Source organism: Cucumis sativus, chromosome 3 (genome assembly GCF_000004075.3).
Source record: "Cucumis sativus cultivar 9930 chromosome 3, Cucumber_9930_V3, whole genome shotgun sequence".
Lineage (NCBI taxonomy): Eukaryota > Viridiplantae > Streptophyta > Magnoliopsida > Cucurbitales > Cucurbitaceae > Cucumis > Cucumis sativus.
The window spans coordinates 20251733-20320876 of NC_026657.2; the positions used below are offsets into that span (position 1 = coordinate 20251733).

The following is a 69144-nucleotide window of genomic DNA, read 5'->3' on the forward strand; positions in this document are numbered from 1 at the left end:
TCAAATTATTCTTTTATTCTGTAACAAGATACCCTGTTTATGATGAAAAAAAAGGTTTAGCTTTGAATTTTGTTCCATTTTGATACGTGCACGTTTAAAATTTTTATGTTAGTTTCTATATTTCTTAAATCAATTTTTATGATATATTAGTATTTTCAGTCTAAAATTTATTGAATCAATTTTGATACTTTACAGATTAAATTTAAAATATATTAAAATTACATAGAAGTAAAGTTGAAAAAAAATATATCAGAAAATAAATTTGAAATGGCTTTTATTATCTTCTAGAAATAGAAACATTTATTAGAAGGTGCACAAAAGGTTGATTGCTCCTTCTTCTTGTTTTGCCATTTTGTTATTATGGGCTCATAACCATAGGACATTAAGTTGGGCTTAGCCTCATTGTTTGGTTCATTTGTATCTTTGACGTTTCTTTTGGGCTCTTTCTCTTTCTAAAGCCCCAATTTTTAATATTAATTATCATAAACCAAAAAACCAACATAAATTATGCAAAAATCATATTTCTATAACTTGTTTCTTTTGCCTTAATCAAAACATATGTTTCACATATACTAATTCTCACCCATCATACACAAATCATTCAATCTTATCAATATCCAATCTAAAGTGAAGATTTGATAAGTTATCAATGTTAGAATAGGTCAAAAAGGTTTGATATATTATTTTAAATAACTATATGTATACTTTTTTTGAAAACTTAAAATACAACTATTTTATATTTATTTATTGTAAGAAGTGAATGAGTATGAAAGATGTTTTTGTTTCTAAATTTGCATTTGGATTTAGATGGAAGAGAAAGTTGAATAAATTTTATGCAAAAGTTGAGGGCATTGAATATGGGAAAGAAATGGGGAGGAAAGGCAGATGAAGACAAAAGAAGTGAGAATGTGAGATATGGGGATTCTTTTGCTTCAAACTCATGCTACCATTCAATAGTTTGTGTGTGAGTCTACAAATTAAATCTTTAGCTCCAAGCCAAACTTTTACTTTTTTCTTTCTTCTTTTTTCTTTCTTTTTTAATGTTGATCTCTTTTCTTTTTGTGCTATTTGAAAATCAAATGGATTGGGATTGTGGGAAGTGCACCTTTATTGGAGCACCACTCCCTATTTTCAATTCAATGCCATCTATCCATCCATGTGCACATTGCTTCTAATATAATACATCTTTTCTTTCTTCCCTCCTCAAATTATTCCTTTTTTTTCCTACAAATAAATATTACAAAATCCTTATATCAATTTAAATTCTTAAATTTTGATGTGGATTTTGTTTTATATTTGTTAGAGAATTACTTTTCCGTATGCTTAAATTATAACTAAAAAGAAGGATAGAAATAGTAAAATTTGAGAAGTGGTTTGAAATTTTTGTATGATCATAATTTGAAGAGGATTAGCGGGATTGGGAGCTTTAAAAGATGTGTTAGTGCTACTGTTACTATAATAAAGGAAGATTTTTAAAAATGGAAGAGTTAGATAAACTATTTACATTAATAGCTAAAATGGTGTGTGAAATATCGAAAAAGCCCAAGCTAAGGTGTGAATCTTGAAAATTTAGTGTCGATTTCATCCCTTCTATTTGGCATTAATTGAAAGTGTAAATTTTATTTTCATTACCAAAATCTATTCATATCGTATTTCTTTTCATTATTTGTTAGCTCAAATATAAATTTAAATCATTGTCATTGTCTATCATTGATGAAAAGAGATAGTGTTTCATCACTATATATCATTGATAGACAATGTATATCAATGAAGAATAATGTATAGTGTATGTCTTCGATAGAAAGTTTTCAATACACATAAGAAAAGTTTTTTTTGTCATATATTGGTAGTGAGAGTGTTCTATATATATATATTCTAAATGTGCTGGTTCACATGTTATTTTAATACAGGTTTTGAGTAGGTAGAACATGAGTTATTTACTGAGAATGAGAAAAACAATTTTTCATAAATCAATTTGTAATATTAATATTCTTCTTCATTACCATTATTTTGGGTTTCTAAAGGAAGATGGGGAGAGAGAAACACAAAAAGTTTAAACCAAAATTATGAGTGGATGATTACAAAGTTGTAAATGAGAGGGCAAAGAGAGAAAGAAAACAAACAGCAAAGACAATGACAAAAGCCCCTGTGAAACGAAGAAAACATGGAAAGACTTCAAAACAACAGCAATAACATCATCAATAGGCAGTGACTCCAACCTTCAACTTAGGATTCACTTATTCATCTCAAATTCATCATTTCCAACCTTGATCTTCCAACTTGCTTTTAGAATACTAAATCATGAAATAAACTTCATATCTTGTGAATGTTACATTTTGAAACTTTCTTTTAGACTTGTAAGTTCTGTTATTTAAAAAGCAAAGATGTAAATTCTAGTGACAAGTAAATGTTGATTTTACATGTTCTTGAATTCATACTAATCATGTTATCTAAAATTTTGAAGGATGTAGTTAGTTCATCTGCTATGATATATTTTATTAGGGTTCATGTATATATGTTGAATAAACTCTATTAGGGGTGCATCAAGAATAAAGCTAACGGGAAGATATGAATATAGTTATATCAATCATTGGTTGAGAGTGATAGAGATATATCGTTGTCTATCAGTGATAGAAAACAATAGGGTCCTACTACAAACTGTCACACCCCCTCACGAGGCCCCCTAATCCTACCTAAACTCTCAACGTCTATCTCACCGCTAGATAAAACGCTAGACGCCTAGTAAGTGAATTCTCTCACCATTATTTTACTTCTTTAACGACATGCGCCATAGACTTAGTTAATTTAGCGGAAGACTTTATTATATGAAACACTTACTCTAACTTAATGACATATCACCTAATGTTTGTATGATTGGACTTACTCTAGTGAACACTTCTAGACCGACATGATTATTTATGTCCATTGGTGAGTTTCAACGACATGATTGTTTATGTCCATTGGTGAGTTTCAACGAATCACGTAGTGCTATGTAGCATTTTTATTTATCAATTAGCATATTTATTATTAAATTTATATTGCGTTTTATTGAATGAAATTTATGGTTATGCGAATCAGAGGTCAACTCAATTGACACATATTTTATACCTGAGAACAAGAGCTTCCAAATTTAAACCACCAACATTTACTTTATACTAAAAATAATTATGGTAACCATATTAATTAAAAATATACATCAGTTTAAATGATATTTGACTTTTCTATTATTCTTAATTTTCAACGATCGAAATTGAATGGTTGAGATTGTGTGGAACTGGCATTAAACAATTAAGTAGATAAGTTTATAACATGTTTAGCAAACAATTTGAAAACAAACAAAAAAAAATGTAAATAAGATATTTAATGGAAATAGAACTGTATTTCATGTATTTATACATATTGAGAAATTAGATTCTTTAAAGAATTTTTAAAAATGTGGTCTCATACTATAGATTTAAAAATCATAAAACTAATGGTAGCTAGTTCACACTAAACTATTGTTAATTTATGTATGAATATAATTTATATTAAAAAGTTAGAAAATAATTGTAAATATCAAAACATAAAACAAATTTCGAATTATTTGACCATTAGACATAGAAAAAAGTGCAAATTATTGTTCGACATTCTAATTATTTTTTGAAATCAAATTTAAAATATATTCTATTGGTTAGAAGATTGATATAATTAAGTTGAGATTATATGCATTTAAATAATAAAGACTTCAAAACATTAAACGTCATCTTTAGATTTGTGCAAAGAAAACGTCATCTTTATAATGATTGTAAGAAGCCATGACTCATTTATTCTCAAAAATAAAATACATGACTTCTTATGTGTTGATATGACTAATGAGAATTATATATATATATATATAATATGATTTGAATTCATTATTATAAATTAAATAATTTTCAAAAATTAATAATAATATATAATTGTATCCGTAAACTTATAAATGTGTTAAAATTGAAACTTCAATTTTAAAATATAAATTTAACAAAAACAAAAAGAATGGAAAGACTGGTATTTATGGAAAAGGTTTTTTAAACAAAAATTGTATATATTAATGAACAAATATTTTGCGTCCTTCAAACAAGTTATATAAATGTTTAGTATTTAAATTGAATTTATATACAAAATAATAGAAATATTGATTTACCTCTATTCTGATATAACACATCAATTAAAATGTAAATATTAATAAAGGATGTTGATATGTTAATAGAATTTAATACCATGCTAAATCATATATAATCTGTAATATAATTCTAACAAACTAAACATCCTGTTCTTCATCATAATTTTTATATTTTTTAGGATTAAAGATATATAATTTTTCAAGATTAGATACTTTACTTTTGTTTATTTTTGTTAAATTTGTTGTTTGCTATTTATTAATTTTGTTGTGTGAATGAGAGTGTGTTAGAATTTGATTAATTGGTTGTGATGTTAATTTGTTGAATGACAGAGTTTGTTGAATTGAATATTAAGTGGTCATGTGATATTAATTAATTGATTAGACTTAATCGGTCATCATCACACATGTATTTCACATATTTCACCTAACACTGTTTTTGCTAATTTTTCTATTTTTAGTGGATATTAAACATAATGTATCATATTTATATTTATCAATATTTCATATAACTTGAATTTTAATTCCCATGTTTTATCTGTAGTTTATGTCAAAAAAATAATTTTTGAATTCTTTGTTTTTCTCTAAAAATGTTTAGTTTAGGATGTTAATTTTTTGTTATTATTATATTATATTATTTATTTTATCCATTTCTCATAAGGACAAAATGTATAACAAAAATTCATTTGTTTTTTTTTCTTTTACTAATTTTATATGTATATGAAAAGAATAATGTTTCTTTATGGATTTTACAATTCACATTTTATAAATACAAAAAAATTCTCTATTTGAAAATTAATCGATAAATTATCTTTAAAATATCCACTTGATTTTTCTTCTAGAAAATTTATTATTGATTTAGATCCCTAAAATTTTTCATTAACGATGAGATCAAAATATTAAATTCTCACATTTTAATATCGTTGAGTTAATAAAAAATCGTTCTTTGAAATAAAAAATAAAATTCCATTGTTTAATGACTCTTACGTCATCTATAATTATCCACTCATGTTTTTTTAGATGTGAATTGAGGCAAATAATTTTTATTTTTTATTTTTGGATGGTTAATCACATTTTAATATAGTTGGTGACGACACTAAATCTATTTATATATTAAGATTAAATGAACGAGGACGTAGATCGCTCGCATCGCCATCACATTAGAGTATATTATTATTACAATTTATAAAAAATTATGTTATATATCTTTATTATTTTGAAGTGGTAAAATATATTTTAAATTAAAATATTTTTTGTTTTAAAAAATTGTGTATTGTATGACATTATTAGTTGACCCTAATTTATCCAATTGTACTAATTTCTATATTTTCCAATTATTAGTTAAATTTAGAAAGAAAATGATATGAAGAATTATTTGAAATGAAAATCCCAACATTGGTGTGTGTTTAGTATTTATGAATAATATAGAACGGAACGTGGCCTCCATGAAGGGACCACCGCCCTAAGACTTAACTTAAGGGTCCTTCACCCTTCAACTTCCTTCTCTCACTTTAAATTATGGAAACAAATTAAATTTAAACCTAACCTACAAAATGCTTCACATCTAACTCTTTATTCATTTCTATATTATTTTCCAATTATTCCTAACTTAATTAATTCAACTCCCTAATATTTCTTCATTATTCTTACTACTCTACCTTCCTACCTTCTTTAAATTATTGTGTTTATTTTAATTATTATTATCATCATTTTTTTTTAAACGATAATTTTTATATATTAAATAAAAAAAAACTTAAATAGAGTAGGATAAAATCAACTAAATCATATTTGGACTAAAAAACCAACAGAATTGGTAAAAGGAATGGAACTTTTTGTTGGAGTAGGATCAAATTACCTCTATCCTAACAAAAACTAGAATCATCCCACATTGTGTTTTGATAAAAATTAATTATTTGGTGGAGTTGGATAAGTGTAATACTTCCTCATTTTCTTTATATACATAACAACTAAACAATTTCTAATTGTCACCATTAATTATTTTACTTCCATCCAAGCTTTTGTTTCTTTAAAACAACCTGTGCATTAACTTTTCCAAAGCATAACTTTTTATGAAATTTTGAAATATAAAGTACACTTATAGTTATGCATTCAAATTTTTAATTATAAATAAATCAACCAACAAATTTATATATATTGTTAAATTTTGTGTAAGATATATAAAACTCATCTCAAATTTTAATACTTATATAATTAATCCTTCCACTAATAAATTATACTTCTATTTTCAAAATATCCTTAACCATATTAATCTTTTATTTTACATATATTTATATGATATATTTTAAATAATATAAGATTTAAACATTATTTTAAAAAATTTCAAACTAAAAAATATCCCAACAATACTTTTTTTGTTGAGAAAAAATCACCTTACATGCATGTAAGGTGTGTTTGAACTAAAATTGATTTTAGAAAAATATAAAATCGTATCATATTGATTCTAGAGAAATTAGGTGATAAAGTGATTTTTGTTAGGGAATATGGGTCAATCACTCTTAAAATGGTTTTTAAATTCAATTATTTGCGTAAAATATTGTTGGTCAATCATTTATAATTTTTTTTAATTTTAAATATTGGAACATTACATTGTTAATAAAAATAATAATATATATGTTAAGAATTTTTTTTCAATATCTATATATATACATAATCAATCATGTATATAATAATTTAATAATAGAATAAACAGAAATGAAAAATTACAACAAAAAAAAACATTTAGAAAAAGCCAACTTATGACATTTTTTTTTTTTTGTTTTGCATATTACGAATATGAAAAATATGATAAACAATTAGTGATATCAAATGACTATCAGAAAACTATTGAAGAGTTATAGACTTTTAAATTTACTACTTTTATAATTTAGAAACTATTATCATAATTTTTTTTATGCTATTTTTGTAAGCACCCCAATAGATATTTTACCACAATTATTTAATACACTTACTAATTAGGCAACTCTAAATTAACTTTTATAAACAAACATGATGACCGAAAATCAATTCTAGATATATGAAAATCATTTGATATGAAACATAAATTTGATTATTTAAAAATTAATTGAATACATAAATCTCGTTTTCTAAAATCAAAATACTGAAATAATTTTTTGAAATTGGAAGGGATTTGGAAGTATGGTTTGCATCATATTTGTTGCAATGCTTTTAATTAGTTAGGAGAAATGGTTGTGTTTTAATTATCTCACTTTTGATGTTTAAAAGAAATTAGGTCTTTCCCTCCAATTGGTTTATATGTATATGAGATTAGGTGAGTTTGGTGGACAGTTGCAAAGTGGATTTCATCATCTCTCAAAATTTCAAAACTAATTAACTCCCAAAATCAACAACCACTTCACTTTCCCTACCACCTTATTACTTGGTGGCTTCTATTTTCTCTTCTACACATTAATATATATATACATATATGTTACCAACTCCACGAGTATAAAAATTATATATGTTTCAGTTGAATGAAAAGTTTAATGGATATAAATTAATAACTAATATAGTGTTTATACTGTTAACCTTCAAATTAGATTGATCTTAGTTTGATTTCTCACACATATTATAAAAAAAAAATAGTGGAAAGAAAAGGTGTTTTAGTTTACAAGTTAGGTTTATTTAACTTCACCTGCTAAAGCCGTAGTCATCATCTTGTAATAAGTTTTTCAAGAGGACTTTTATGTACTAATGTTTTTAAATGATTTTTATGAAAAATTGTGTATTTTTTTCTAAAATATTGTACTAAAATATGTGGTCTAGTCAAAATATCAATCAATTTCTTACTTCTGTTATATCTAACAAAATAATAATTCAACCAAGTACGTAATAAATGCATCACCACAACACTTCATATTTCATCTAAATACGTTTGTATACTTGTGTTTCGAGAACAGTTTTCATATGATTTTTAAAATTAATTAATTAAATAAAAGCATCGATAACCAAAAGCAAGCATTCGTTTCTCAAAGATAAAAGTAATATTTTAAAACTCAACGGCAAAGAAATGTAATAATTTTAGGGACTAAATGAAAGTAAACTGTTGACTCAAAATAAAATTGTAATTTTTAGAAACCTAGAAACTAAACGAAGACTAAAGATAAAATTTAATTAGCCACTCAAAGTAAATGTTTTTTTTTTTCATTATTCAATAATTTTAACAACATCATAGTTTAAATGTGTGATTTTATAGGAAAAATATTAAAAAGTAGAAGATGCAGAAGACTTAAAGGTCAAGTAACTTTAAAAACTTTTTTAAGTTTTACAATTCAAACAACAACAGATTATAAATGAATTGAAGTTTTGTTAAATAGAAATAAACCGATAAATATAAGAAAATTAGAATTGATAACCATTTCAACAATAATAATTAAGAATATAGCAAAAAATTTTAAAAATTGCAAATATAGCAAAACTATCACAGCTGATAGACTTGTATCGTTGATAAATTTCGTATGATCTATCAATGATATATCAGTATTTGCAACATGGTCTATCGGTGATAGACTTATATCTTCGATAGTATTAGACAAATTTTGCTATATTTGCAATTTTTTTAAAATGTTGCTATATACTTAATTATTTTGAATCTAATTGCTAAATTTACAACTATTTCATGAATATATATACATAGATGTACAAGGTTAAATGTTGAATAAAAAGAAATATTATATTTCAAACATAAATATTTATGGACAACAGAAAAATTAACACACATAACAGTAGTAGGTAGAAAAATAAATGTACGGATTGCTTAAAAAAAAAGCTATAATTGTAATTAGGATAGATAGAAAATTAATAAAATTATAAAATAAACCGTAAAAAAATGGAGTTTTATTGTAATGTGTGGAAACAAGTTGAAATTAGTTTTCATAAATATAACAAAACATAAAAATATTTACGTTTCATCAAACAAAATTCAAAAACCCACGAAGTTAGTAGGATTTTTTTATAAATTATAAATTTACTTTTTTTCTCTCTTTTTGTTTGTGATTTATTATCTTCTCTTCTAGATTTCTTCACTCCTCTTCAAGATTTTCTTTCTTCTTGATCTTTTTCTCTCTTTCATTTTCTTTTCTTCATGCTCATCTTTTAAAATACGAAGATCGCTTAAATATCACTTTGATATGATTTAAATTATTGTAAAACATTTTTCTCATCGTTAAAATGAACTACTAAATCGTTTATCATTTTCTACATGATCATGTATAATTTTTACACGATGACATACGATGAAGATTTAGGAAAAGTTAAAACATTTATTTTAGACAAAATTGATAGATTTAAAAAAGATTAAGAAAAGTCAAAAGCATTGAAGGTTGTGCAGTGGTCGAGGGCATAATTGTTAACAAAATAATAAATTACTCAAAAACTCAAAACCCAAAACACTTCATTCCTTGCACGAGTTGAGTTCTTTCTTCATTTCATTTCCTTCCTAACAATTGTAAGAATAAAACAAATTTTCAATTAAAAGAAACCTCAATTTTTTATCATATCTTTCTCTTTTCTCTACTTGTTCTAATCTAATCCAACTGCAACTCCCCGAGTTCAAAGAACAAAAAAGTTGTACAACACAGATCGTATTTCGACTCTGGAATTACTTCAAAACCATTTTCATCTCTTTTCTCCTCTCTACCTCTGATTCCTTTCTCTGACTTGCATTCTTCGAATCTCGCTCCATTCCCTATCTTCCTCCTTCTTTTGCTTCATTACAACGCCTCCACCCCCATCTCTCTCAATTTCCCATTTCTTTGAAATCACTTCCCTTCCCAGGTATTATTTTCTCACTTGTAATCTCCACTCTGTTGTACCCACTTTGTACTTTCTGTAATGGAGAAGGAAATCACTCGTTTCTTCTTCGTTTTACTGTTGATCTGGTATCTGGGCTTTGTTTGTCTTGGTTTTTAATGGTCTTTTTTGCTTTCTGCTCGAAGCTTGGTGGTGTAGAACGGTTGGACATGACAGATTTGGCTTATAAACTCTGACCCATTTGTCTGAGCTTTGTTTTTCTGCATTTTTTCTGTGCTGCGTTTTACAAAATGAAGGATTTGAGAGTCAGATGGTCATTGTTGTAGTTGAGAATTTCATAGGAATGAGATCCAGATCAAGTGTTTGATGAATTAGAGGGAAGATATTGTGAAATCTGAATGATTTTATGATAATTCATGTTGATAGGTTCAGTGATGCTTTGGAGAAGAAGTGAACAATACTTTTTCTTCTTTCCTGAAAATGTTGCTTTCTCTACAGTGATTTTTCTCTTTTTTAATATGTGTATGTTGTCTAGTGTAACTTATGAGTCTTCTTCTTGCAGGATTGTAATGGATTAAGCCTATTGGATTGACAATTGGGAAGCAAAAAGGAGGAGATGAAAGGGGAGTCATCTGGGCTGATAATTGGTATTTCAATTGGAGTTGTGATTGGTGTTCTTTTGGCAATTTCGGCTCTCTTGTGCTTTAGGTACCAACGCCGACGCTCCCAGATAGGAAACAGCAGTTCTCGGAGGGCAACGACGATTCCTATCAGGATCAATGGTGCTGATTCTTGCACTATTCTATCAGACTCAACTTTAGCTCCAGAATCACCTGTTAAATCTGGCCACAATGGCATGTCCCATTGGCTTGATGGATTCAGGAAAAGTAATGTGGTTGCAGCTTCTGGGATACTCGAGTATTCTTACAGGTGTGTTCTTTAGAACTTTGCTGTGACAGCTTTGGTTAATGATCTTTTACGATCTTGTGAATTGCTTACGATAAAGAGTGGCTTGATAGTTCATCTAGATGTGTGTCTGAATTTGATGTTATTGCTGGAGGTATCTTGAAAACTGCTAGCCTCTTAAGACCTTAGAGTTTTATCATTGTTGGATATGGCAGGGATCTGCAAAAAGCCACATCCAATTTCACAACTGTAATAGGACAAGGAGCGTTCGGACCCGTTTATAGAGCTCAAATGTCGAGTGGTGAAACAGTTGCGGTTAAGGTGCTTGCAACTGATTCCAAACAAGGGGAGAAAGAGTTCCAAACAGAGGTGACCACTATTCTAATTTTAATCAAATCTTATTGACTAATACTATCGAGTCAACCAGCTTATTTATTCTGATTTCATTCATGTGATATATCTTCTTCCAATGCTGTAGTCGTGAAACTACATATTCTGAAATAGTTTAAAAGAGATTGAAATTTCTAAGTTATTGGGCCTGTAAGAACAGAGCAAACGGAATCATGGACATGACTCAGAAAGAGTAAACAAGTCTTAACAAAATCCCGTTTAAAACCTTCATCTTGGTTTACGATTTGACAGAATTTAATAAAGCTGCACTGTTGTAATGCCAGCTTTGATACATCTTTAACCTTAAAAAAGCACCCATTCTTTGCTGATTGATTCATAACAGCTTCGTGTTTTTCATTTACAATTCATCCATTTAACCTTCTTCTGTTTATCAGGTTATGCTACTGGGAAGGTTGCATCATAGAAACCTTGTAAATTTGGTTGGTTACTGTGCCGAAAAATCCCAACATATACTTGTATATGTATATATGAGCAAAGGAAGCTTGGCTTCTCACTTATATGGTAAGAAGTCGAACATATAGTTCAAACATTAATTAACTTTAATGGAAAATGAGTTAAACATTGATTGTTTTAACATATTTCTTCAATGAGGGGGTCGTTAGGTCTTCAGACACAAAGAAATACAGATAGTAACATACTACAATATCAATTACAATATCGCAATAGCCTTCTGAGAGGACTATATATCTCTCCAAGTCTCATAAATGGGCAATCCACGAAATGAACCCCTTCCAAAATCCCCAACTCTCTTTTTCATAACCAAGGTGCCCTTACGAGTATCTTACTAATATTCTCAATATATCTCCTAATAGGCTCATCAGCATCTCCTTGAAGGAACATCTACTTTTGGTTGAGATGTTGGTACATGTTCTTCATCTGTTTCTTGGAAAGTGACATACTCTGCTTGGTTTGCAGGCGGGAAGAATGAATCATTGAGCTGGGATCTGAGGGTTCGTGTGGCATTAGATGTTGCACGGGGACTGGAATATCTCCATGATGGTGTAAGTTATGATACAACCTTGATGGACACTGAACTTACGAGCTTTTGTAACTTTATAAATCAATCATATGTTATTTCTATGATATTACTGCAGGCAGTTCCACCAGTAATACACCGTGATATCAAGTCTTCAAATATTTTGTTGGATGATTCTATGAGAGCTAGGGTACGGTTTGCTAACTATGAAGACTGATAATTTGTTCTTAATGTGCTAATTAAGTACCACTTCTAAGAACATCGGATGCCTTGTCTGCTTATTCTTGATCAAGCAGGTTGCCGATTTCGGGCTTTCTCGAGAAGAGATGGTTGACAAACATGTATCCAATATTCGTGGAACTTTCGGATACCTAGATCCAGAATATATATCTACTAGAAAATTCACAAAGAAAAGTGACGTTTATAGCTTTGGAGTATTGCTTTTTGAGCTTATAGCGGGCAGAACCCCACAACAAGGCCTTATGGAGTATGTTGAACTTGTAAGTTCCCTGTTTCCTCAGCTTCATTATTTTCGATGAAATAAGTGTTATTTCATGATTCTGTTCTTGAATGGAAACATTTTATAAGACGTTTAGGCAAGTTATGGCAGAAATGGCATCTTAACTTACATATTTTTTCATTTTGAGATGTTTAGGCAGCAATGACTTCGGATGGAAAAGTTGGGTGGGAAGAAATTATGGACGACCATTTAGATGGAAACTTTAATGTACAAGAGCTGAACGAAGTTGCAGCTCTTGCATATAGATGTATCAATCGTAGCCCTCGTAAACGGCCTACCATGAGAGACATTGTACAGGTTATCTCACGGATTATCAACTTGAGGCTCGAGCAGAAGCATCATAGAAAATCTCTGTCAGCCACGACAGATGAAGTTTCCATTGATATTGACCGCTCTGAGCACTTTAGAAAGGATTCAATGGACAGTGCTTCTGATACCCATGAAATTTAGACCGTAGCCTTCCCATTTGGGTTTTTCTCTTGATTGTTTGTCTTGTGATTCTTTTCTCTTTGATTTTGTGTATGTAGTTGATTCTTCCATTTTTTTTAAAATCACCTTGAAATTTTGTACATTACTCAGAGTAGAGAGCTTTGTAAAGTTTCTTCAGTGTAATGACTCACAATTGTGAAAGAGAACTTTCCTTGGATAGTTTGTGAATGAAAGTATCAAAATATTGTTTCTTTTTGTTACTTTCCTGTTCAGTAGGTAGTATCTTTCATAAACAATCTACTTTAGTACTCTTGTCCACAAAAATCTACATTCATCATTAATAATCAATGTGGGCTTCGCTGGCTCGAGAGAGGAGAGAGAGAGAACGAGCGCCAATCGTGGCGATAATATGACAGTCATATTCGGAGCAGTTAAGAACAACCTCCTCAGTGAAACTGATTGTAGGTGTTGGTGAGTAAAAGAATCTTGGGTAGACACTTTTCAAATGCAACCCACCACACCTAGATTTTGACTGAAAATTGGGTCCAGAACAATTAAAACTCAGGGAATGGATATGCTGTTTCTTTAAATATGTTGAAAAATCTTGTCTCCTCAGTTTTGTCTCCTCAGTTTTGTAACGCAGGAAGTCTAGTTTAGCTTGCATAAATCTACTGATGTGAGATTTGAGTTAAGCAGTGCTAGTTTGTTTAGCTTGCACAAATCTACTGATGTGAAATTTGGGTTAACGAGAAGATATTTAGATCAACAATAGAAAAAGCGGATAGTTAGTTTATAAATGTAATAAAAGTCATCATTTCTTACTCAAATAGGGCATTCGCCCGTCGTCTGCATGAAATCGACATCGCTAGGGCAAGTGGAAGTCTCCCCACACGACGAGTCAGAGTAAAATATTGGCCAAAAGTTTCAAATTTTGAATTGGGGGTTCATCTACTTTGAAACCAACCCCATTCCAACATTTAAGACTCTCATTTAATTCCTACTGTCCAAGAATTCTATCCTCTTTTTTCTCCCAAAATGTTGTATTTGTGAGGTCCATGTGCAGCAATGGAGCTTTAAAAGCAGTACTGTCATGTTGTTGCAGCAAAAGTAAATGATGTGCTTTCATTCAGGCTTACCCAAATTACTTTCTATAGCCTTCCTTCCTCAAAGTGATTTTTAAGAATATAGATTGGAGATAGATGCATTTCTTAAAGTCACTCCTTTGTGGTGTTGAGGTTTAATACTATATGATTTGAGAAGCAACCTGAAATCAAAAGTACTTCAAGAATATAATGATTGAATCTCTAATGTTCAATAGCATGTTGTAACTCAGCGTTTCATGCATGCATTTTATGGTCAGATTTCGATAACTTTTATGTCAAGATATTATGAGAGCCAAAATATATAGGCTAATAGTATATTTTAACGTTGAACAATATATATATATATGAATCAAGAATCCCTACAGACCAATTCAAAAGAAGAATTAAAATCAAATGAAATAAAATCATTACAAGCTCAACAACAAATGATGAACCACAAACTTTGGGTTAGGTTCCTTAGAAGAATGGTTATACAAAGAGAAAAACAAGCTTTCTTTTTCTCTCTATCTTTCATGGTTTGCAGATTACAACAAAACAAGGAAGCAAAGCTCTAGGATTAAGCAAATAAAGCTCTTCAATATTGGAATGTAATCCCACTTTGCCAGCTAAAGAATCAAACCCTGATTGGCCAACCATATCTTGTATATTTTCCAGAGGCCTATGTACCCTCCCTGCAATCACTCTGCAGATTATCAATGCTTTCTTTACCGAGCTTTCTTCTGTCGTTTTAATGGTTTCGAAAGCTTTTCCGCTTGTCGAAGTCGTGAAAACTCCTACTTCTTCTTTTATATCCTTCTTGGTTGAGAAACCATTCCTTATGATTCTGCAGACACTGCATTTCTGTGATATGCAGAGGCTAGAGGAGCCATTTAGTCCAAGAGAGCAGGCTAAAGTAGTTCCATAAAACCTCAGCAGCTCGTTACCATCGGCAAGGCATCGAGGGTGTTTCTTCGAAAGCTTGCTTGCCTTGATCTTCACCATTTCCCTGTATTCTTCAAATCCAGCTAATGTCTTTTGCATATTATGAACTTTGAAGACTCGTTCGATTCGGTTGCCATTGTTCTCCGATTTCAACAAGTTCGTTCGACATATTATTTCAACAATTTTTCTTGATGAATCGCCTTCCACAAGCTCGGTAACTATGAAAAAAAGAACATAGTCAGCTGCTGACAAAAAGAAAGAAGGAACTCCATGAAGGCCTCGACTCAAACAAAAAGTAGCCATTTTGATGAAGCAACAAAACATTAACCATAGTAATATATAACAAACCTAGTGAAGATGATAAACTCATGAAGATTAACGAAGAAAGTCAAATGTCTAAAATCTACCGTTTCGCATCATTGAATAACAAAACATGAAGAGAAAACCAAAACCATAAACTTAGCTTATATCTTAAATATCGGTAAGGATGGGTATCTAACCAGCATGCTTAGAGAGATGGTGAGACTCAGCAGCTTCCAATTTGCAGAACTGCTCTCCACATTTATGGCAAGTAACCGTCGAAAACGTATTACCGTTCAATTCAGTTAGCGGGGAGAATCTTTTGCTTGGATGAACTTCCCCACTCACCTTAGATTTAGCAGTACTCCCAGCTGCAGACCCATCTCTATATGATAAAAGAGAAGGAACCTTTCTTGCACCAGACATGGAAGTATTATTAAAAGGAGAATTGGAGTTGTTAACAAAGTGCTCCCCAGGACCAGGAGTTCCGGGTCTTAGTGTACCGAAAAATGGCGAATTCCCACCCCCACCCCCACCCCCACCCCCGCCAAAGCCAGCACTTCCCACATCCTCTTGGTGGAAGCTTCCAAAACCAGTGATCTTGAGCTCACACTTGGAGTTGCTTAGTATGACTTCATGAGCAATTGGGTTGAGGAACTCGCTGCTACCGATCGATCTCGGGCTGCATATCGGTGGTTTTTCCATGTGCCTCTTGCTTCCATGGATTACATCTTTGAGATTTGCTATGGACCTTGAACAACCAGACCTTCCAGAAGAACAACCTGACTTTCTGGATGCTTTCTTAGTTGTGATTGTGTTGAGTTGTTTCCTGTTCTTTGGATCATAGACTTCAGATGGCTCTGGTTTGCAAGGGAAAGACTTTTTCAAAGAAAACCAAACTGTTGGCATACTTTTTTTTATTCTTTTTCTATCCTCTCCCTCAAAAATTCAAGCCTTTTAAATTATAGGAGCATCCTTCTCATCTTTCTGCTTTGAGACCTCATCGGTTGCTGCTTTACGCTTCTCCACATCTCGAAGTCCAACCAGTAAGCTTTGCAGGCAGCAGTTTCATACTGAAACAAATTGAGAAGACGACCAAGAAGTCGACAGAGATGAAGGAAACTTGGCAACTGTGGATGGTAGAGAAGAGAGAGAGATAAAGAGAAAAAGAGTTATATATATAGAACACTCGAGTCTCAATAGTGGGAAACAAAAAGAGAGAGAAAAAGAAGAAAAAAAACTATTAAGTGTTTGATTACCATTTCAACCATTAACCTTTAGCCATTCTTCATTTTAAACTCAAGAAAGGTTGAGAACTATGAAGCTTTTGTCCATAATATTGGTCTGTGCAGGTTAAGAATGAAAACTTCATTTGAAAAAAGAGAGAGAGGAATTTTCTTTTGTCTTAATTGGTAAAAACTCTTGATTGTTGCTTTGTGTTTGTTGGGAGAAGGGGTGAATTCACTTGTGCTCATGCTTGCATTACACTTAACTGATCTTACAACAATTTTTCTGTTTATATCTTTTTCAAAATAATCCTTATTTCTAATTTTCAAATATAAACCTCTACGTATAAGAGACACTTTCCACCAATATCACATAACAACATCTAAATTAGTTTAAGAACAAATAGTTGGTCGAACTATATTGTGTTTTATATAGATTGTGACAAATTAATTTCTTTTGGTGATTCTATTAAAGTTGTTTCAGTAAAATAGAAAGATTTTGGATGGGTAGTAGTTGATTAGAGATTATTAGTTCATTAATGTGGAATAGGGTTCTATCATAATTTTTCTTTATGATATGTAAACTAAAGCATTAAATTTATTTTCATTTTCATCCAATATTATTTGAATTTGGAAATGGTGTGGGTATGATCTTAATTAATGTTAATACCAAAACTTGGAAATTTGTTAGAGTCAACTAAATGTTTACTAAAGGAGAATTTGTTTTTATTTTGATTTTGATTTTTAATGAATGCTAATACCCAAAACTTTGATATTATTTTATTTCTTAATTACTGCTTAGTCAGCTGATTAGTACAAAATGGCTATAAGTTAGCAATAAATGGTTAAAGAAACTGTTACTTAAATTGCTTTTACTTTTATTATCCTTCCTTTTAAAATGAATGAAGCTCTTACTTTTATGGACCGAAATTTGAAGTGTTGACATGTTGTTTGAGAGTAGGAGTTGAGTTATGTGAAGTAAGTAAGTAAGTGGTTATTAAGTTCCATATTTATTGTTTCAACATTTGTTCACAATAACAAACATACAAAGATGCATATTCAAGGGGAGTTTGGGCCTCCAACTTGAGTTTTGGGTGATGTGGGCTAACAGCCCACTCACTTTTTTAGTCTCCATTCAACGTTACAATAATTCACACATAACTCTCTACAATTTCAACAAGTACCCTAAAATAATATAATATAACACAATACACTCTATTTGCATATCATTCAATTTTATAATAATATTAAATTGATATTTATATTTTGGATTGATCTCATTTAACCAATATAGGCTAGATTCTTGCCTTCAATTTATACCGATTATCAGATTTATACTCTTTAAATCAAATGCTTAACAAATTATTTTTAATAATATCTATCTATTTCACACTATTTAATTCACACCATCAAATCATTCATAATATTATTCCTTCAAGGCACGTTTCATAAATTTTGTTTAATGAGGTCAAATATCATATATAGTGTATTTGTAAACTACAATCATTTGGGAAAATCTTAACTATGATATTTTCGGGATTGACAAAATTTTCTCAATATCTCCTAAATATATGTCTATAATTCATAATAAATTTTTGGATTTTTAATATTTTAATCAAATTAATTAATATTTATTTATTTAATTCTTAAAAGATGTTTAATAAAGATTCCTCCTTAAAAATTGCTAAAAGATTTTCAACCGTTCCTTATTCATTAGATTTCATAATATTTTGAATTCAAATATTATGAAATCTATTCCCTAAAAGAATGACAATAACTAATTCAATATTTTTTGTATGATTTATATTTCAAATTATTTTTAAAAAATTATTAGATAATAAATAGTACGTATGGTTAATATAAAAAATGTTTATGGGAATTTCAACCACTTCCGAGTTATTATATTTCATCCCTACAATCGTTCTAATTATAATTATACACTTATTTTGGTTGATTTTTATTTAAAAAAATAATTTATTGTGCCTCTTGTGTCGAATAATTATTTTTTCACCTTGTGTTTTTTAATTACGTTAATATTCATATTTATTTTAATTAGACGTTTTATTTTGTTTGTGGCGTTTTATTTCCAATTATCCTTGCTATGCATATCTTAATCAAGAAGTATAATATGCGTTTATACCTTTTTATGTAGGATAATATATGTTTTACAGATACAGTGTATCTGCATGATACAAATAATGAGACCAAATACATACAGTCTCGGTGTATTTGCAAACTGCAATCAATTTTGAAAAATGTGAATTAATTTATGATATTTTCGAAATTGGCAAGATTTTCCCAAATATCTCCAAAATATATGTCTATAATTAATAACTAATTTCTGGATTTTTAATATTTAAATCAAATTAGTTAATATTTATTTATTTCATTCATAGAACTTATGTTTAATAAATATTTTTCCTAAAAAAATTGAAAATTTTTCAACAATTTCTCAATCTAATCCCTAAAATAATAATGGCAATCACTAATTTAAATTTGAATTTGTTATATTTTAAACAATTTATTATATTTTATCATATACAATATTATTAAATTGGTTATATTTTAAACCATTTATTAACAATTTATTAAATTAGACGTAAGATATATTTTTAATAACAATTTGAATTTAAAATTTAAAATTTAATTATGTTTCAATCACATTTTTTCAATTATTTGAATCTTCATCTTTTAGGTTTTATTAGATAAAATAAAATAAGGAGATTGAGAGAGAGGGCAGCCGTAAGAGACAAACACAATGAGAGAGATAAATTTTTTCTTGCAAACAAGAGAAGAGAAGAGCTCAAATGAATCTTGAATGTATGAAGAACTTGAAGAACTCACCGATGTATACAAGTTTTGAATTCTATGGTATAATTTCATGATTTTATCTTTATTATAATATCAACAATGCTCCCCTTTTGAATTATTTGATAAATTGATGGTTTCAAATGTTTTTCAAACTTTTTCTAAGGTTTCGAATGAAAGAAGAAAGTAAGTGGCCGAAATCCAAGGGAAAAAAATGATCACTTGTAGAGATTTTAAATTTTGAGCTTTCCATTAGTGACAATTTTTCTAATCTTTATGTTTTTGGGGGAAATTTTTTATGTAGCATGTATGTTATTTCAATTACAATGTATTTGAGGTTTACGTGAACAATTGTATTTTACATATTGGTTAGAGGCATTTGAGGGATTCTTTTATTTATTTATTTTTTAATTTTTATGTTATGCTATTTTAACAATTTAAATTTATTTTTGCTATTTTGTCAAAGTAAAAGTCATAATTTGTCATTCTTCTTGACAACCCTTATTAGTTGGAATAATAAGATATATAACAACGTTTTGAATGGTCATTTTAAAAAATGGCAGAACCACTTGTTTTTTTAATTTTAGCAAACAACATTTTTGAAAAGTACATAGTATTTTATAAAATACTAATATACCCACCGAATACTCACATTCCTCAACTGCAATTATTTTATTTATACATTGTAATTAATTTTGTCCTTCATTTATCAACCTTTAATTATTTTTTTATCCGAAAAAGATATAGCAATCTATATCATAATTTTTTTCTTAATATCTCATAAGTCAATTAATTTAACATTTTAATAACTTTATTCAATCTTACTAATTTCAAAATAACCAATTTGAATTTGAATTTTAAAATAACATAATTCTTATTTTTTAAAATTGAAAAATCTCAACTTGTTTGATATCTTATCTCAAAATAGCATTAATGACTTTAATATTAAGATAACCAAATTATTATTTTGAAATTGAGAGAATCTCAACGTTAATTTTATTTTAAGATAAGCATGATTGAATTTGAAAATAACCAAATTATTAATTTTCGAATTGGAGAATCTTAACTATTGATTTTAAAATGCAATTTTGAAATAACCTAATTATTATTTTAAATTTATGAGAATTTCAACCATTAATTTTATTTCAAAATAATACTTTAATATCAAAATAACATTTATTGGTTGAATCACCAAAATAACCAAATTATTATTTTGAATTAAAATTTTCTTAGGCTCTTTTTGTTTAAGTGAGAACTCACTTATTTGTTATAATTAATGTAATTATTTCAATATATTGTGTTCTTATCAAAAGTCTTGTCTTTGTAATTAATTTGTGATATACAATTATGAGTTTATCAAAAATCTTGTCTTTGTAATTAATTTATGATATACAGTTATGAGTTTATCAAAAGTCTTTCCAATATAATTAATTTGTGATATGCAATTATGAGTATGTAATTAATTTTGACGTGTTAATAACATAGATAACTCTATCATAATCTCCTCCTAATATCTAGAGAGTTGGAAGATATAAACAACTTTATTCATTTTTTATTTCACTATTGTGTTAAGATTTTAACTGCTTTATTCATTTTTTATTTTAAAAGCAATAAAATTATTAATTTATCTTAGCATTAGATGTTAATTTATTTTTAAATTTTGAATTTTGAATTTAAAAATTAAAATTAATTTTCCTATTAAGATCTCAACATTTTTATTATTATTATTTGAAAATTAAATCTCAACCTTTTTTTTATTTGAAAATAAGTTGAATCTTCAAACCCTTAATAATTAAAAAAAATTAAAATTAGTTTTTGTATTAGATCTTAATTTATTTTTTAAAATTTTTTTTTTGAATAAAATAGGCTAAGAGATTGTGCTTTTAGATAAAATCTCATAAATTTCATATACATTTTATTAAATATATAATATTAATTTAAAAAATCAGCTAAAATTCCTCTACGAGAAAGGAAGATAACTTTTGTATCTTTTTGCTTTGAACGAAGGTTTTTATTCTTCCACCCAAGTGTTTACCAAAATTCCTCTACGGTTAAGGTTGTAGACTCGAAAATCAAATATGGAAGATGAAAAATGAAGATAGTGCTAAATATCAATACAAGGTTTTAAATGAAGTAAACAATAAAAATGAAGATGGCTTCAAATGTTTATATTCTTCTTCTCGAAAATGCATGATGAAGAAGATGAAATTTAAACTTCAAATAGAAGAAGGTGAAGATTGGGGTTTACCCGCTCGAAGAAGATGAGATCAAAAAAGAAAAATGGAAGGTGAGACGAAGGAAGATGAAGCTAAAACTTCAAATAGAAGAGGGTGGAGATTGGGGTTTGCCCGCTCGAAGAAGATGAGATCAAAAAAGAAAAATGGAAAATGGAGATGAAGGAAGATTTTCAAAATGGAAGATGAGAAACAAAAAAAAAAAAATGAAGCATGAAGATCGTTTCAACTTTGATCGGACAAGTACATATTCAAGATTTATATTATTAAGGTGTATCTATTTTAGCCTTTATGTATTGGGGTATTTTGGGTTTTTTCAAATTCTTATTTATGGTATTTTTTCTCGTTTTGCTATTTTTGCGAAAAGAAAAAAAAGCGTTTTTGCTATTTTTTTAAATGGTTATTTTAAAATTGTTATTCTTTTAGTTGACTTTTGTTTGTTTACTGTCTAAATAGTAAAATAGTAAATAACAACTCGACTGCAGTTTTTTTTTTTACTTTTTCTATACCCGACTATACCCTTTTACATTAGACAATTCATTTGTTTCGTATACATGTATTTGAATAGATCAAAAAAATGAGACAATATCAATATTCACGAATACATTGTATTTGTAATCAACATTTAGCTTTAGTAAATCTTAACTAAATATAATATTTTCTTGCTTGAGAAGATTGCACTAACATCCCCTAAAAATAAGACGGTAATTTCTCCAAATTTTCAGATTCTTAGGATTTAAATCAATTAATTAACAATTTATTTATATTATTCATAATAGATATATTTAATAACAATTTGAATTCAAATTTAGATAATACCTTCAAATAATGACAAAAATAAATTCAATAGTTTTAAATTCTTTATATTTCATACTATTTATTAAAACTTTATTAAATGATACATAACACATATCTTTAATAACAATTTGAATTTAGATTTTATATCATCCCTAAAATCGTCAATTTAAATTTAAATCTTACATAATATCTCTAAAATAATGATAAAGATATATTCTTAATAACAATTTGAATTTAAAATTTAAAATTTAAATTGTTATAATTTAAAATTTAACAACGTATATTCCAAAATATTTATAAAAAATTATTAAATAATAAATAATACACTTTTTTTTATAACAACTTGAATAAATTTGTTTTTTCATCCCTAAAATCATGCTAATTACGATTACTCACTTATTTTTGTTAATTTTTATTTTAAAAAATTATATTATTGTGCTAATTGTATAGACTTAAAACAAATAAATATAAATTATATATTTAACCGTATTTACATAGTCAATTAATTACGTAATTGAAGTTTAATATTATAATTGAAATTCACATTAGTAGGTTCAGTACGTCAAATACAATATAATTTATATACATATTACTTACCTCATCAATAAAGTACTCATACCATAAATTCTCTAAAATTCAAATACACAGTTCTTAGAAGTTACAAGTCACTGATGATAACAAACAAATCCAATTTGTTCATAACAAAAGTATATACATCTCATTGATGACAATATAATTAACCTATTTCACGTAGTTAGAGTTACAAATACCATAAATACTCTGTAATTGGGATTCACAATTCTTAAAATTTAATAGTCATTCATTATAACAAACATATGTCAAGCATACACTACTATACCATTTTCATCTGATCCTCCGAGTCCTATTACAATTATGTACACATGTTAATTACTAAGATGTATTCTAAACATGTTGTACTATATTCGGTTCTTTTCTTACGTTATATTGTTAGTCATCTTCCTCTTATCCTTGCGTGGTAGGTGTTGTTTCTTATGTGCTTAATTTAGTCTGTCCACCATATGACCCTCCGAAAGTTTGGTTCCTATTTCCAGGCGTGTTTCTCTTTCCTTCGTCGTCAAGATCGTCATTTTTTTCTAAGCATTTTTGGATTGCTTGATTCCAAGTTTAGTTCGTCATCTTGGTCTTTTTGTTCTTCCTCTTCTTCTTTATTCTCTTCTACTTTGTTAAGGTGCTCCTCAAAGTCTCTTGCTCCCTACATTTCAAATACAATATATTTTAACATCATGTTACATGTACACATAATCAGAAAAGAAAAATTTACTTTATATCACATGACTACCATATATTCGTTAGTCTCTTGTGCACCCGAAGAATTGAGTTGCTTACTCTTGATCTCTTAAAAAATTATATATAATTTATTTCCTAGTTCTTCAAACTTTCTAATATTCAACTCCACATATTTAAAAATTCAAGAATCCTTCCATTTGTTTGAATATATTTAATTTGTTCCATTTGTTTTATTGTTTACTTCTTTTTTTCTTAATTTAACAAAATCATGATTGCATTGATTTTATATAGAGTTACAATGTATTTGTACATACTACATGACAATATTATTATTTTCATATTAGTTCTACAGTATTTGACAAACTATGTAGCATATGTTGCTAACACAATTACATTGTAATTTATGCTTTTAAATAATACGATAAACTAATCGTTCTGTACCACGATCACATAATAATATACTTTTTCAATCCAAAAAACTTAACATTAAGATAGATTTGTTACAAAACCAACAATTAAGAATGATTTCCTAAAAGTGTAATTGAATCACAATCATGGTTGTTTAACTAACCAAACTTTATAATAACCAATATAATTAAGATTTTCCAAACATAGTATATGTCAAGTATGAATGATGTTATAACCAACAAATTTGTGACACACATAAAAAGGTAAAAACATTGGCCATCAAAATATAGTATCATTCACTTGAGCATAGAATAATCTATATATTCCAAATACAATGTATTTGAATAGCTCAAAATATGAGACAGAATATTAGAAATAGCACGAAGACAATGTATTTTGCAAACAACCAAATTTGGTAAATCTTAACTAAATCTGTTATAATTTTGTTATTGGACAATACTGCAGCAACCTCCCCTATAATAATGACAAATATATAAAAATTATTTTCAAGTTTGTTATATTTTAAACAATTTATTAAATATATATTTTTAATAACAATTTGAATTTGAATTTAGATCTTTTCCCTAAAATAATGCTAAATATCAATACAAGGTTTTCAGTTTTTTTATATTTTAAACTGTTTATTAAATAATACATAATATATTTTTAATAACATTTAGTATTTAAATTTTAGAAATTATAATTATGACTCAATAGCATTTTTGCAACTATTTGAATCTTCTTCTTTTAGGTTTTATTAGAGAAAAGAAAAGAAGGAGATTGAGAGAGAGTTTTTCTTACAAACAAGAAACGAGAAGAGCTTAAATGAATCTTGAATGTATGAATAACTTAAAGAACTCATTGATTTGAGTGGACGAACTCACCGATGCAATATCTTGCTGAGATGCATATGAAGTCGAATAATCTTTTGGAGGCTGAGAATGTACAAAGAAAAGTTTTGCACATTATGGAACTATCAAAGGGATGGAATTCTCTTAAAACTATAAATTTTGCTAACGGCTTGTTCTCAACGCTATATGTGAAGGGATAAAAGCCTTTGGCAGTGGAAGAGTTTATAGAACTATTCCTCAATTTAATTTGAAAATCTCAAAATACTAGTACATTGGCAAAGTAATATAGAAACAAATTTTCTTATTACGACTTAAAGACTAAACATGTTTTCTAATTATAAATTAGATAAAGAAAAACTTACTTGTTTATGTATCTGAATCTACAAAGTAAATCTCCAAATTGGGACACCATCCGTCAAAGACCTTTCTATCGTGTAGGATGAAATTGGTTTGTGGGAACCAATTGAGATGAAAAAAAGTTTAGAGATTTTTTAGAAAAACTCTTTTGCAGAAAAGCAAAATTATTCGTTTGAGAAAAACTATTTCCTTTTGCATATTTATAACTTTCTTTCCTTTATGGGGCGAGAGAACCATGTGATTTTATTAATTTAAAAAATATTAAATTAATAGAAATTTCAAATCTACAAATTAATTAACCATCAATCAATTAATTAATATTACATTTAAATTTTACTTAATGAATATCTCTCCATATCTTATAATACTATATTAATTTAATTAAATAGAATAAAACAAAATTATTAATTAATAGTTAAATTAAATATCTTATATTTAACTTAAATTAAATCTGAATTATTCAAATATAAATTTCTCTCCTGACCAATAATTTTAATATGAATCCAATTCACATTAAATTAATATTTGAACTCATTCAAATATTTTCTCTCTCATAAATTAATTTTGAATCATATCCAAAATTAAATTTATATAATAAAGTTTGATGAACTTTCTATTATAATGTATCACCATACATTATACCAATTTCCAAAGTAAATTTGAACATTTCAAATTACAACCAATATAAATAAATCTCATTATCCTTTACAAACTAAGAAGGGGATCTAATAGACCTACAAATCATAAGCTACAACAATATGAGATTAATTGGCTAAACTCATTAACCACATTAATCAAAATTCGTTAACTGTGTGTACACCACACTAAAGACTCACAACTGAACTCTTTCCACTATAGATATATTTCTGTATCTACGGATATAGACTAATAGCATTAAGTTAGTCCTTCACGAGTGTTTGTAACACCAGTTAAATTACCATTTTACCCTTAGGTTATTCTAGTCCTTAAATATCAATGCTCTTCTAATGAACAACATGTTTATGGTCCAACCAATAAACAGAAATCCTCTCGTACCATAGAGAGGGTAAAACCCTTTGTTCAAGTTTTGGAAACACCATTTAAGGGAATACTTATCTACTTACCCTAAAGTTGGGAAGAAGTGAATTTCATCTTGTATAATTATGTTCCCAGCTCCCCGCTCGGTCTTGTCCCCAAACTGATAAGCATGTTGAATTGACAATTTGGCCACTCTCACCCGTACAAATCAAAGGACAATTCATCGTGAACAAGAATTCATAATACACTTAGGATTAAGACTAAGTAACCTAGGTTCTCCTAATGAAATAGAAATCTAACTAGTTAAAGAAGTTACTTCTAGTGGTTAAAAGAAATAGCTAGAAAAACTCCTTTGATCATGTTATAAAAGCGCACCATAAGTCACCTAAAACAAGTATATAGTTGCTTTGGAGTTAGGAATTTCAAATTTGAATATTGTGAGATATTTGCGAGATGCGTGCGAGATATTTGTAGGACATTGCAAGATATTTGTGGGTAGTTCAAATTACATACTTGTTTTATGTGATCTAGGATGATTCTGCACATGTTTTGTGGAGTTTTTAGCAACTCATTTTGTATGTTGCAAACATCTCGCAAGTATCTCGAAAATTCCAAACTTTAAATGTTCAATCCTAAATCAATTGTATACTTGTTTTAGGTGATTTATAGTGATTTTACAACATGTTTATTGAAGTTTTTTAGCTATTTTTTTAATCTCACCCACATCTGACAAATTTGGACATTGCAAGATATTTACTAGATGAGTAAAAGATCTCTGCAATATACAAAAAGTAGCTAAAAACTCCCTAAAACATGTGTATAATCACCCTATATCACATAAAACAAGCATATAATTGATTTAGGATTGAACATTTAAAGTTTGGAAGTTGTAAAATGTTTGCAAGATACAAAAACAGTAGCTAAAAAATTCCTAAAACATATATAGACATCTTAAATCACATAAAACAAGTATATGATTTATTTGAGATTGGACATTTGAAGTATGGAAGTTACGAGATGAAAAAAACAAAAAACTTGCTAAATATTTATTAGACAACCTCAAATCACTTAGAATAATTATAAAATTGATTTTGAGTTATACATGTAAGGCATGAAAGTTTCACCAAGAAAACTCTAAAGATTAAGAGCATTATCTATAATAATAAAAAAGAAAAAAAAAGAAAAAAAAACATAAACACTCTCCAAAATAACAACAGAGTTTGTTGAAGAGTGACTAAAAATTGTATGCAATTGTATTTAAAGGCGTTTTGGACTTTCACAATCCATTTCGTGGTAAAACTCAAATTTTTAAAAAAGAATCCCAAAATCCTCTGACCCCTAAAAATTTGTTTATTTTTGTAATTTCTCTAATAAATTCAATTTCAACGAAGGTCACCATAACACATACCAATATACCAAATTAATTTGCAAACATGTGTTTTTTTATTAATATTTTTTTATTTTTAACTTAGGATGAAAATAGAGTTGTTTTGAAATTATAGTGGTTGCTCTTTTTCATTTATTTTCTTTTCATTTTTTTTATTTTTACCTTTTATTTGCATTTTATTATTTGTTATTGTTAATGCCTTTAAAATTGGCTAAATATATTTGAAGTTTTCTAGCATGTTGTCGAGCTATTTGTATGGTCATCCTAGAATACGTTTCAGAATATTCTTGTCCTAACAATCATCATGAAAGTTGCAGATCCTACAAAATATTTCTTTCCTTATTTACATTATTTTGTGTTTTGGTTTTGCCTTTTCTAGAGCTGTTTCAATTCGTTATGTGGTTTGTTTCCTTGCTCCCTTTTGTTATTTAAGCTCGTGATGCATTCGTTGCTAGGGTTGTCGCATATGTTCTGAATTTTTTTTTATTGTTATTGTGAGAGAAGTTGAAGCATCATTCGTCTGCATATGTGGTTATTGTTCTTGTAAGAGGTTTTTTAAGACTACATTAAATTTGATCATACTACACTACTTTAGGAGGAGTCTAAACCCGACTAATTGAGAATAGGGTTTTCATTAACTTAGGTGAAACCTATAAGTTTCACACATGGTGGGAGTTCATAAGTGAAGAGGAAAGATAACTTCACCCGAGATGGGGTTTCACACGCTTAAGAGGAGTCTAAGTTCTAATGAGAATAAGTCTTAAATCTAAAAGGAAGAGTCTAGGTGTTCATAGAGTTAGCTCTACGGTTGTCACTATAATCTTGAGAGAACAAATAAGTACAATGATATAATTTTTTAACTATATTATACTAGTGTATTATCTTTCATGAGCACATTGTTTCCCAGATGTAGGTGTTGTACCACCAAAATGGATTACCAATTATTGTGCGTTACTATTGTTTTTCTCTTTGTTATTTTTAATATTGTCTCTCTTTGTTGATAACTCATAAAAATATAAGTTATTGTGGCCTTTTAGATAAAACAATGGAGCCAAAATGCGAGATAAAGGACTGGTAGCTTTTAGTGCAAATTTATAATGTTAAGTGAATGTACCTTACATAAGTCATTACACCTAATTAACTATGCTTTTAAGTGTTTTTACACGTAGGATGATGAAAAGAAGAAAATAAGCGAATTGCAAGACGATTCTTGAGCAAGAACTCGAGGATAAACAAGAAGCCCAACAATTCACATTGTAGGGGGAGATGGCAACACATCACTCAAGATGATTCGCTAGAAGACAAGAGTGGTAATTGGAACTCATATGACAAGAAACAACTACTTTCTACACTGACATTCATAGGCAAGGACAGATATGCAGTATAGCAAGGACGAATGTGCAGCATATCATAACTAATATAATGTCTTGCCTAAGTATGTCTATAAAAGACTCCAGCTCCACCATGAACAAGAAGGGAGGAGGCCATTCGTTAAGGAGGCTGGTGAAATGATGAGTTTTAGAGTACTTCACTATCTGTAGTAGTAGTTTTTTTTTCAAATCCTTTCCAATTAACTTTTGAGTGAGAGCTTAGAGAGAGAAGCTCACCTACCATTCTCATAACTTGTAAAAGAGCCAGAAATGCATAACAATGAATTTTTCAACTCGACACATTTCTTTAATTTCATTTTTGTATTTGAGAATGTATTGTTTGACTGTATTATTCTCATGGCTCAGAAGCCTACAGTATCAATACAATGCATGTTTTATCTACTATCTCTCTACCATTTTTTTACTCTTCGTCTTGTTGAAGTGTTTTAAGTAGTTTAAGTGTATGTTATATGCTTAATAAGGATTCTTTAAGTATAAGATTCATCATGTTTAGCTAGAGCTTAACTCAATCGCTTGATTACCGTTCGCCGCCAACTGTTTGAGAGAGTAAGTAGTAAATACCTTGCTAAACGCGCACAAAAAAGAGTTTGAAAACAAACTTTGTTCTGGAGTTTTGCCTCTAATCATTTGTGTCCTGAAAGGAAAACAAGTGTGGTGTTTAGGCGCCAAGAGGTTACTCGCCTTAAATAGAGAGGAAATATGATGCTTAAAAGTAAGGAAATTGCTTAACTTATCTTTACCATTTGGTTCCCGAAAGGAGAACAAGTTTGTGTTCAGCCGCCGAGAGGTTGCTCTCCTTAAATATAAGATGGTTAAATGATCTATATCGCATCAAGAACATTGACATGTCTTAAATCGCCTACAATGCAAAGACTTTCCTTCATCTTTCTTAACACATCAAGAACATTGACATGTCTTAAATCACCTACAATGCGAAGACTTTCCTTCATCTTTCTTGATGCGAGTTAGTTCACATTCCATAAGTATTCCATTCCATAAGTATTTCATTCTATTCCCCTGCTACAAAATCCTCAAGTGTAAATAATTAGATTAGTATAGTTTTACTTTTATAATGTATAAAATTTATAACGCCTAGAATTAGAAGTAAAAGTCATAACTTATTTGGTAGAAATTTCATGTGTTCGACCCCAGACTTACCAAAAAACCTCTTTTTTCACTTGCACTTGGGCGAGGAAAAGGAAAACTTGTGTTAAACATTAATCATTATGCATTTAGCAACACATAGATAAGACATGCACCTTTTATTGCATAACCCTAACCTAGATGCCAGCTTAGTCGCATTATTATAACCTTGCATGACACATCTACAAATCATTTTTTCATATCACATATCACATAAAAGAAACAAACAAGCACTTGTTAGGACATGTTGTGTGCCAACTATATCTGTGTGAAAGAACCTCTTTACAAAATTTCAATTGGTATCAGAGTGGGTCACTTTCATCTCAAGTGCTTCGATCATGGATAGCTTCAAAAAATATGGTTCTAATATATGCCGGCCCTTGTTCTAGATGGAACTAACTATGCATATTGGAGGCTAATATGACAACCTTTTTGAAGTCACTCAACAATATATCTTGGAAATCTATTATCACATGATGGACTCCTCCAACTGTCATAAGAGGATGAGAAAGTTTCTCCTAAACTTGAGGTAGAGTAGACTATTGCTGAAGACAACACTTCTCTGAGAAACTCTAAAACATTGAGCATTATATTTAACGAAGTTGATCAATTGATTAATACATGTGCCTCAGAAAAACTTGTTTGGGATATTTTATATATGGCTCATGAAGGAACAACCAAAGTTAAACAATCTAGATTGTAGTTGTTGTCCACAAAGTTTGAGAACCTCATAATGCAAGAGGATGAAACAATTGTTGAATTTAATGTTTGTTTTCTGGATTCAGCTAATAAGTCTTTTTCATTTATATAAAAGATGTTAGAATAAAAGCTTATAAAAAAAGTGTTGTGTTCATTACCCAAATGGTTTGACATGAAAGTTAGAGCGATTAAGGAAGATATAATATAACATCCATGAAAGTGGATAAAGTAATTGACTATGTACTAACATTTGAATAGTCTTTTGATGTAAAGCAGGATAAAAAGAATAAGAGAATTGCCCTTCAATCTATCTATGATGATATGAGTGAATGTTCACAAAAACTTAGATGAGGCTCATAATCAACTGCTTTGTTATGTTAGCAATTTCGTCATATGATGAAATGCCTTGACAGAAGATTGAAAAACTCACGCTCCAAACATCCAAAGCCTATGGAAGTATTTATGCACAACCACTTAAAGTTCAAAGTTGTAAAGACAATGAGAAATTTGGTTCCACTAGCTTATCAAAGAAAGAAAATCCTTTAAATGTAGAGAATGTGAGAGTTTCAGACATTTTCAGGCTTAGTATTGAACATTTTGATGAGACAGAATAAAAGTTATGTGCATACTTGGTCTGATATGGATTTTGATGATAGTAGTGATACTTACATGGTTATAAAGCTCTTGTTAGTAACATCTCGTATGACACTTCGTTATATGAGAATCTTGATTATGAAGCATTTTAGGGATTTGCAAGCAATTCATCTAAAAAAGATTCCTCATATCCATCTTACAAAATGTTGTTTGATCAATTGCAAGAAGACTGGAAAGTGTTAAATGTTCAGAAAGAATGGATAGAGACCTTACTATCACATAATCATATATTGATGTCAACTTTTTCATATTTAAGCATGAGTTACACTATGTTACAGCTAAAAAAGATGAAATGTGCAAGTCAATCTATGCTTAATCCTCGAATAGATACTCTTGAAAGAATTTTCTAAGAAGGTAATGCCTCAAAAGACAAAACAATAAATCCCAACAAGTCAAAGGAAATCAGAAAAATGAATTTGCTCGAGCTTAACAACCTGAATCTTATGGGATTGTTAAACCTTTTAATCAAAGGCAAAAATCATATCATGCCCACACTCATAGAATGAGGTAAATTTATAATTTTTATGGGAAACCTAATCACAAAAGACCATTTTGTTATCAATTGCATGGTTATCCTCATATGTCCTTAGGAAGAATGATGAACTATACATCTCCTAGCCACCAAAGCTATGTAAAATAGATGTAGAGAGTCGAAGAAGTTCAGAGCAAATGCAAGGTTGTTCTTTTTTAGGTCCTCTATTAAAGGAGATTGGTACTTCAACAATGGTAGCTTCTGTCGTATGATTGGTGAGAAAATATATATCACTAATGTGAAATCAGTTAGCTTAGGTAAAGTAACATTTGGTTATGATGTTTGTGCTAACATTGTTGGAAAGGAAACTTTAAACTTTCTCGGTTTGCCTTCTTTTAAGGATGTTATGTAGTAGAAGGTCATAATGCTAATGTAATCAGCTTTAGCCAACTATATGATCAAGACTTAAATGTTCAATGCACTAAAGATAGATGTATTGTTACAGATGATGCAAACACATCCATTATGACAAGTACGCATTCCTCTGACTGTTGGAATTTATGTCATAAAACTCGTAGTTTGTAATTTAAAACCATATTTTATTCAATAAGGTTGTTATTGATATTTTGTTAGTAAAATTAATACTATAATTTTGAATCCAATAAACCAATGTCTCAAGGCTATCTTGAGTAAACTTGAATTTTATGTAGAGACATCAACATGGATCAAGTTCGAGTATATACTATAAACAATCTATAGTATGTGAATAAAGGTTTGGCACCTTATTATGATGACATTATGAATGCAGCCCGATTTGTAATTAGTATAAATGATGTAATCCTGAATTGTTCATGTAGAGACATTAAAGTGGAGGCATCCTATGTAAAGAGTTTACATAAGACTGAACTATTAAATAGTCATTTTTACGTTATAACATTGTTTATTGTTTAAAACTGACTATTTCAATTATTGATGACCTAGGTAACTTAATCTTAATTAATCTTGAGCAAACTATTCATACAAAATTATCTTTAAATCTGCAAAGGTGATGGCAGCTCATCAACATTGGCTCAATAAGCCTCTCATTTCAAAGGTAAGACCAAATAGGTAGCTGGGGCATAAGATTGATAGATAGTTCATTTCCTTAAGGACTAAATCCAAGTCTTGAACAACGAGCCCTGCACTCTCATCGGCCTAAGAGGGATTCAGTTTATAGATTGAACCTTAAACCAATTATTTAATAGTGGATCAATGAGACTTAAGAAGCGAGATGTAGTCTCGGGGATAAAACAATATTTTAACCGAGGTTACGAATAATCCATGAAAGATTAACTTATTGATCATATTTATATCAGATGGACACAAATATATCTATAGTGAAGGGAGTACAACTACAAAACTTTAGTGGAATGACCCATTAGTTATTGAATGTTGATTAACTTGGTCTAAAAAGGGTTTAACCAATTAATCTCAAATTGTTGGAGACCATGATCTATAGGTTCATTAGGTTCCCCTACTAGCTCATATGGAATAAACTTAGAACAGTATGATGAAATTATTCGAATTGTTTGAATTAGATGAGGAGAGAGAAACCAACAAGTATATGTGTTATTGTTGTCGGTTTTAGATTAGTAATGGAGCTTTATGTTTAAATGTGATATAAATATAAAAATTATGAATGTAGATTCATATTCGAACACTCATAAATAATAAAAATAGTTAAAGTTGAAAAAAGTCAAAATGTTTACTTTTAACTTTAAAAAGTCAAACTTTAACCTACTATATACTCAAATGTGATTTGAATTTCAGAAAAATGAATGTGAATTCATACTCAGGAGGTTAAATTAGTCAAAGGAAACAAAATGTTAAAAAGTCAAAATGTTGACTTTTGACTTTGAAAGGTCAAACTTTAACCTACCATATATTCAAACATTACTAGAAATTTGGGCTTTGATAACACTTAAAATCAAGGAAAAGGGGGTGGGATGGAGTAAAATCTATCATTAAAAATAAAAAACCAAAATTTTTCTTAACACAATTTTTGCGTCGTCAATTAACAATATAATTTTTATGTCGTTAGAAAATTTTCTAATAAAAAATTACTTAGTCCAAAATTGAACAAATGTCTCCTTTTCTTCGTAATTTTCCTAACAAATCTTTTACTCTTCGTAACTCTTCCCCTTCCCCTTCCTTAGTAAATGATGGGGAAATATTTGACCCATAGTTATCTATCTATTTTGTGTTTCATACCATGCTTATACTCATTATTTTCTACACAACAGACGTGAAAAAACAGTAAACAAATACACAGCCAAAGGAGGAAAATAGATTCATTAAACTAGAGGCAAACAAGAAGTCGAAAATACAAATACAATGCACAACAAAAGGAAAACAAAAAAAGAGAGACTAATCTAGAGACACAGTGCAACAAACGTATACATAAGAATAACTTCTTTTCCATTTTCTACACACAGTAAGTGAATGCAAAAAATATAAGCCACTGCCAAACAAATGAAGAAAAAAAATGACCATCTACAAAGAGAAATGACTGTAACCACTTCAAGAATGAACATGGAACAAAAAAAGAAATGGTAGAACAAAATAAAACTAGTAATAATGAATATCAAAGAGAACATGTGAATGATCATTTCAATCAAAACAATATGCATATTCAGGAAACTAACTCATCATCGGCAGTCGAATAAAAGTAAGAAATATTACCTCGACCCTACCTTGCTCGAAACCACAACCCTCAGTTAGTATCCGTCACTCATTAGAGGATGAAAGGTCGTCGCGGACACAGAGGTTAACCGAACGACAAGAAAAATACAATGAATGACATCCGAGAGCGACAAGTTCGTAGAACAAGCTATGCAGGAAAGCAGCCACCTAGTCAACGAACGCCCGACCGAAGATAAGGCATCGAAGACCTTTGTTTATTTCTAAATGTGGCATGTCAACAACACCCACATCCATGGGGACATCGAAGACCGACAAACAACAGGGGAAAATGTGGTTTAGAAAATCAATGAGATCAAAATACTGTGAAGAAGATGGTGTTGAACGATGGAGAAAAATCAGTGAGTGTCGAAGATGGTAAAAATATCATCAGATCTAGAGAAGTAGGTTAAGAGATATATCGATTTTGGGTAAATAGATTTGGGCAAAATAGTGAGAGGAAAAATGTGAAGAAGAAGATAGAACCACTGGCTGGTCGGATGTAGAAGACGAAGCGAATGTACAAAGAGTGAAGAAGAAGAGTGGAGAATAGATTTGTTCGGCTGTGAGAAGAAGAAGAGAGGAATTCCTTCAGCTGTGAGAAGAGGAAGAGAGAAGGGTTAATTGTTTAGCTGAGAGAAGAGGAAGAGAGAAAGGGTTAATTGTTCGACCGTGAGAAGAAGAAAATGAAGAAATAAATGAGGAAAGAGAAGATGGAAAAGAAGAAAGAGAATGATTGTGTTGAAAAATGGAAGGATTAAGTGGAGAAAGTGGGGGAATAAATGGGAAAAGAGAAGGATAAAGGGGGATTAAGTTTAATATTTTTTCTACCCTTAATCTGTGGGCCAAACAAGGAAAGTAGTCCTTCCCTTCCCCCAAACGGTCAAATTCATGAATTAAAAGTCTTTTGATTGTTAGAAGAATTCACTTCAAGATAGATTAGGGTTTGCCCACTCGAAGAAGATGAGATTGGAAAATGGAGACAAAGGAAGATTTTGAAAATGGAAGATGAGAAACGAAAAACAAAAATGAAGATCGTTGCAACGGATCTAGAAAATGAAGATGAAGGGTTCTAACTTTGATTGGACAAGTATGTATTCAAGATTTATTAAAGTGTATTTATTCTATTTTAATTTTAAGAAAGTAGCTAACATTTTATGTATATAGGGGTATTTTGGGTTTTTGTAAATTCTTATTTATTGTATATTTTTTTCATTTTGCCATTTTTGAAAAAAAAAATGTTGTTTTGCTATTTTTCAAAATGACAACTTTAAAATTGTTATTCTTCTAGTTGACCCATGAAATTTCTGACCCCAAATTATGACGAGATAGAGATAATCGTGAGAATAGCAAAATTTACTATAACAAATCTGAAAAATATTAAGAATTTTAGCAAAATTGGTGGTTACATAATTTTTTGAATTTCTTTTTACCGTTGATACCCTTTAGGTAGGATAATAAGTGTTTTTAGATACAATGTATTTGTCAAATATCACACAATCACAAATACAATGTATTTGCAAACTACGATCAGTTTTGAAAAATATTTACGAGATTGACAAGATTTTTCCAATATCCCATAAATATATGCCTATAATTCATAACAAATTTTTGGTTTTTTAGTATTTAAATCAAATTAATTAACCTTTATTTATTTAATTCATGTTTAATAAAGATTTCCCCTAAAAAATTGCTAAAAGATTTTCAATCGTTCCTCATTCATTAGATTTCATAATATTTTGAATTCAAATATTATGAAATCTAATCCCTAAAATGATGATAATTACTACCTCGGTATTTTCATATGATTAATATTTCAAATTATTTTAAACAAAATTATTAGATAATACATTGTACGTATGGTTAATAAAAAAATAGTTATGAGAATTTCAACCATTCCTAAATCAGTATCTTTCATAATATTTTGATTTCAAATATTACATCATATCCCTAAATTAATATTTCAAGTTAAGCATTTTCATACTATTTATATTTCAAGTTATTTAAAGAAAATTATCAGATAATAGTACGTATGGTTAATAATAATTTATAAACAAAGTTTTATCATCCCTACAATCGTGCTAATTATGATTATACATTTATTTTGATTGATTTTTATTAAAAGAAAAATAATTCATTGTGCCTCTTCTATATCAAATAATTATTTTTTCACGTTGTGTTTTTTAATTACGTTAATATTCATATTTATTTTAATTAGACGTTTTATTTCTAATCATCCTTATTATGCATGTCTAAATCAAGAAGTATAATACTTGTGTTATACCCCTTTATATAGGATAATACGTGTTTTATTATGTATTTGCATGATACAAATAATGAGACCAAATATCATACCATACAGTGTATTTGCAAACTACCATCAGTTTTGAAAAATATTAACTAATTTATGATATTTTCAGAATTGACAAGATTTTTCAATATCTCTGAAATATATGCTTAGAATTCATAACAATCTTTTGGATTCTTACTATTTAAATCAAATTAATTAACATTTATTTATTTAATTTATAAAACTTATGTTTAATAAATATTTCCCTTGAAAACTTGTTAAAAAATTTCAACTGATTTCATTTGAGAGATTGTTTCATTTATTTTTATTTTTCTAATTTTTATGTTTTGCTATTTTAACAATTTAAAATTAATTTTGCTATTTTGTCAAAATAAAATTCATAATTTGTTATTGTTCTTCACAACCCTTAAGATTCGAAATAACTGTGAGAATGACAAAATTTAATATAACAAACTTAAAAATAGCAACTTAAAAAAATATTAAGAATTTTGGCTAAGCCATATAATAGCAAAATATTGAAAAATTGCTATTATATCGTTTAGGAAAGTTGCTATTTTTAAAAATGTAAAAAATGTCATCATATCGTTGATTAAAAACTCCATAATCATCTTCAACCCAAATTTCATTCCACCAACATTTTTGTGCAATACATTATTTGAAAACTGTTGGGGTGTGTAATGAAAGTCTTTAATAATCTCTTGTATTTGTTTGTCAATTACGTAGAAGAAGAAGAGGAGGAGGACTTGTTAGGGGAAAGAGTGGAGGAGGAAAAAAATTGTGTTTATCTTGCTGATCTCAATACTTATCTCTCCCACTCCATCCTCTTCTTTCTTTCATCTCTTCCTCTCTAATAATGTTTCAATTAAATACAAGTACTACATTGGAATATTGGATTAATTAAATTATTTTCATATTTAATTTACAAATAAATACATTCCGTTATTTTGCTATTTTTTCCATAAATCTAAACCATTTTTTCAAAGTCAAATTTCAGCTAGTTTTGTTTTAAAAAAAAATTAGACGATGGTGTTTATATTTGAAAAAAGATTCTTTTACATGGACAAATTAAAAATAATTTTAAAAAATTGACAAAGGAAAAGAGAAAAAAAGAATGCAGAAAGAAGGGAGGATAAGGAAGAGGGGAATTCTTTTTAAAATGGTAAATTTGATGGACACTTTTAAGTGGTTAAGAGGGGTGATAAAGATTTAATTCTCTTCCTTCTAAAACGGGTGATTTGGAAAAGTTGGGTAGTTTTATATTTAAATTGAAAAAAATGGGTGGTTTTAAAACAATTTATGTAAGAGGGTTATTTTTTTGTGTCATTTGGTGGATTCCTTTTTTATTTAATCTTTTAACCATCATTTCATCACTTCTTATTCTCTCTCCTTCTTTCTTTATCATTATAATTTTTTAATTTTAATAATTTATTACTAATTATATACTTAATGATTTTTTAACTTTTTTTTCACAAATTCATATTTACAATACTTAATTATTTTTAACTTAATGATTTTGTAATAATTTATTATTCTTAATTTTTTTAAAAAGTTTTTTTCACAAACTCACATTTACTTATTTTTGTAATAATTTATTATCTATATTTTGTTAGTATGCACTTCCTTATTTTTGGAATATGTTGATAATTTCTTCTTTTATTTTACAATCTTTCTAATGTTGCATAATTTTGCAAATAATTTAAAGTCTAGGGAATAATTTTTTAAAAAAATAATTATATAATTAATCTATATGTTTTCTTTTTTTTTTCTTATTTTGAATATATCAAGTTCACATGCAATTCTTAAATTTGCAATTCTTAAATTGACACAGTTTTTTAAAAAGTTGATCCAAATACACAAGAATAAAAGTATATGTATTATGAACATTGTTAATTCTTTTAATATTTTATTTATACGTATAATTGATTAATTCTTTTAATGTTTTATTTATAAGTATGATCGACTAATTCTTTTAATGTTTTATTTAAATTTAAATTTTATGTATTTGGATCCATCTTTTTTAAAACGGTGTCGATTTAATATTTGCAGTATGAACTCGATACATCCAAAATAACAAAAGAAATAAAAACATATAGATTAATTACATTAATTTTTCAAAAAAATCATTTCCTAAAGCTTAAATTATTGGCAAAATTATTAAAACATTATAAACATTGTTATTAAATAGATCGAAAATAAAAACATAATAATAAAAGAAAAGAAAAAATTACCAAACACGTTACAAAAAATACGGATGTGCATAATAAAAAAATTAGGAATAATAAATTATTAAAAGATCATTAAGTTTAAAATAATTAAGTAAATAATAGTCAATATGATTTTTTTAAAATAACTATGAATACAATGATTAATAAATCGTTAAAATTAAAAAAAATAGGAATAATAAATTATTATAAAATCATTACGTTAAAAATAATTAAGTATATAATAGTAAATATGAATTTGTGAAAAAATATTAAAATATTATTAAGTATATAATTGGTTAATAAATTATTAAAATTAAAAAATTATAATGATAAAGAAAGAAGGAGAGAATAAAATGTGATGAAGTGATGTTTAAAAAAGTTAAATAAAAAGGGAATCCCCTGAATGACAACAAAAACAACCCCTTCAACCTAAATTATTTTAAAACCATCCCTTTTTTCCAATTTAAATATAAAACTATCGTACTTTTCCAAATCACTTTTTTAAAACCCTAATAGACTGGATGTAAAACATTCTTCCCCTTACAAAACCAAAATATACAAAGTGTTTTGCATTCTTTTAAGCTTCTTTGTTCCCAAATGAGGATAGCAGAAAAGACCCACGATTCTATCTTGCTCCTGGTGTTTGTCACATTCACCTAATTCGTGCATATTTTACTTGCATTTATGATGATTTTTTTATTAGATCTTTTATGTGTTCACTATTGATTCTCAAAGCATTATTATCACAAAATCAAGCATTAGAAGTCGAGAGGAGCAAATATAGCCTAAACCGAGTCAAAAAAACCATCGAGAAAAGTGAAGAAATCTAAAAAAATAAAGCGCTAAAAATAGAGCAATGTTGCGACACTAGGTCGGTATTTACCCTCGGAGCAAAAACCCTTAGCAAATAGTTAGAGGAATAGCAAATAGCAGCTACCATTTCATTAATCTTGCATGAGGCAAGATTGAAAGAGAATAATGAGTATCATTAGTTGGAAAGTAATAATAATAATTATTTAAATACATTTTATAGTTCTAAAACCATTATTCTTTTTTATATAATATATTATAATGAAAAGATTTTGGTGTGAATGTTCTTCCCCTTGCCAAAAAAAACTCTTATCAAATCTGAATAATGACGGACGAAGACAGTGACTTCGCGTCCATGAGTCTCGTCACAGGCTCCTGTGAAAATTTCATTTGGGGATTCAAGCTTAGACTTTCTAAACCCCAAACTCTGACGCTAACACATTTTTTCTCCTACCATTATCTTATTGCGCCAACATGCATTCCAATTTTCCATTATCATCTTCACTCTGAAATCTCTTTTCATTTCCCCAATTATATTAGTCAGATTATTATATTAGTCAGATTATCTTAGACAAATATCTCAGAAAAGATGAAAGGAAAATTCAGCCTCCTGTGGTGCCAAGAGAGAGAGATTCGCATAATTCATATCTCACCGCAAAGAAGTTTTTCACGAAATCAAAATAGATGAAAGGAACTGTGAACATCTCTCCTTTGTGGTGCACAAGGATTCTTCCATTTCATTTTCTACAAAGATGATCCACTCCTTATGGCGTTCACACTTGAAGGCGTTGACGATTCTGAGGGAGCTTCCAACTCCATCGATGTCATGAACTCGCTCGTTTTGTCATCGAGGAACACAACAAGAAAGAGTCTCAGGCGAGGGAGTGGCCAGTGGTGAGAGCGGGGGAATCGGAATCCATATGTTCTCACCCGAGTTGAATCACGATTGTGGTGTCCGAATATTTGGGTAAGTTGCTAAATTGTAGAAGAAATGTTCTCCTATTTGATTGATTATTTAATGCTAACTTATTCATTAAAGTTATTTCTAAAATTGGAAAATCTTAATGAATAATACTACAAAATTATAAAATAAGTAAATAAAATAAAAGTTAAAAATGGCCACATATTACAGAATTAGAAAATATAATATTATGCATAACCAATCCCTAGATTGAACTTTTCAATAATTCACATTGTGTGCCACATTTAATTGGTGAATATTTATACATAATAAGTTAGAAAATTAATGATACAAATAAACTGCAACTTAGTATTTGATGGAAAATTTTCAGCCTACAATATATATAATTTTTCTAAATATTGTTAATTTGGATAAAAATAGTATTGAGATTTTCTTGTGTATGAATGAATACATTTCAGCTTTTTATGGTTAAGTTTGAATGAACTTTACATACGTTTGTATTCCACAAATTTAATTTGTATACATGGTCTAAGACTTTAGCTAGTTTATTTCTATGCTATATTTGAGAATGATATTCTATATATATATATTTGATTAACATATATTATAATATTTTGTATAGTTGACAAATTTATGTTAGAGTAATGAATGCTATTGTGATTAATTTGAATTGTTCAGTGCCTTCTTGGATGGAAATAATTTATGACGTGAATCGTGCATAAAATTAAAAGAAGACATTTTGATCATAAATACCTTAAAATAGAGTTTTGTGAACTACATGGATTTGTTCATGAAATTTATTCCCCTCAACAAAATAGTACTCTTGAACTTTGCATGACGAAGTAAGTCTTGCGTTCTTGATAAGAAATGTATCATTGTATGGGGACATTAGTATGAATGACATAGAAGCCTAATGTGGGATGTACCATTGTGGGAGGTCTCTATATCTGTATATCTTTATTGAGATTCATACACTGTCGTAGGTATTGCCAAAAATAGTGTGTGTTATGGCCAAAGAAGGTATATTCATCTGAAATATGCAACTGTGAAATGTAGTTAAATGAAAGAATTATCTTCTTGAAGTATGTGAGTTCTGAAAGAAATTTTGTAGATCATCTCTCAAAAGGCCTCACAAGGAGAGTAATTCTACGATTTTAAAAAAGTATGAGACTCAAACATTTGATGGTCAATAGCCTTTTATTTGAGTGGTCTATTGCGATAGACGTAATGGTCCATAGTCCTTTTCTAGGTGGTTTACTATGGTTAGCTTGATAGTCCATAGTCATGTGGATAGTACTTAAATAGATTTGATGGGTGAAACTAAAACCTTAAAAATTCCATAGCTCTTCTTTGGGTGGTCTAAGTATGGACTCGATGTATAACTGAAAAATCTTCATAGCTCAATTTTGAGTGATTTGTCTTTGACAGACTTGATGAAGTTGGTATTGAGATGAACTAGATGTGAAACCTTCATAGCTCAGTTTTAAGTGGTCTACTGTGATAGACTTGATGAAGTTGGTATTGATATGAACTAGATGTGAAACCTCCATAGTTCAGTTTTGAGTGGTCTACTGTGATAGACTTGATGAAGCAATAAATGATTGTGAAGATGTGGCTCCCTTCTATGAAAAAGTATTGTTTTTTATGAATTTTATAATTTAAATTCCATGAATACGTGAAACTTTCTCATTTGAAATTTAATTAATAGATTGTTTTTAAATAAACACATTTCATATTTTAAATGAGATTGAGTAGTGTTTTCTATGAATTTATTAATTCTTAGCTACATGAAATTTCTCACTAAACACATATGATGGAGATTAAAATATCAAATATTGGTATCTTAATATTGTTAAGCTGAATAAAAAAATCTTTTAAAACAAAAATAAACATTATTTTTTAATGGCTTCTATGTCACTCATAATTATCAATTCATGTTTGAGTTTTATTTTCTTTGATGTGAATTGATAAACATGAGACATTTAAATAAAATATAAATAAAAAATTTTGTTTTGTGAACCTCTATAATTTAGTTTAAAAAATAAAATTGGGTATCATTTTATGAGTATTGTAGGGTGCTAACACATTTTCTACACACAACTGACTCCCGAACTTAAATCTCATGAATTTATGCATTTACACATACCATTTTTTTTTTCTTTTTTGGTGACCAATCACACTCTAATACGGTTGGTGGCGACTCTATGGGTATTGTAGGGTGCTAACACCTTCCCTACACTCCTGAACTTAAATCTTATGCATTTACGCAGACCATTTTTTTTGTGTGACTAATCACACCCTAATATGGTTGATGACGACTTCAAAACTATTTATTTAGTGAAATTAAATAAACTGGGAGGTCGGCCACTCCGCGTAGCAATCACGTCGCGACAACTCTGGTTTTGCAATCACTATAAGCGATTTAGCACTGAGGTTGTGTTGAATTTTGGTTTCAAAGGAGTGATTTGACACGATACAGCTAAAATCAACATTTGTTTTCCCAAGAATTAAAAGAGTAACGTTTGTTTTGATGTATAGTAGGATTTGGATCACAAAATGGTCTCTTACAGGGAAGGGTTGCGTGAGAGAAAATGAGGAAAATCATGCATATCCTCAAGTCTCCACTCCCACCTCAACACATGAAAATTAAGACAAACATTAACCTCTAACTCTCTTGAATAACCTTTATCCATGCAAAATGAACCCAAAGCAGGAGGGATCAACAGTTCCAAAGAAATCCAAAGCAGCTTTTACTCAAATAGTAATAAGAAAAAAGAAATGAAGGAAGGAAGGAAGGAAGGAAGGAAGGGAGGGAAAGTTTTGGAATTTTATAAATTGAACTATTAAAGAAAAGGGAGGGGCCTTCCCGCCAATTCACATACGTGCTGACGTAATCTGTTCCATGGCGCCATCTGCTAACAAAATCGAATACTCCTTCAAATCTCAGCCGTTCAATCACTCTCCCATCCAACGCTCATGCTTCTCCATCCGCGTACTTCATTTTCATTGGCTTATCTCACAATACCCATCTCACTATATATACCAAATACTGTCCTTTTATCTTTCGTTATTATATATTACTCTCTCCCGCCCTCGCCCGAAATTCGCCAAAACCTCCTCTCCCTTTCCTTTTTTCTTCCCTTCCCTCTTATCAGATCTCAATCAATGGCCGGCAGAGGCAAAACCCTGGGATCCGGAGCCGCCAAGAAGGCCACCTCCAGGAGTAGTAAAGCCGGCCTCCAGTTTCCCGTCGGTCGTATTGCTCGTTTTCTCAAGGCCGGCAAGTACGCCGAGCGTGTCGGTGCCGGTGCTCCCGTCTATCTTGCCGCTGTTCTTGAATACCTCGCCGCTGAGGTATCGTAATTTCCAATTTTCTTTTGTTTTTTTTTCTAAAAATAAAATCAATTTATGGGTTCTGTGTAATAGAGCTCTTCTTATGGATCTAGGGTTTCGAATTTTTCCCTAATTTGTTTCATCTTTCGAAATTCCTTCGTGGGTATTTGAGAGTTTAATTGGTTTTGTATCCTTTTGAATTAATTCGACTATTTTTTTTTTTATGTTTAGGTTTTGGAACTCGCTGGAAACGCTGCTAGGGACAACAAGAAGACGCGTATTGTGCCTCGTCATATTCAGCTTGCTGTACGTAACGATGAGGAACTCAGCAAGCTTTTGGGAGACGTGACTATTGCTAACGGTGGAGTTATGCCTAACATTCACAATCTGCTTCTGCCCAAGAAAACAGGGACTTCATCGAAGAACGCTGGTGGTGACGATGAACCCTAGATTTATTTGTAATAGAACCAAATGAAATGAATCTTTGAAATGTTTATGAAATGTGGCTCTGGTTAAGATAGTGTTTTTCTCCTTGCTTTGACATCTATTATTTTGTTAGGTTACGAATCTTTGCTTATGGAATTTGTAATAGTTCGAGGAGTAGTGCTAGAATTTCACCTAGTGTTGTGAATATCATCACCATCATCTATTAATATCACCTTCTACTTGTTTTTCATACCTGATATTATGGATTTTTATTCTGAGTTTTCTTTTTTTACATTACTTTATTTTTGTAAGTCCCTCACTTTGAGCTAGGAGATTTGGAGTCGGAAGTGTTGTAATTTGAATGAACAGCCCGTTTGTGCCTTTGTCTTTTGTTGGTGACTTTGCTCTCTCTGATGCGTTCTTTGAAAATTTGTTATTTTTTTTAGCTAAGTTTCTGGTGTATTTATGAAGGATTATTAGTGGTAGTTTTAATCCATTGTGGTTTAATTAACAACTGGACAAGTTGATTTTAGCAAATGTTTAAATTTTTTTGCATTTATTTCAAATCATTGTGATATTTTCGTGTGAATTGGGCCTTGAGATGGCATTTGTGATGCTGCTTGTAACTTTGAGTTATGTATCAAACTGTCATTTTTAGAATGGTTGATTGTGTTCTTAACATTAAATTCCAAAGCAGAGTAAATTTGAATTTATGAAGTATCAAATTCTAAACTTCATTACCATTTTTAGATAAAAAGGAAGAAGTAAATCTTTTTGTGAATGTTCACAATAGACACTGAAATTATTTGGAAGAAGATTGTTTGATGGGAAGCAGAATAACTGGATGTTGCTAATTGGTCCTTGTAGGAGGGTTGAATTTTAATTTAGTGCAAATGTAGAGATGCTGGGCCTGCGTTTAATCATATTTGGATTTTTCTGAAATTTAGGATTTCAAGTGTTCTTTCATCGTTGAAATGATCAGTGGCACAGCAAAATTGGAAGTGTTTGGATGAGTTATTTGATTTCTATCAGGTTCTTCAATGGATGTGGTCTGATATTATTTGCCCATTGTCTTCTAAATTGAGTTTCATTTTCATGTTGGGACTTTGTTGTTAGTCATGAAATATTGTTTCAGAGTTTTTTTTTTTTTTTTTATATTAGAAAACAATATATTAAAGTTTTAATTTTGAGCACTAATAATATATAGTGAGTCTACCTATAATTTAATTTTGTATATTTTTTACATAGCTTATTTTATTGTATCATTTGTATCAAATTATTATTTTTTAGGTAATAAATGTGGAATCAACATCTAAGTGTGAGTACCAAAACTTCCAAGATATAATCGAAACTTGTTCTTATTTATAAACACAGCCATCAAAGTTTGTATTTTAATCTACATTATCATAATAGTCCAAGATCCTTTATATTTTAGTAATTAAGTGAAAGATATCCATAAGAATGTGATGTTACAATCAATGAAAATATCAGGAGAAAAATATGAAATTGAAAAAATTTGGTCGTGTTTTGTTCAAATGGCAATGAGTAAAGATAACAGTCAAAAGGTCTAGAAGCCTTTGGGAGACCCACACAACATGAAAAAAAGAAGATAAGACATATTTAACTGATACTCTTGGTAAACACAATCTACATCTACAAACTATGTTGAATGCTCCAGCTGCCAAAAATGTCAAAACTAAGTTTTTTTTACAAAAGAATTAAGAAAGGTGAAAGAAAAATCAAAGTCAAAGTCTAAGCGTATTCTGGTCACATTGGCAATTCATGAAGCTTCTTCATATGCTAAAGAACTTGCCTATGACCAAAATGGAACCTAATAATGCAGTTGGTTGGACATATTTTCAACAACTGATTACCTACGGACTCTCCTCATCATCTGAACTTGAGTTACCCATCCGACGATCAGTGATTGCAGGGAAAATCAGCTGATTCAAATCAGGAGAAGGAGGGTGTCGTAGATCAGAAACTGTAGTTGAAGGGGGTTGACTGATATCAGTAGACGACGGGGGTTGACTGATATCGGTAGACGACGGGGGTTGATTGATGTCGGTAGACGACGGGGGTTGGTGATTGATATCAGTAGACGATGGCGGGTGGTGATTGATATTAGTAGACGACGAAGATGAAGGCGGGTGGATATCAGAAGATGACACTGCCTTTCTGTGTCCCTTCGCCTGCTTTCTCTGTACCTCCTTTATTTCTCGGCATGTCTTATCTATCATTATCAAGAAATCTCTCACAATTACAAACAACCGTAAGCCCTCATCTTTTCCTGCATTTCCATGGAAGTAGTCGCCTGTGCTTTTCACCAATTCCATGATTCTTTTTTCTTCTTCCAGGAGGGCCATGATATCAGCCTCAGCATTCTGCACAAAGACTTTCAGTGTTTCGTGAAATTGACTCTCTTCACCTAGACCCTGCATGTCTTTATTCACAAAGTCTCTTGTCTTTAAGAGTGCATGCCCAAGTTTCGAAACAGTTCCAGTCAAGGCATCAGCATCTATCGTTGCTGCTTTCTTCACATTCTGAAGTTCGCCACTCAACCCCGAGACGACCTGAAGACCCAAGGTACGATAATGCTCTTCGGTGTCATTAGTAGTTTCATCCAGCAAATTCTTTGATGAGGTGCTTGAGAAGCTCTGGCTTCCTGTGCCATTCCGAGCAGCTCTTATCCCTTCTGTGCGAATTATCTCCTGAACTACAAAGTGCAATAATGTAGTCTTGCCATCTTTTCCTTTCACATCCGACAATTTTAAAAGAGTGTCCAATTTGAATGCTTGTGCACCACCACGAAAAGTCCCATCGTTCATTCGATTGCCCGTCTTAAGAACAGCTTCTAGAAGTTTGAGGAACAACCTGCTGCTCCGAAGTTCCTTGCAAGCAACCTGCAGTTATCATGTAAAGTCGATATGAAACCAGAATTAGTCAGAAAATTCAGAGATGGAGGAGAAATAAACTCATATAATGCAAAAGAACTTGAATCTTTCATAATGTATACTAATATATAAACATTTGAGACGTGAATATATGAAACGAGATGAACAAAGACTCTGACTTCGGTAGTTGGAGAACAACCATCTCATGTGTCAATAATTTGAAGAATCAGGAAATTCGCTAATGAAATATACACATCAGTCAGACTTCTTTTAGCAAACCTACATAACCATAACACGATAAGCTGAATCATTTCAACAGCTGGTAGATGGACAGAATTTTCGGGGCAAAGACAGATTCACGGGAACAATTGTGAGACTTCACGGGCCAGTAGGCAGACAAGTGCAAATCCAGTTGTAGGCTGTGGATCTTGTCTACTTTGTATGATGCCTTTTTTGAATTTGAATTAATACTTATTAACTATTTTCTACACTGGACATACAAACTCAATGAATTGCTCCATTAGAATACTACTCTTCAGAGAACACCTAGCTGCTTTTTTTGTTGAAAAGTAAACATAACAAAACCATGACAACAAAACAAGTCTGTTACCTATTCGTCGCTCAGTTTCTCATGCATGACTAACTATTGGGTTCAGAATTGTTAATATCGATAAATATTAAGCGTTTGAAGTAGTAAATGTAATACAGTGAAAAGTGTTCTACCTCCAAGTTAACGAAGGACTCTTTGGTGATCGCGATGTCCTCCTGAAGAGTGCCAATGAAAAGCAACGATTCCAACCTTTTGAAAGCAAATGGGATATCAACCAAAGATTTAAGGAAACGCTCAGCATTTCCAAGTTGAGAAAGTTCCCCGCTAAACAGTCTAAGCTTGAGTTCTTCTTCTGGAGTTGGTGCCATCCTCAGCAAGTTCTCAAGAAGTTCGGAAGGAAGTTCAGTTCCTGATCCAACAAAGACATGATAATATAAGATAGCAGCCCAAAATTTATGCATTCCATTCAAAAATGGCTGCAGAAAACAAGCAGAAAAACAAGATAGATACGTTTTGTAGATTACAGATGCACCTTACCTTTTACCTTGCGGAAGATTTTCTTCCAGCCACTTGTTACATAACAATGACGCACGAGGAATAATTTCTCCCATTAACGAAATGGGAGATTCATATTTTGAATGATAGAATCAACCGTTTACAGAACAAACATTTATGTTAATATTGGCTATGAAGGGAAATCTTCAGAAGGGAAATCTTCAGAAGGGAAACCATACTTGCATGTTTCCAGCATTGTCATGCAAATTAATGTTCATTCTATATTATGTTACTTGGACTTTACACCATATGAAGAAATCAATTTCTTATGTAAAAAATACGGAGTATTTTGAGTGTTGTCTTGGATATTTTGCAAACTGAGGATGATGATTATCCTCCAGGCTATTTAACAAATTATTCTCAAACCAAGTTTTGGAGTATTTTGAGTATTGTCTTAGATATGCCTGCCTTCTTATTTTTGCATTATTTAACGAGCTAGAAAATGAGAAGTTGCTAACATTTATAGGCTTAAATGCTTAATATGCTCACTTGAGCCTATTTCCTAAAAGCCATGTTATTTGGATTTCCAACAGCCCATTTCATGAGGTTTTAAGAGCGGAGCAAAAAAAAACGTAGTGTTTTGTTAAATTTGTTGGAAATAAACATCCCTCAAGAGTATCAGGAAATTGGTATTAGTTCCACCAATTTCTTCACTTTTGAGACAGACAATGAATGAACTGTTAAAATGGAACGAAGTGCATGTCTTCATTCAGATCCATGTTTCTCTTTATGCCTTCTAAGGAGATGCAAGAAAGTCAATATCAGGTAGATTACCTTCATGAAGCGCATCACAAACTTCTTCTTTTGTCACATTTAGCGCTCGCAAAAGAATGGACAGATTTTGTGATTTCTTTGAATCAATAATCTGAATGTACTGTAGTGCAGGATCTTGTGATGATGACTCCTTCTTGCCCTCAGTTTTGGTTTTATCTACAGGCGTATATCCGAAAAGAGTTTCTATCATCTCCTCGTTGAATCTGTATGAATTTAGATTAATTGCTTTCAGCAACTTGTAAAATTATTTAAAAGCAATGGTGATACAAAAGAAGTGGATCTTGTAACATACTGGAAAGACCCTGCTTTTATCTGATGCCAGACCATGGAATGGTCGGGGTTTGCAAGAACTTTGTCCCAGAAAAATGGTTTCAATTTGGCTTTGGGAACACCTGATTCGTCCAATTCATCATCACCTGAACCAAAAGGCCTTGGAGGTCGAGGAGGATTTGCACCTTTGTGTGCTAATGGAGGTGGCCGAGGAGGAGCATTAATACCACTTTTGGGAGGTGGCGGTGGGCGAGGGCCTGCCTTGCCTGGTATAGGTGGTGGAGGAGGAGGAGGTCCTGGAGGGCGAACTGAGTTTCCTGGTGGTCTTGGTGGTGGTGGTGCAGGAGGTGGTGGAGGAGGAGGACTAGCCATGGTGGATGGGGGCTTAAAAGACGAAGGACGTTCAGGAGGCAGGGGAACAGCCCTGCCAGGAGGAGGCTTCAGAGGAGGTAAAATTTCTGAGGTGACTGGCAATGCTCCTGGAGGAGGTGGCACCAAACCATTACTACTTCCAGCCATATTCGTTGATCCAAAAGATGAATTATTGGCAATTCCAGCAGCTCCAAAAGATGGAGGTCCCTGCATTGAAATACGTTCACCATCAGAGCCAATGTGCAGGCTACCATCCAAAGATGGAGCTCTCTGGTGGTGACTCAAGCTAGACGATTGATTCATGAGCTTGTCATCCTTAAGAGAATTCCCAAAAGCAGAATATTTTGGGGAGGAACCTGAAAGTTCATGATTTATATCAACATAAAAAAAAAAAAACGTTAAGGTAAAATAAAACGAAGTCTCAAAACAAGCTTATGTGAGGACTGAATAGAGTACTCACTTAAACTCAAGCTTAGGAGAGGCCTTTCATGATTTTCATCATTTTGCTTCACTCTGGAGCCACTCTTGTTATAGCATAAAAATAGCAGAGCTACAATAATAAAAGTCACTGTCGCTGTTACAACAACAGCGATGATGACTGTTTGATTATTATTAGATTTCTTTTCTTTTTGACCACTTGTGCTAGAAGCTTTTCTTGAAGGTTTTTCATCAGCTGAAGATTTAGGTGGGGGAGCAGTTCCTTCTTTAGCACTTCGAAGAAATCTAGAACTTAACTTCCTTCTAAGACTACCGGGCATTATTAACAATGACTCCAAATACCTGGTGTACCAAGCTTCAGAGCTGTAGTCTTTTCCAGAGACATGGAATTTTTTTCTTAAACAGTCTAAAAGAGTTTGCTTCATCTGGGGATGCATCGCCCTTAGCATTCTGTTTGTTTTCTCTTTTGTCAGCATCCGACATTCAAAGTTAATTCCATTTGTGCTTCTCGGTGTTTCTTCGAAGCAGAGGTCAATACCATCTGCAGCTTCCCTTAACTGAAACAAATCCAAGTTGCACTTAACCAGTAACAGCTCAGCCTGCAGCAAGTTTTTTAAAACCTTGGGTAAGTGAGACACGAATAAGCCAAGAGGCAGAAGACCCATACAAATAAACAAAAGGTTGAGACAGATATTTGTCTAAACTAGCAGTTGGGAAGTAAAATTACTGACGTTTTATTATTTTCAATTGATAATCTTTTCATTTTTAGTCTTTTTGCTGCTAAAACATATGTTTGAGTGCTAACAGCTCTTTTTTATTCTAACCTACAAATTTAAAAACGTTTGTAAGATCCTAACAAACACTCCAACCCTAAAGAAAGTGGAAAGCTGCTTGGAAGTTATTCAGAAAAAAGGACATTTTGTTCACGTTTTCAATTTCCATTTTTCAAGGAACTCTTTTGAGTAGTTAGCAAGAGTTAAAGTTGAGGTTATTCAATGGTTGAAATTAGTACAAAAAATATCAAGGAATGAGAACTTTAATTATTCTATATATATAGAGAAAAAAAAAGTAATCTAGAAACAAATTATTTTTATAAGGAAAAAAACACATACGCATGTTCTTACAGAATTTCTATTTCAAAAATGATTTCAGAATATGCAGCCTCTAGCTTTTAAAAACTGTGTTCGTACGTAAAAGAACTAGGGTTTGAAAACTGCAATGGAAAAGGTGGAAACAAAACAAGAATGACATCCGCCATTCAGCATACAACTTTAGCTTGTTAACGATATAAAGCCAGAAACAAATCATTAATAATTCAGGGTATGAATACCTAAATTTTTTATCACTAATCACCAATCGCCACAAGGCAATTCCCTTCACAATATGCTCTCTCCTCATTTTTCCAAATTCTTTCCTTCATTTACCGGCCTTATTAAATTTAACACAAACATGGCCAAGAGCTTTTAAGATCAATTATCCCCAAAACCAAACATAATTGCAGCAGTTAATTGGTCTAAACAACATTCAAGAGTTGGCAAGATCGAAATACTACAAACAGGACTACTTTTTAATACAACATTAATAGTTAAGAAACAAAAAGGTTTTAAGACATATGAAGCTGACACATGAACTAAAATTTGTTGTTCAGAAGCAAAAACAATGGGCTCACCATCTCTGTGTTGACATCCCCAGTAATTGGGTCAGCTAGTTGACTCAGAATCAGTTCCTCTTCCTCGTGGTTCTTCAAGCAAGTTGCTAAAGAAGCACAAATGAGAATCACCAGAACAACCAAACATCTCCTTTTTGCAACACCCATAAGTTGTCGAAATGTCATTATAAAATCATAATATCCTCACGTTTCCATCTTTCCCGAAACCCATCAAAACAGAATTCAAACCTTCAACAAATTCACCACCAATACAACTCCAACTTTCAAAAAGCACGAAACCCTCGAAATCCCAGAACGTCAAAGCACAAGAACTAGACAAAAAAAAGAAAAAGAAAAAGAAAAAGAAAAAGAAAAAGAATCTGATAAAAATCACAAAACAGAGCTGGAGGCTAGAAGATGATCAATTCCAATCATGAAAACAAAATCCCAGAAAGAAATTGGGAAAAGGGTAAAAAGAAAAGCCCTCAAAGAAACAGAAACGGATAATGGAAGGAGCTAAGAGAATCCCATTTTTTACCAAATGATAGCGATAAAACCCCAAATTGAAAATCAAAAGTAGGCGGAGTGGAAAGGCCTCCAATGGGTCTCCGATTCTGACCAGATCCACCAAAAGAAGGTTGAAGAATTGGGCGAGGTTACAAACATTTGACCAAACGCGTTGGGGAAGAAGGCGTAAATTCGTTGTTTTTGGAGAGGTTTTTTGGACAAAAGCTGCGGAAAAAAGGAATAATGAAAGAGACCACTTTCAATGGTGGCATTAAATTTTTATTCAAAACTTCCTCTCATTCTAAATTCGTAAAAAAAATTTCCATTCCTACATGAAAAGAAAACTTTCTTCAACCTAAAATTTGCCGTCCAATCCAATGCTACACTATTTCAAATCTTCACACTTTCCTTTTTAACACTTGATAAACTAATTTACCTATATCCCTAAACTAACTTACCTATATCCATACACTTATCTTTTCTTTTTCTTTTTATTACCAACATCTACCTATCAATCTTAATATTACAAGTTTGGATTCCTTTACTACATATATTCTTTAACATAAATACTTTTCTAAATCTCATTTTCCCTTTTCTTCTTTTGACAAAACTACATTTTACTCCTACCTTTTTAACCATACATTTTCTACTCCTTCCACTCTTTTACAACTACTACATTTTATTCATCATTTTTCAATATACACCTATTTAGTAGGAATAGTACTTCAAGTTCTTAAAATACATTTTAATAGCTTACTAAAGTATTTTTACATGCTATTTTGAATTACAAAATTAAATTTTAAAAATAATTTTATAGAGTTGTAAATCTTTTTAGAATAATACATTTCTAATTTAAAATAATAATAATTTTAAATTTTAAAGATTAAATACATCTTTTCTAAAAATCGTAGGGTATATTTTGAGAAGTAAGAGATCAAATACATTTTCTTTAGGTTTCTTAGACAGAGAATAATTTTACCTTTTCATTTCAATATATTTAGTATGAGTAGTCACCAAACACGTGCATGTGATATATATTTTTCTTACATAATGTAATATTATTGTATATCAATCATGAAGCTACACAAAAAAGTATGTGCCTTTTCATCTAATCAATTAACTTTCTTTTTCACTATTTTCTCTAACTCTAAATCTCATCAAATTGTTTTTTAGTAGAAAAATGCAGGTATTTATTTTGTTTTTTTACACATGCATCTCTCACACGTGCATTCAAACAATCAATGCGCTCTACCACTATGATGTGTGTAATCAACCTTACCTTGAGTAGATGCATCTAAATAACATTCATTGCATTCTATCTTGAAGAGTAGTTTCCATCGACATCACTTGCAATATAAAAGTTACCTGTCTTTCAAATGGACACATCTACACTTGATAAGTCATAACCACTCAGATAATGACAACACTCGAAAAGTTAAACTACTAGATGAAAATTTATATAGAATATAAGAGTAAAAGGGCATATAAAGATAGAGATAAAAGTAAAAAGATAAATGGGAAATTAGATACTTAAATTTGTTAAATGTGAGTATTTATTTTAAAGGATAGTTTTAAATGTAACAAAATCTAAAAATAATTACAGTCCTTGTAACAAAAAGTAGAAGCCGACAAAGTCTCCATTGTATTTTCATAAATTTTGGATTTGTCCTTATTTATTGCGAGACGATTTGTCATTTTTTTTTTAAACGATTTATTCTTCCGTTTAAATCTCCTATTTCATCTCCATCATTTTTGACAAGATTTTTTGAAGCTATTTCACGATTGTTTCACTGTTATTCTTCATCTTTCCTTATAATTTGAAATTATCAAGATCATTTAGATATTGTTTTAAATAATCAACACGATTATTTACCATGTTAACACGATTGTTCAAATTTAAAGTTTTCTTTCCATCGTTAAAAAAAAAAAATATCGTAGATCATTCGTTTAGACTGTAGTACACGGTCATTTAGAAGAAGATCAATTAATCGCATGCTTATGGAAATATATTTGGTATTTTTGGTCATGAATATGTGAGTTTTTTCTATTTTAAAAATGGTTCTATATTTGAAATTATAATGATTATATTTGGAATGTATGGATGGAGGAGAGGAGAATTAGGATGGGAAAGAGATATTATATAATAATTTGAAAAAGGAAAAGGTAAAAAAGAGTGTACCCTAAAAGCAAGAGTTGCATTTGACATTGAAAGCGCGTCTTAAGGTTGGGTGTGGAGCCCTCAAGCTTTTAAAAAGTTTTTCAATGCATCAATTTTGAATATCAATCATGTGTGTGTGTGTCTCTCTCTCTCTCGCCCGATGCCCAAAATCTATCACCTACTCCAAATTTCCACTTTTCTCAAATATCTATTTCAACCAAAATTATTTATTTTTTCATTAACTATAATAATCACAATACTGTTTTTCTTTTTTTTTAAAAAAAAAAATTTAATTTATAACCCTAAACTTTAAATTTGTATCCATTCAAACCCTAAGTTCGGGTTAATTTATAAAATAAGTTATTTTAAAATCAATTAAAGCATTTTGAATCTACTCAAAATAGATTTTAACAGTATTTTAAACAAATTTTAGGAATAAAAGTTCAATCCAAACATACACTAATTTAATTTTAAATTTTTACAAATGTATCTATTTATTTATCCTCTAAATTTGTTCAATTAACATTATGAGAAACATATAGTTAATGTCAAAACTCGAAAATTTTCATAGATTGATCAAATTTAGATAGTTTTTAACGATTACCATTGAAAATCATTTATGCATTAACTTTTAATCACGTGTGAACTTCTTCAAATCTTGATTTTACAAAATGGACAATTAGAATAAATGCATCGACTATTATCAAAGGAAATTGTAGCTAAGAGATCAAATTGAGTTATGCATTATTAGAGGTTGTAAATTATTATACCTACAAAAGTTAAGGATATATATTTTTTAAAATATAGTTCGGAGTTTAAATCGATACAATTGTTATTATTTCTATCTAACTTTGTTATTTAAAAAATGATAGATAATAAAAATGTGCTCTTAAAGGTATGTTTTGTGTAAAAAAATACAACTTTCAATAGTTTCAAAAATACCCCAAAACTTTTAAAAAGAGTTCAAAAAATACACTTATGACTTATTGCTAGTTTTAGATGGAAACTATTATTTAAGAAATACCGCTACAAAAAAAAAAACTTATAAAAAGTTAAAAATTATTCTTAAACTTATAAAAAGTTAAAAATTATTCTTAAACTTATAAAAAGTTAAAAAAATACTCTCACCGTTGGTATTCAAACTTTAAATGAACTAGTTCATTCCATTTTTCTTCACCAACGTGTACAATTTGATTTAGAGTTGCATATTAGAGCATCTAAGTATAGAACGACCAAACTTTTAAAACTAAGCTAAGGTCATTACTTTAACCCAAAGACACTCTATGGTTCAACCCAAACAAATCGTTTAAATTCAAAAGATTGTAAAAGCTATTTAAAAAATGAACATCAAATAAAAGTTTAATTTGAGCCCTATTACAAACAAAATAAAAGTTTCAAAGTGGTTGTGTTTTGAGTCACCAAGAAACATATAATTGTTCTAAACATAAAACTCATTTCAATCATCAAATTTTTTAAAAAACGTAAACGTTAAGCGAAAGCATTTTTTTAAGGATTCCCATATGACGCTCACCAGTCCCTCGGTGGTCTACTTTTCATATTACCTTTGCCTGAAAAGTTAAACATAGAAATAGTGAGTATAAAAATATACCTAGTGAGAGACCCACTACTGGTTCCGTTAAGGGTAAAACTGTTAACTTTCTATTATGAGGTACTCTGCATTACAACAGTCTTTTGATCCCACATGATACACATCAATTAGTCTAGTAATCCCATAGAATGCTCATAATCAGTCTAATGTTTTCAAATGATGTATAATATGTGATGATCTCGTAGGACACCGTGGTTGCAAGGTACACTACCTCATAGCTAAAGTTAACAATTTTCCCTCAGTCCAGATGATCTTAATCCAATCTAAACAGTCCAATAAATTCAACTCAAAAATACATTCCAACCTATCCACAATATTTCAGTTCAACACATAAGCAATTAAATTAATCATAATAGTACATATTCAATCATTAGCGCAGCGAGTCATCAATACATCCAAACTTATGCATAACTAGTTAAGATATAAAAGTTCACAGTACGTATAATCACGTCTCATATGATATATCTCAATTTAATTTGGATCCAGTAGTATAAATCTCTTACCTCAAATTTAGGTAAGTTCCTTGGTTGAACAAAATTTCCAAAGAACCAATCCTAAACATCAACAAAATTAAATTAACAACTTTGTCAAATATTCATTCAATTATTTACTTAAGTTTCCAAACTTAAGTTTCAGCAAAGCTTAGTGTCACAATCACAATCTTTCAAACACGAGACAAACAATTGTGTGGCACTTGTTTCACTCGATCAACACACTACTACAAAAATCATATTACTTGACACTCCATGCTTTCAAATACTCGACGTTTTTATTAAGAAATGTCAAGTAACATGTAAATTTGATGAAAAACGTCAAAAATAAGAAAAAAAAAAGGCGAAAGTTTGGTGAAAATTTTTGCACTTCTCATTTACCATTTCTACTTAACGTTTATAACACGCCAAGTAAATTATGTTTTATTTTTTTTAGGGTTTGCATCTCTAAACCCCCAAATCAACCCACACCAAAGCACATTTCTTCTTTGATTTTCAGACATTCCATGGATTTCACCTTTCGAAATCTTCTCCCTCTCCATCAACCTCAAAATCGCCTTGGTCATGTCTCCTTTTTCTTCATATCCCATGAAGACATATCTAAAGACAAGCCTCTAAAACTCCTCAATTTAACCAATCCAACGCCTGAGAAGATGAACTTCATGTCCAACATCGGTCTGCTTGTGGCCTTCATCTTCGAAATTGTCTACTTCTTCGAGGATGGTACAACGACAATGATCTCAAGGATTGTGAAGATAAAACATTCATGATTCTCTTATTTTTGTATTATTTCTTAGTTAGTCGACTTTAGACGAACTTGAAGAACAATCAGATGGAGCTGACTTGAAATAATGTCGACGTTTTGTTTGTGAATGTGAAATTCGAAGGTGATGATGAATGAACTCCTTAATGGATTTGTTTGAATAAATTGTTATTTGTTGAATTTAATTTGAAGAATTTTGAATTTTCAAATGCAATTGGATTTTTTTTTAAAAAAAATAGGGTAATTAGATTTTTGCATCACAATTTGAGTGAGGCAAATTCTTGAGGATGAAAAGGAATAGAATCTGTGGGTTTTTTTTTTTTTTTTCTTCTTAAAGCCATGTATCTTGTTTAGCTTTGAGATAGAAGGTTCATCCCTAAATTTCTCAACTGATGCATTATGGAAGGAACAACTCCTTTCCTTGTTATAGCAGGAAAGCCTGCGCTGATAGGAGAAATCATCAGATAAGTGGGTCTTTTATATTTGAATGCGATGAGGAGTATCATTTTTAGGTAACTCAATACCTCCAGATTTAACCCTTTATATCAGAGTTTTACACTCCAAATTCACCTTTGCAAGGCTTTTCAACACCTTGGATCGATTCATTGACTCATTTTTTGGGACCAAAATCTTCTCTTTTTTCTCTGTTTTCTCATATGGGGTTGGAGATTTGCATTGCATAATCATCTTCCTAGGAATTTTTGGCACATTGGATACCTTTTTCAGGAACAAAAAACCCTATGTTTTTCTTCTGTTTTCTCATTTGGGGTTGTAGTTTTACACTCAGAATTTGAAATTTCTAGCTCTTTGTCAAGTTTTTGGATTAGGATTGCAGTCGTTTGGGCGTCCTTAGAGTCAGAAAGTTGAAGGTGTGGTTGGATGAGAACCTCCATTGAAATAGGATTTGCTTGAGAAAGAGGAAGAAGAAGAGAAAGTAATGGACGAATTTCAACCACTTTTAGGGTATTTGTTCCTTTTCCTTCAAATTACATAAAATTGATATAATATTTGATTTTTTATCACTGTTTTCCAGAAGCATCTTGCTAATTATTTTTCTCTTTTCTCTTTCCTTATATTATTTTTGGTCAACCTTAGTGTCAAGAGGATGAATTTTCATAAACAATAACAAATTATACTACTCGGTATGTCCTAATTTGCTTTAAAAGCAATATCAACACCCTTTTGTTTTTATGTTGACTGTACTAGACTTGTAGATTCTGGATAAGAGTGCATATCTCACATTCCTTTCACCGTATTTTTTAATTCAGTTGGAACAAATGTGGGCGATGTCATGATCTGGGAGGTTGGTGGTCATGAAAGGATTTTTTCTATTAGAAAATTTAAAGTCTGGGATCTTTCAGCATGTTCAGTGCCTTTACATATTTGGCTTCTGTTGCGTTGCATTGGACTCCCATTAAACATTTCTTGTTAGATTTATAGCTGAAAATGCACTTTTAAAATACTAAACTCTTTGGTTTGCTTCTAGGCATCGTTGACTAGAGATTATAATGCATCAATTAATCGTGTAATGTGGAGCCCTGATGGAACTCTTTTTGGTGAGTTCAATCTTTGTGTTTTTTCTTTTGTTTTTCCCCCCTTTAATTCTTTATGCTAATGATGGACTCTTGAGAAACTGTTGTTTTGTTATTGAAGTGTATTTTAAAAAAATTGGTAATTGACTAGTTTAGATTACTTTTCAACATCTAGGTATTGCATATTCAAAGCATATCATGCACATATATTCCTATCAAGTTGGTGATGAATTAAGAAATCACTTAGAGATTTGTGTTGGGGGAAAATCTTGATCATTTTTTATTTTGTACTTTCAATATCCAATTGGAACTTCTCAATCATGATCTTATTTGCATAATTTTGGTGATTGACGTTCTTTTCTTGTTTAACTTCTAAATACAGATTGAGCCTCATGTTGGCAGTGTCAATGATCTTGCCTTTTTATATGCAAACAAGCAGCTATGCTTAGTTACATGTGGGGAAGATAGGGTTATTAAGGTTTGTAACGTTTGTTTCTCAGGGACTTTCAGATGATGAGCAAAGGAAAGAATCAATCTCATTCAAATGGCGAAGATGTCTCTCCCTTATTCTTTCTTTCTTCTTTCTTCTTTTTTTACTTTAATCATCTCTTTTTTATTTTCTCATATACATTATATATGAGGACTAGATCCCAACTATTGGTTTCAAACTATATTTGCTACTTCAATTTTTCTGATTGTACTGGTTTTTTTAAATTTTATTTTTATCTTTTTTGAAGAATAAGTAGACCTTTGGCTACTATCATAGATTTGTTGCACCATATCAAATGTTTTTTTGATGGTTTTTGAGCAAAATACTTTTCCCCCACCCGATATCACAATTTTAGGAATGTGAACTTATTATGACTCCAACTTTACCTTCTTTAACAATTTAGATTGGATTTAGATTCAGCTAAAAGTTTGAAACCATGCGCTTGTTTCAGTGGTAGAGTTTTACCGGAATCTAGTTTTCGAACCCAACCCTGAAGGAATTAAAGGCATGTTCTGGTACCCTTGACATTAGAATCTTTGCTTGGACAAGGTCATATTTCTTCTCCATATTTTTATTGGATAACGTAGGATCTTATATTGAAAATAGAAGACAAATGAGTTTTATTTATATGATTATTGTAGAAGTCTGTATATACACTTCATATTATTTATGAATAATATCATATTTCTTGTGTGCCAACGTCTTTTAATGTTCAACATTGCCACCTCTCTCATCATATTATTACTTTCCTTAGGCAAATGTATTATGTGCTTAGATTATGTAATGTTGACACAATCCCTTCCTTATATTTCTCCATATGTTCCATTCATACCATTGTCGGATGATTTAGTGTTTATATGATCCAACATTCAGAAGTTTGATTCAAGGATTTGTTGATTCTTTTCTTTTTTTTCTCCAAATTTTTCTTTTTTCTTTTCAATAAAGTGGGCTTCTCTAAATTTTTCCTAGATGTATTGCAGTTTCTCCAGCTATAAAATCTGTTTATTATTGGGTTTTCTGTTTCCTACACTTCTTCATTACTTGCTTACACTGCAGGGCATATCGTTATTTGATGTCGACAAGCAACATGGGCCTTCATTTTATGTCATACCCATAGAATATATGTGAGTTACTAGGCTGTTATTACTTCGATAGAGATGAAACAATAAAATCTTGAGTTGATCGAATATATGCGATTAACACACTCTTTCACATTTGTTGGTTAGAAATTTAGTATGAGAATCAAAACTATAACCAGTATTAATTGAGATGAAACAACATTACATGATTCAATCATAGGATATTTTGGACTAATATCATGTTAAATCACCACGAAACTCACACTGTGAGTTAATAGGTTAAGTTAGGTTTAATCTTTTTAGCATACAAGCCCACTAATATATATCTTGGGTACATTTTTATCTGTCTGATTGTAATTGAACTCGTTCATTTAGATCCTGAGACAACTTCATGAAGAGATTGCCTCAATGCGTGGTAGCAAAATGCAGATTTCCGTTTCCAACTCCATCAGTACACTATTCCTATGTTTTATGTTTATATGTGTTTTGTGAGCTTTTTGCAGTTCTTGTCAAGCTTCTTTTTCCTGCCCATACCCAGTCTGTTTTTCTTTCTTTTGATGCAATAACTTCCTCACAAACAAAAAAAAGACAAAAAAGTGGAAACGTGAAATGTCACTCATCCCATTTCAAAATAATACCTATATGATTTTTGTAATAATTTACAGTTTTCTGAAAGTTCTTGCACATATCAAAGGTAGTTTGTTTAATAAGATGCTATAATTTTTATTTTTATTTTTATGACAAGGTATTTTGCTGGAATTTTTTTTGTGAGAACATAGTTCGTTTTAGAAAATTTGATGTTCTTCATAGTTTTGGAACTTAGTCTACTAATCATTAATAAACTTATGATAAAATATATAATATACTTTAATAGAAAATATATATTATATTTTCAGCACCTTAATCTTATCAATTGATATTCTATCATGAGTTCAAGGGAAATCGTGTTGTCCTTCATCTATAAAGTGATCAAACTGAACTGCTGACATAAATTCATTCTTTATTGTTGCCTTCCCACCTTCTCATATATTCGTACTTTTCTTTTACCCAAAAAGGTGAACTAGTTTGCTTTTATTCTCTATTTTAATATATTATTTTAACTATCATTTGATATAAGCTATGCTACTTGCGAACATGCTTATTGTAACGAGGAGTATTATGTGCATCAAGATGTTTCGAATCATATCAGGTGTATAAAGTGTATCAAATAATATTAGGTGCATCAAGTGTATCTATCAAATGTATCAAGAGGTATTAAGTATATCATATGTATATAAAATGTATCAAATATATATTAGTAACGAGAACATTTGTGACATTTTACCTCTTGATGTGTAGGTTTGACTTTGTTTTTACCATTTTCACAAATATGTGTGCTATGGACTTAATTGTTATAACTTGTTTTGCCATTTTTACAAGTGTCTTATATTTATATAATTAAACAAATTGATAAAAAAAATATGGGTTAGAAAATTTTAAAAGACTTTCTTGAGTTTATTAACATGAACATAAAAGCTCTTCCCTTACCTATGCAAAGTTAATTAAGGTAATAAAATATTTTTTAATCAAATATTGAGATCATTTAAGAAATGGATTGAAAGTTAAAATTCATTCCATATTCATTCATCCAAGTTAATTGACAAAATTGTCATTGTCATCTAAATAGATTTCTAGAGAAACTTTTACTTATATTACATGTTAACTTGCAAACACTCAAAACTTATTTTATATATATATATATATATATATATGATCCTTTGTTATTTTTGGTAAGTACACAAGATTCCAATGCAAAAGATGAAAATAAACCTTTGACGTGAATTACCATGAAAGTTGACCTTCTTATTTCTTTAGCTTTATCCTTAACTTAAGCATTTAATACATAATTTATGTTGGATTTATGGTAGTCTCAAACTTCAAAATAAAATAAAATAAGTCATATAAAACTTTTAAAGAAAGTCCATTTAAAATCTAATTCTCAATCAAATGTTTCATTCTTTTTTATTAGAATAATAAGAGATATAACAACGTTTTCAACTATTATTTTGAAAAATTATAAGACCATTTTTTCTTTTGAATTTTAACAAACAACATTTTTAGAATGTACATAGTATTTTATAAAATACCAAAATACCCACCAAATATTAATCTTCTCCAACTGTAATTATTTTGTTTATACATTGTAATTAATTTTGTCCTTCATTTATCAACCTTTAACTATTTTGTGATCTGAAAAAGATGTAGCAATCGATATTATAATTTCTTTCTTAACATCTCATAAGTCAATTAATTTAACATTTTAATAACTTTATTCAATCTTACTATTTTCAAAATAACCAAATTGAATTTGAATTTCAAAATAACATAATTCTTATTTATCAAAATTGAAAAATCCCAACTTGTTTGCTATCTTATCTCAAAATAACACTAATGACTTGAATATCAAGATAGCCAAATTATTATTTTGAAATTGAAAGAATCTCAACGTTAATTTTATTTTAAAATAAGCATGATTGAATTTCAAAATAATCAAATTATTAATTTTCGAATGGAACTGTAGATACCGTATTTTGTCCTATATTTATTTATTATAAAAGAAAAAGGAAAAGAAAAAGAAATTAAATTTGAATTTGAATTTTAATCTTAAATTTATATTTTAAAAACAATAATAAGAATAATAAATACATTTAAAAATAAATAATAAAAATAAAAATAAATGGTTTGTTTCCTTCCTATTTTTTCTCAACCATCCATTTTTCTTTGTCATCACTCTCACACTTTCTCCCACTCTATCAGTTTCTCCCACTCTCCCACTTTCTTCCTATTGTTCATTATTGTTCATCATTTTACCGTCATCTGACCTGTTAATTTAATTATTTGTATTTTTTTTTAATACTGAGCATTCTACCTTCCATTCTATATTAAATTTTTTATTTTTTTTTATTTTTTTTTAAAATATTGAGCATTCTGTTCTGTGTTAATTTCTTTTTAATTTTACCATATTTGTTAATTACTTTATCCATATATCCATATGGCAGTACTGCGTTAATAATTACTGCTATCCATATATTATACATGTTAATAATTATCCATGATATAATTAATATTTGGCAACACCCATTTTTCATTTGACCTATTAATTAATTAGCAACTTGTATGTGACATTTTCACTCACTCATTCTAATTATTTGCATGATGTATTAATTAATCAGTATGCATCTGACTATAATTATTTGATATTCATTTTGGTGTGATTATTTATTTGCATATCGGGTCAAACCTACTTTGGCATTCAACTGTTAATTATTATTTGATATCCATTTGGCCCTCGTTTAATTATGCATTAATCAATTATTTTGCATCATGAATTAATCAATTATTTTGCATCATTTTGAATTAATTAATTATCTTGCATGTGTTGTATTAATTAATTATCTTGCATCCTACATTAATATCTTTTACATTTTGCATATATTATCAATGTATTTATTTTATCTCAGCATATTACACTTAAGTATTTTTCAAATTTCATAATGTTTTGTCATTGTTATTATTCATTTTTTTTATTTAAATATAATAATGTAAATTGGAGAAAAAGTATTGTTTTTTTATGGATTTTATAATTTAAAATCCATCAATACATGAAATTTTTCCGTTTGAAATTTAATTAATAGATTGTTTTTTAAATTAACACATTTCATATTTTAAATGAGGCTGAGTAGTATTTTCTATGAATTTATTAATTCTAGATATATGAAATTTTTCATTAAGCACCTATGATAGAGATTAAAATATCAAGTTTTGGTATCTTAATATTCTTAAGGTGAATAAAAATATTTTAAAACAAAGTAAACTTCATTTTTCTAATGGCTCCTGTGCCACCCATAATTATCAATTCATGCTTAAGTTTTACTTTCTTCGATATGAATTGATAAACATGAGACATTTAAACAAAACCTAAATAAAAACTTTGTTATGTGAACCCTATATTTAATTTAAAAGATAAAATTGGGTAAGCATTTTGTGGGTGTTGTAGGGTGCTAACACCTTCCCTACACACAACTGACTCCCGAACTTAAATCTCTGAATTTACGTAGACCATTCTTTTTTTTTTTTGTGACCAATCACACCGTAATATGATTGGTGGCGGCTCCAAAATTATTTATTAAAATAAAATAAACCGGGAGGTCGACCGCTCCGCGTAGCGATCACGTCGCGACAGCTTGGCGACTCCACTAGGGATTTTGGAGAGTCGAGCCATATATTTTATCTTTTATTATTATTATATTATAATATGTTGGTTCACTTAATTATTTGTTTTTATTTGATTCAGATGTAATATTTTGTACTATGTTATTGGTATTATTTTTTTTATTTTTTTATTTTTTATTTTTATGTCATCATGCATTTACACACACTCACAAGCCCTCTACCCGAGCTACAACCTTATAGGACTAGAATTGAGGACGAAGTAGTGTTGACTTTCGAGGGGTTTCGACTCCCGTGCAGGCACATGAAAAATCCTCGCTCAGATTAATTTTTCTGTTATTAGTTAAATAACATTAGAATAAATTTGATGGCCTTTTTTCTTTTAAGAGTTTTGATACCAACACCATGTCATTTTTCTATCTAGCTTATTTTATCCAAAGTCTTATTATTATTATTATTATTTTAAAAAAAGAAAACAAAGTTTCACATTTTTATAAAATTTGACATACTTCCTTTTTATTTATTTATTTATTTTTAAAATGGGGTTTAATCATAGTACTTTCTACAATGTATGTATATTAAAAAAAAAATGAATTTTTGATTTTGTTTTTTTCTTTCTTTCTTTAAATTTAGTCTTTGATTTCAACCATAAGGAAAGTAATGCTTACAAGTGCATGAAAACCTTATTTAATTATTATTATTATTATTATTTTTACATCTTTTACATTTTAAAAATTTTTTGTTATTAATTATTAATTATTAATTTATTTATTCATTATTATTCTACATTTTTTTACATTTGTTTTAATTTTCTATTATTAATTTTTTAATTTTTTATTGTTTTTTTAATTTAATTTAATTTATTTGTTATTTTACTTTTCTTTTCTTTTTTTTTTTTCTCTTTCTCATGTTTTGTTACTTTGTTATTATTTATTGTGCAAAGTGATTTGACTGTATCTTTTTGTTATAATTGTGCAAAAAAATAAACAGTTGTTAAAATACCAGGATGTCCAATATGTCAATGCATTCATCTTATGAATCCAAGTTTGATGAGCCAAGTGATGTTCTTAAATGGGTTGAAGAGACACAACAAAAATTTGGGGATAGCATAAATAATTCTTCTCAAATATCAGTACTATCCAAGTGTGAGCTCTCTTTTACACAAAATGATTTAGCAAAACTAAAAATGATTTGGGAGGCATTGACACCTCAACGAAGATTCATTTTTTCGAAGAAATATGGACATATAGCAGAGTTGATGTACATACCAGTGAATCATTTTGCTTTAAAAGCCATAATTAATTTTTGGGATCCAGCATATAATTGTTTTACACTTGGGTCATGTGATTTACTGCCAACCATAGAAGAATATCAAGCTATGCTTAGCATGCCTGGAAAGGAAAGGGAAATTGTTTATTTCTTTAACCCTAAGCAAACAACAAAAAGGACTTTGTCAAAATTTTTAGAAATCGTCCATGCCATTGAAATTGAGAAACATATAAAAGTTAAGGGTGGAGAGAAGAAAATGTGTCATTTGACTATCTATTAATGATGACACAAACTTACATTGATGAAGACAAAGGTCTTGCTCTCTTGGCATTATGCATTTATGGAGTGGTGATTTTTCCTAAAGCAGAAGGTTTTGTCGATGGGAAAGTGATCAGATTATTCTTTGAAATAGAACGAGGAGTCGATCCTATTATACCTATATTGGCTGAAACTTTTCGATCCCTTAACTTCTGTAGAAATAAAGGTGCAGGAAAATTGAATTGTTGTGTTCCTTTATTATATATTTGGATACACAGCCATATCAAATTTCCGGCAGAGTTTAGGTGTCCAAAGTTAGAATTCAGTAGCCCATGGAATTTAATGCGAAACACAATTAGTGAGTTTGGTATGGCAGTTTGGAACCCAACATATCCAAAGAAGGAGACTTGGGTGTCTTTCTTTTCAACGTTGAGTTCTGAAGATGTCATATGGAAAGCCCAATGGATGCCTTTGAAAGCAGTAATTTACAGATGTGGAGATTTCCATAGTGTGCCTTTCTTGGGACCGTGGGGAGGTGTTAACTATACACCATTGTTAGTTTTGCGTCAAGTTTGGCTCAAACAGTTTATACCACCAACTCATAATTTACAAGACTCTGATTTTGCATACGATCATGAAGATTGTCAAAGGAAAAAACATCGAGCAGTATGTGCATGGAAGTCTGTGAGGAAGATAAAAGACAAAGGACACTATGAAGGGGTTACTAGTGGATATGAGGCGTGGCAGACAAATAGAAGGAAGAATGTAATATATACCTTAAGGGAGGTAGTTGAAAGGGTAGAGGAGACAAGCTCTGAACAACCAGACCAGTGGGTTGAGAAGATCACTAAATTAGAGGAGAAAAATCGGCTGTTAGAGCAAGAGAATGAGAAACTTCAAAAGGAGACGAGCCAATGGATAGATCATGCGACTTTTTTTGCAGAAAGAGCTTGAAAAGACCAAGAGTTTCTTAAAAAACCAAGATAAATTAGAAAAGAATCTTGAGGTGTTAGATGAAGAGATGAGGCGAATGAATAAGTCGAATAGAAGTTTGAAAAATGAAAAGACAATATTACAGGCAACAGTAGAATCACAAGATGAATATATTAAAGACTTAGAAAGCATGAAGGAATATTATCTCGAGCTTGTCAATGATTTGAAATCGTCAATTGGTAAACGGGAAGCACAAATAGTAGATTTGGAAGTACACAATTGTTCTCTACGCCAAACTGTCGATAGCCTACATGTGAAGATGGTCGAGCACTCTGAAGATTATAAGATACTGAAAAATTATGCTGATTCCTTACACCATCAACTTACTGCATTTCAAAATTCAAGTGAGAGAATAGTGCAAGAATACAAATTATTGAAGACAGATTACATGCAAATGAAGGTTGATTATGACTTGCAAAGGAGAGATTTTCAAACGTTAGTTGAACGTGTAGATCAAACAATTGGATTTCTCAGAATAGTGTCTAGAAGAGCAAATGGTTTTGCGGAATGGGCAGCTGATTTAAGGATTAATTTTTTCTCAATACGACCACATTCAGATGATCTTAATAGATTCTTAAAGATGATATGCAGAGAACTTGGACATTTTGGTCGTTTTTATTAAGCTGTTTATTTTGCTATTATGAACAAAGTTGTTGTTATTGCATTTCATTATTATTGTTATTATCATTTTTTTTTTTGCCAAGTTTATATTTTGTGTTGATTTATTGTATTTTAATTAATTAATTAATTTATTTATTTATTTATTATTATTTTTTTTTTTCCTTTTACTCTTTGGTCTTCAAAGTTCTCAAAATAATCAAAGAAAAACATAGCTCGTCCTACTCCAATTCTCCATACTTACAATACGCGGTATAAAAGTCGAATCATGGAAGAACAAGATAAAGACATGGATAAAATGAGACAAGATATTAATAATCTTGGGGAACAAGTTTCAAAAATACTGGAATTGCTTTCAGCAGGAAAAGGAAAAGTCGTCGTAGAAACAGCACAATCAAGTAATCCGGTTCAAGACACCGATGATCCCATTTATCCCCCAGGATTTACGCCACGCCACATGAACGCTACACAGTCTCAAACGCGCTCAACACTATGTTGCTATGAATCCACTTTTTGATGTTCCACCTCCTGTCCCAGATATAGAACAATTGGAAGCTCAGGCTAAAATTCAAGACATGGGGCAAAATGAAAACACTCCGGCTAAGCAAAAACTAGATGTTTTGGAAGAAAGATTGCGAGCAATTGAAGGGACTGATGTTTATGGAAATATAGATGCAACACAGTTGTGTTTAGTACCGGGTTTGATCATTCCAACAAAGTTTAAAGTTCCCGAATTTGACAAATATGATGGATCAT

The 69144-nt window shown here is 30.1% G+C and overlaps 4 protein-coding genes and 1 long non-coding RNA gene across 16 annotated transcripts; 2 read left to right on the forward strand and 3 right to left on the reverse strand.

Moving 5' to 3' along the window:
* Positions 1–9527: 9527 nt before the first annotated feature.
* On the forward strand, positions 9528–13409 carry LOC101216360 (calcium/calmodulin-regulated receptor-like kinase 1). The gene is made up of 8 exons (XM_004151918.3): positions 9528–9931; positions 10470–10837; positions 11029–11182; positions 11599–11725; positions 12140–12225; positions 12319–12390; positions 12497–12700; positions 12856–13409. Exons 2-8 carry the CDS (start codon positions 10524–10526, stop codon positions 13168–13170), a joined length of 1272 nt encoding a protein of 423 aa, XP_004151966.2. The 5' UTR covers positions 9528–9931; positions 10470–10523; the 3' UTR covers positions 13171–13409.
* A 1203-nt stretch (positions 13410–14612) lies between these two features.
* Positions 14613–16915, reverse strand: LOC101213316. The gene is made up of 3 exons (XM_011653157.2): positions 16733–16915; positions 15674–16603; positions 14613–15391 (listed from the first exon to the last, which is right to left on the reverse strand). The coding sequence occupies exons 2-3, from the start codon at positions 16380–16382 to the stop codon at positions 14763–14765; spliced, it is 1338 nt and encodes a 445-aa protein (XP_011651459.2). The 5' UTR covers positions 16383–16603; positions 16733–16915; the 3' UTR covers positions 14613–14762.
* Positions 16916–23230: 6315 nt separating this feature from the next.
* On the reverse strand, positions 23231–35596 carry LOC105434897. Of its 11 annotated transcripts, none has more exons than XR_004215328.1 (5): positions 29960–35596; positions 29781–29853; positions 25430–25490; positions 25101–25151; positions 23231–23773 (listed from the first exon to the last, which is right to left on the reverse strand). It is a non-coding gene; the product is annotated as an uncharacterized LOC105434897 (long non-coding RNA). The 11 variants fall into 11 exon arrangements; XR_004215331.1 differs by having other exon boundaries at positions 29950–35596; XR_004215325.1 differs by lacking the exon at positions 25430–25490 and having other exon boundaries at positions 29960–30236; positions 34920–35586.
* Positions 35597–44197: 8601 nt separating this feature from the next.
* Positions 44198–45205, forward strand: LOC101216121 (histone H2A.6). Its single transcript, XM_004151917.3, has 2 exons — positions 44198–44506; positions 44717–45205. The coding sequence occupies exons 1-2, from the start codon at positions 44318–44320 to the stop codon at positions 44933–44935; spliced, it is 408 nt and encodes a 135-aa protein (XP_004151965.1). The 5' UTR covers positions 44198–44317; the 3' UTR covers positions 44936–45205.
* A 1207-nt stretch (positions 45206–46412) lies between these two features.
* Positions 46413–53262, reverse strand: LOC101213072 (formin-like protein 5). 2 transcript variants are annotated; one of them, XM_031883561.1, is made up of 7 exons: positions 52951–53262; positions 52434–52744; positions 50787–51363; positions 49977–50682; positions 49685–49887; positions 48529–48764; positions 46413–47814 (listed from the first exon to the last, which is right to left on the reverse strand). In XM_031883561.1, exons 2-7 carry the CDS (start codon positions 52596–52598, stop codon positions 46786–46788), a joined length of 2916 nt encoding a protein of 971 aa, XP_031739421.1. In that variant the 5' UTR covers positions 52599–52744; positions 52951–53262; the 3' UTR covers positions 46413–46785. The 2 variants fall into 2 exon arrangements, with proteins under 2 accessions (XP_031739421.1, XP_011651461.1); XM_011653159.2 differs by having other exon boundaries at positions 52434–53262.
* Between the last annotated feature and the right edge of the window lie 15882 nt (positions 53263–69144).

What these genes read in the sequence shown, in the direction of transcription:
- LOC101216360 (XM_004151918.3), top strand. Translation starts at nt 10,524, where the DNA reads ATGAAAGGGGAGTCATCTGGGCTGATAATTGGTATTTCAATTGGAGTT. An exon ending in CTTGGCTTCTCACTTATATG is followed by an intron (nt 11,726 to 12,139) that starts GTAAGAAGTCGA and finishes CTTGGTTTGCAG; the next exon opens with GCGGGAAGAATGAATCATTG. An exon ending in TGGAATATCTCCATGATGGT is followed by an intron (nt 12,226 to 12,318) that starts GTAAGTTATGAT and finishes ATATTACTGCAG; the next exon opens with GCAGTTCCACCAGTAATACA.
- LOC101213316 (XM_011653157.2), bottom strand. Translation starts at nt 16,382, where the DNA reads ATGCCAACAGTTTGGTTTTCTTTGAAAAAGTCTTTCCCTTGCAAACCA. An exon ending in CCATCTCTCTAAGCATGCTG is followed by an intron (nt 15,392 to 15,673) that starts GTTAGATACCCA and finishes TTTTTTTCATAG; the next exon opens with TTACCGAGCTTGTGGAAGGC.
- LOC101216121 (XM_004151917.3), top strand. Translation starts at nt 44,318, where the DNA reads ATGGCCGGCAGAGGCAAAACCCTGGGATCCGGAGCCGCCAAGAAGGCC. An exon ending in TTGAATACCTCGCCGCTGAG is followed by an intron (nt 44,507 to 44,716) that starts GTATCGTAATTT and finishes TTTTATGTTTAG; the next exon opens with GTTTTGGAACTCGCTGGAAA.
- LOC101213072 (XM_031883561.1), bottom strand. Translation starts at nt 52,598, where the DNA reads ATGACATTTCGACAACTTATGGGTGTTGCAAAAAGGAGATGTTTGGTT. An exon ending in GGGATGTCAACACAGAGATG is followed by an intron (nt 51,364 to 52,433) that starts GTGAGCCCATTG and finishes AACTTGCTGCAG; the next exon opens with GCTGAGCTGTTACTGGTTAA. An exon ending in AGTCCTTCGTTAACTTGGAG is followed by an intron (nt 47,815 to 48,528) that starts GTAGAACACTTT and finishes TGATAACTGCAG; the next exon opens with GTTGCTTGCAAGGAACTTCG.